Here is a 72,089-nt window from a genome sequence, read left to right on the forward strand (position 1 = left end):
AATCAATAATGAATTGACTTAAAGTTAAGGTAAACGTAAATTTTTTAATAATGTTTCGTGTTAGTCGTGATGCACGATAATTTCGATGGAATTTTTTAACAAGCGGAAATGCAGTAATGAAACATATTTATTTGAACTCATAAATTTAAAAAAAAAACGTTACTGACTTTGCATATTTTTTAAAACTATCAAGTGTTTTGAAGAATAGAATAGCACTTAAGTTTGAAGAAACTAGCTGTCAGAAATAAAGACAATTGAAACTAAGAATATTTACAAAGAGCTTGAAATATTTTAAACGTGTGAGTGAAGTAATTATCAGTAACGTTTGAAATAAAATTTATGCAAATAATTCAAACGTATATTTACAAATATTTTATTAAAAAAAATAATAAAAAATAAATCTTAAAGAAGAATGAAAAAATCTAAATAATAAAATGTATTCAAAATTATGTATATTGAAACTCAGAAAATTTCCAATGAACTTGAAAATATTTTAAAACTGTTAAAGAATTAAATACCACTATATAAATATAGAAATAATTCATGTGTTAATTTGTTTAATTTTAAACAACATTATTCAAAGAGTAGGCACTCACCTGCAAATTAATAATTCGCCTTATTATTCCCAAAATAAACGCAGTGCCGAGAGGAACCAGAGTGATGCTATTAATAATTAGCATCAATTGAACAGCTGTTCCAAGGTATGGAATCAAAACCGAATTAAAGATAATAACAAATCCCACAATTACAGCTAAAATAAATTTAAAAACCTCATTTTCCACTCCTTTGTAGTTATTTTTGATTTAATTAAACCACCTACTTATAACTTTACTCCAAAATAAATTGTACTTGCTGTCTTTGACTTTGAATTTAAACATTTTGGACAAAATATCTTCAGTAAAAACGACGGACAACGAATTGATTACTGAAGACATTGTAGAAAGAGTACCGCTTAGAATTCCGGATAAAGCCAAACCGGCCAAACCCGGGTAGTCGGTCAAAACATTCAAGATGAAATAAGGAATAATCTATAAAATCGAAATCACTAATTTTTAAATAACGTTGTAATTATTGCGTAAAGCTATTACTTGATCGGACGATTTGATTTTTCCGCTGTTAATTGGCTCGCAGTCACTATATAACACAAAGATCGCAGCCGCCAAAATCAGGAGAATAAAATTAAACAAAGCAACAAGAAAACCAGATATATATCCAATTCTGTAAAATTTAAGTCGCTTATAAAACTCACATTTGTTCCAACACAATTAGTACTCACTTTCTGGCGTCTAATAAATTCTTGCAACCAAGGTAGCGTTGCAATACTGCTTGACTCGTACAATATCTAATACAAGACGTAGAAACGCCCAAAACCGTGGCGTTCACCAAAGAATATTTCATATTCCTTTCCTCGAAAACACTAAAGTGATGTAATTAATAATATTATACGGCAGTAAAGATTTAATTTTTGCCAGAGGTTACAGTTTTTCGTGAGGTTTTAACTTGAATGAGTTCAATTATTTTATCAATTACGAAAGCTTACCTCATATTTGTGAAGCCTTTCTCTATAGATTGATTCCAAACGTTGGTCACTCCACCAGAACGATTTAAGCCGATAATGGTCATTGCAAGAATTGAAGAGAACATAAAGATACACTGAACAACATCAGTCCAAATAATGGCTTTAAATCCACCCTAAAATATTAAAATAAACTAAATATTTTAAAATACAAAGCAACAGATAGGCGCTCTCTTTTTCTTGCCTCCAATACGCGCAAGCGCATCTCTATGAATATAATAATCACGTGTTTATGTTAGTTTTTTTATAACGCTAAAATTGATAGAGCGCGAATTTTATTTTTTCAGGAGGCTCGTGAGAAAATGAACGAGCCCTTTTATACTGAAATATTAAGCAGTGCGCTTTAATATATAACGGTTTCACAATTAAAATTGTGGCTCGTTGTAAACTTCGTTACTGTGGATATGATCAGTTTATTCATCATGAATTTAAATAACTAAACTACTTACGATGACTGAATAAAATATACATGATATCCCTAGAATAAGAACTGCAGACCAATATGGAAAATCAGTGAAGGTCTCCAGAGTCATAGCTGGAATATACAATACCAGAGAACAATAACCTATCTGAAATAAAATAATTGTTATTAATCGTTAATTTGACATAACGAGAGAAAATGAGAGAAGTATCCATTTACGAAGTAAAAATGAAACGATTGACAATTTGCAAAGTGTGTTACTAAGAATTTTTTTATTACTAAGGGATAATTACTATGTTGAGACAGTTTTTATCGGTGTTCTTTATCCCCTTCATGTTCGAAAGGTATGCGAAATTTCCCTTAAACCAACTGAAACTGCTAGGTTCTCTAAACATCCGTTTTCCAATGTTTGTCTTTTACAAACTTTTGCCTGGGAAAATTCAAAAACCCCTCCCGTGGACCATCTTAACTTATACAAGGAGACATCCCGAAGTGTAACCCACCGATTTTGTTCAAACTCGAGGGATTGGTAGACCTTCATGTATCTTGAAAAATCCTAAAGGGATTTTATTCAATGGGCAACGGTTTTGCCATGGCAACGAAAATGTCTTTGACAACCTAAAATGGAAATTTTTCCATTGAAAATAACATGGGATTTTGACCGATTAAAAGGGTACCCCATGTGAAACATTTTACAAAATTGAAAAAAAAAATACCAAAATTATATTTTTTTTTATAGAAATTGACGAACAAAAATCAAAATTGGTCACATTTTGAACAATTTTTTAAATTTTTTTCACTGGGAAATCGGTTAAAATCCCATGTTATTTTATGTTGTCAAAAACATTGTTCGTTGCCATGGCAAAACCATTGCCCATTGAATAAAATATCTTTAGGATTTTTCAAGTGCTATGAAGGTCTGCCAATCCTCCGAGTTTGAACAAAATCGGTGTGTAACACCTCGGGTAGCCTCCTTGTTAGTAATGCTCTTGACCTATGAATCAATACATTCTTGGTAATACCTTACCTAACGATATAATCTGTAAACATTTACTTCTTTACTATATAATTTTTTTCGATTATATAGTTTAAGAAAATAAATACAACGAATTATATAATAGATTCATGGACCCTTTTCCGTACCGTTTAATTTTGGTGAATTCTTTTGGTGTACCGAATAGGAGCTCAGTGTAATCTCTATGGTTTTGCTAAGGTAGTCAACAGCGTGTTTAATTTAAAAATGATATAATTCAATACCTCTAATATGAAAAATGTGACTTCAAATACCAGCTGAAAAGTCGATCCAAATAGGTGCTCTATTATCTGTAAAATATAAAATAAGTCTGGGCGTCATTAAGAATCCGAGGTCTTTCTTTATACTACACTTAGCCAATGTGATAGTACGACCCGAGGGGTAAGACAGTCTCAGATAAGCTGTACATTGAGTTCGTGCATTTAGCACTGTTAAAGGTACATATTTTCAAGAGTTCGCGAGTTCCATTTAGCACTGTCAAAGGTATGGCAGTGTACACCGAGTTCGAAGAGTGTCTTACCCCTCGGTACGACCTTTTTATTGTCCCATAAGAGCCAAGACAACTCGTTCTATACCTAAAGGTATTCCTCTGAAAACAAAGCCGTTTTTTTATCTCAGTTTACGAGTCTAATTACTTATTACATCCTAGCTGTGGTTTGTTATTATTAACAGCCATTTAAACTTACATATTTTGCAATGCACAAGAAAATAATTTTATATCTTATTCAGTTAGAATAACCAATGACTCATATAAAGCATTATAGGAAAAAGCTTGTGGAATATGGTTCCCTCATCCAAATAAAAGCTTAATACGATGCACTGGAATTCAGATAATAACAATAAATGCGAAAAGGTAGAAAGGTCCATCATGTAAAAGTTCAAAAATGTGAACACCGAGAAGTATTTATAGATAATTCAAAAATTACGAACCCATAGGATTTCGAGGACAAAATTTCTGAGCCATCAAATCAAAAACGAATTAAAAGTAGGAAAAAAGAAAGAATTTTCCAACAGTACACCAGTTTCGCCCTATTTGGGGATTATCAGTAGTGGCGGTTAATGTGGCGTGGAGCTAGGTAGAACAGATAAATTAACCTTAAAAATTTCGATTATTTATAAAAATTTCAGATAACTGTTTACTTATGGATGTTATTCGTGGTTATAAAACGATTTATTATGCAATAAAAATAAGTTTTGATAATTTTCTGTTATGGATAAGAACAAATAAAACGGACATTTCTTATCCAAACCCCGAGCTCTAGTCTGGCGTGCGACTACTTAACAGGAAAGTGGTGCTAAGTGTAGCAATTTGAAAATTTCAAAACCCGTTACTCGGCATTAGAAAATTAATTAATGGGAAAAATGGTGAAGAATAAAATAAAATAAAAGGTTTGTAAGCTATTAAAATTAAAAGCATTTATTAAGCTATTTACGGAACTTTTTTAATATAAAAAGGTGATATTTGTTTTAGTTTCTTGGAAAATATAGGGTAGGCACTTTGAATGTGTCTATAAAATCATCAAGTTTTCATAATACTCCATCTATTCTCCGAGAGGTAGAGAACGATGATAGCTTTTGGACTACGCACTCTCCTCAACTGATTGTAGTGATACGTGCAGCAGAACCACGTTTGATTAAATTAAACGAAAGGGTCTTCTAGCTTTAAATTTTTAACAGTTCATTTAGATTATTTTTATATGGGGTCGTCTATTCCCTTAAATTTGATGCAATTCGATAAAAATAGCACATGCTTAAATTTAGTTATCGTAAAGGAATAGCCCTATTCGAAGATAGGTTTTCAAAAAAATATTTTTGTACTGTACCCAAAAGAAATAAGTTTTAAACATGGCATTTAAGTTGGTTTAATAGCTACTTACATAATAGACGCTGACCTTGGAAAATCTGTGAAATATAGGAACCACGAAATAGCTACCGAAAATTAATCCAATGCATAAGGTAATTCCGTAGAAACCAAAAGCTAATCCATAAGAATACATCTCAGCAACGTGCCCAATTACTGACAGCCCCGATACAGCCGTGGCCATTACTGATATTGACAATGGGAAAATTGAAATTCTTTTACTACCGAGAGCGTATTCTTCGAAAGTTTTAGAAGTTTTTCGTCTAGATATGACCAGTCCCGTGGTTACAGATACGACTGGTACAAAGAATACCATAATATAATCGGTGTATCCTAGTTGTGAGTTCTTCATCTCCAAAATCACAAAGACTTAGGAAACTATTAACAATTCCCACGAAAAAATATTGACACGATATTACATAATAAATAAATCAACGTCTCGTACCAGGAATAAATGCCAACTAATTTGTTTTGGAATTTCGCGATGTAATCATTATTAAAATGGATGAGTCCAAAGTACAAAAAACGTTTTTGTTTTCTTTTACGAACATTTAAACACTTCCTTACACGATAAAACGAGAGCGCAGTCTTTGCCGCCTTGTCTCCTCACTACATCCACCATACTCTTTCACAAAACAGTCAATTTAAATGGTGATTTTTGTAAATTTTTACATAGTTCCTAAAGTCATCTTTCCAACTGAAGTACACTTCTACATCTGGGGTTGATGCAGCGAAGGATTGGCTTTATTATAAATATGGAAATAACCGATAAGGAGCAGAGGTTTCACAGTTTTAACTGTTTAAAATGTACATTCAGTATATGCAAGAACCCATAGACGTACCAAAAGCAGAGGAAAGGAAATTTTGTTGGATCGCCTCCTAATCGTTTTTTTTTTAATGAGGCGGAGCTATTGAGTCTTCTTCCACTATTGTTACTTCTAAGAAGAAGGCGCGAACCCTTACAGATACAGAAAATTACATATTATTTTTAAGTTGCTTTCAAGTTGGCTTTAAGTTGTCGTTATTAAGTTTAAAGTTGGCTCTAATTATTGGCTTTAAGTGTTCTCCATTATGCGAAATTAGAGTTGGTTTTAAGTGGTTTTTAAGTAGGTTTTTAGTTAGTTTAAGTAGATCTTAGACCGCTTATTTTTGGTTACTTAAGTTATTACAGGCGGAAAATATGAAAAGGCGGGGCTTATTTTGAAAATATAGATTAGGAGGCTCCCCGACTGGCTAAAGCTATGATAGCGTGTTCTTAGTACGTCGATGGGTTCTTGGTATATGATATTTAGAATATTACTTTATTTTGAAAAATATTTATTTTACGCAGATTTCTTTAGCCATATACAATTTTTAACAAAACATTGACTTCATGGTGGCCTGTTGGGAAAACAACAATATAAAGACGAAAATTCCGTTTTTCTGGCTGTTACTAACAAGCTAAACCCTAAACAAATTTGAAGAAATTTAAAAACTTACAAATAGCTCGTACCAATTATAGCTGTTCTTTGAGCATACAAGTAAGTACAATAAAAAATATACCGTCTACGAACATATAATATAATTTACAGTGTTACCGGTCATGGATTGTACAAAATAGCAGTGCCCTTACTTGGCACAAAACCGAATTTAAATGAAAGCGCAAAATATAATTTCTTTTTTAAATGCTTTTTATTTTAGCACCTCCCCGTTTTACCCCAATAGTCCTTGAGGCAGTTACCTAAAACAATTTGACTACCAACTCCTTGGGCCTAGAACCACTGTGGTTTTCTCGAGTATGGGTGGTACTTTCTATCACTTTTTTGCCATGTGGAGGCTAATACTATTTTAAATGGTTTGTATAGCAACCGATATTTAAAGGAAAAGTCCAGGTTGGGTAAAAATTCGGTCTATTTGAAAGATCATGTTGAAGTATACTAAAAAATATCCGTCGTAAAATTGTATCTTTTTTTAATGACGAGAAATTAATTTTAAAACAAGCGAAATTTACTAGCCAAGCGAGCTGCCCTTTTCTTTCACCTTCCCTCCGCAGGCCGCACGCGGAGCAAGCGTGCGCAGGGAACAGAGCGCTGTTATAGCGCGAACAGCGTGTGATTAAAGTCCTAAAACGTCACCGCGAAACAAAATGGCAGATCGCTTGGTGGGTAAATTTGGCCCGTTTAAATATTTATTACTCGTCAAAAAAAGATACAATTTTACGACTGATATTTTTGAGTTTATTTAAACATGATCTTTCAAATAATAACTACGTGTAATCGGTGTACAAGCCTGTAGATTGATCGTACTAAAAATAGTAAGCCTATTCTGTATTATCCAAGGCTGTACTCTCTGTACTCAGTGTACATAATTTACAGAATTTAATATCTAATTATAAGATCAGATTTTGCCCTTTAAAATCGGAAAAGTGGTTTTAGACCTCCAACAATTTCCCTTGGGTAAAGCAAGGCAATAATCAATTGATTTTTAGTTATCCATCTTGTAGGGGATTTTCTACCCAAAATCCTACGTCGCCCTCCTAGCCTAAAGGAGACCCGGCGACCACTACTACATTAATTAAAATGGTCCTCCCTCCCGCGTAACCTTCGGGGTTAGCCAGTTTGAATAGGGTTGTCTAGGGGTCGTTATTTGCTTATTTGATAAATTGAAAGTTGCCATTGAAGTTCCAAAATAATCGTAAACATTTATTTAGGGACAGAAAGCAAAACAAGACTAAATGCACTGTTACAAATAAAAACTACCAATACTATACGACATATTAAAAACAGAATAAATGATAGAACGTTAATAGTTTTAAATGTACATAATTGATACAAAGACAGTTTTTAGATGACGCTAGGCGGCGTTAATAATTACGCTTAGTACTAAATACTTGGTCCAGGTTGATGGTCCATGCTCGAGATAGCCTTGACCGCACAGGGTTGATGTCTGGAACGCGCACCAATTCGCGCAGGCTTTACCGTATATGGTATCAACTCTAGTTGAACCTGGCTCTGGCCATAATCGCCCGATCACTCGGTTTACCGGTTCCGAAAACTCTACCCGTCAGTTACGACAGAGTTTATCGCGGTTTTAGGCAGCTTCGGTATCCGAAGTCCGCACCTTTTAAACATTGGAAGTCCTTTTTAGTTTTCGGCGCGCGTGAGACCCAGAGCGATTCTGTCTAAAAAAGGGCGAACACCCTAGTTTTGTTTCTGGCCAAAGTCACGTGGCTCGTGATGGCGCGAACTTTCACCCCAATCAACGGGCTCGGGACCAAACGTCTTGGGAGGACGCAACCAATCACCACACGTGCGTCACCACTTTCGTCTTTTTATTCTCGTTCCCACGAGCGGGACACCTCAAAGGATCAGTTGTTACCTGACCAATAAATCATTGGTTCAAAATATGTCAAAGCTGGCGCCAACAAGACGCTAGTCATATATCACACTAATAACATGTCACTTTAAGAAAACACAACAATAGGAAAATTCTCGGAACTTGATAATTGGCAACCCTCAATTTGGACGGACAACAAGCACGTATATAAGGGGGGGGGGTTAGGGGGTTTAACCCCCCCCCCCCTTAGAAGTCGATTCCTTTCTTACGAAAGGAGCGCAACATTAAATGTATTAAAAAATCTTCGTTTGATACACGTTCGGAAATGTCATTGTCACTCGTCCCGAGTCTAGCCAGTACTTTAAATATGCGTTATTGCTAACGAAAAATTTAGCGTTCGCTGCGCTCGCGATTTAATCTGGTTGTCTTATAACCCGTCCCCCCCCCCTTAGACTTTCTATATCTACGTGCTTGACGGACAGTAAAAATGTTGGAGCTGGGGCAAAGAGAGAAAGGGTTAATGGGCTCGGGGGGAATATGCGGAAATGAACGGGACCTCGCTCTATCCCAAAACCAGCGGCGGTTGTTCATAAAAGGAATGAAAACTCGCAAATCCCAAAGAAAGCAAGAGATATAAAACGTGGGGGTGCTCGGGCTACCTGTGGCCACAAGGTCACCTTTGACCCCCCCGAAGAGACAAGACTTCAAATACCTTCCCACGGATACCCCTTGCAGCAACGACCAGTGCCGCCGCTAGGAGTCACCTGAAAATATTCCCCGTCCTGAACTGTAGAATTGGCCGATTGCTTGCTGGCACATATGGGTTTTAGTGCAGTTATATTAAAAAGATTAAAATATTAAATGAGTCGCTACAATCTATAATAACAAAAATTATACGGTACATATCATTTTATCTAATTTGGCTTGCTTTTGTTTCAAAAATGTATCTATAACATCTCTAATTTATTGTCTTATAAAACCAGTCTTTATCGCTGCATTATCCATTGCAATGGCGTAACTAAGATTCCCACCCCATCCGCGAAACTCTTTTGGGCGCCCCTTTAATCAGTGGCGTTAATAGGAGGAGATAGGATATCTAGTGAATAGATCGGTATTAATTTAGGAATCTGCAGGAGGTATGCGGGGGCCATATTTCAGCAACTGCTCTAGCGTAACCTCTAGATATATGGGAAATTTTTATCAAATGTTTGTACGTATAATACTTAACTTGCTCTAATGATCATTAAAAACTTAAATGAGTTCTTGGTAGAAATGTGATTTATTTGCGTGAACACCTTCATATATATTGAAATAATTATTAAGTTTCAGACGTGTCATACGTGATGTTTAAAGCAGTTTTTATACCTCACATCATATTAATTTCCCGTGATCGAATGCTATTTTTGTAATAATACTACATATTGCTACTACTAAAGGTGAGAAGACCCTTGTACATCAGTGCTTTTATAATGAAGGGACGTGAACTTTAAGAAGCCAACATTTCCTTAATTGTATTTTAAATTATAGCGAAGTAAATCATCCCTCCAGTTATAAACTAAGGTTCACAGATAAATGGTCTTAATGTTAAAAATCTTGTAGAAATGCGTACATTGTTGCACAAAATACAGTTTTAGAAGTGTTCCTACATAATAAACGCTAAGTTTAGAGAATCTCTGAAATATGGGCACAACGGTATAGGCAGAGACAATCTTTCTTTTACCGAAAACTAATCCAAGGAAACCGAAAGCTTATCCAAAGGAATACATTTTAGCAACATTTCAAATAACCAAAAACCCTGAAATAACTGTTGCCATAAGCGATATTGAAAAAGGCCAAATCTCTAGATTCATTTACTTCCGAGAGCATATTCTTCGAAGGTTTTCAACGGATTTTAGTTTGTTACAACTTTGTATCCATTGTAATTTCCCAACGAAAGTAAACAAGAACGAGGGTGCAAAGACTGATATACATTGAACCTCTGTATTGCACTTAAATAGTCGAGAAAGCTCAGTTGTAATAGAGTAGATCTTTTACCCGTAAATAAATTCACAAATCGAACAGAAAGTAAGAATGTTAATGTATATTTTTTTAAAATGGCACTAACAACATTTAAGGGCCGACGTGTTGAAGGAGTATTGGAATATAATTTTATCCTGCTGTCACTTGCATAATTTTCGTACTAAGAAAACATCCCCCGTCCTGTTACAATTGGCACAAAATTAAAACAATAGTGATTGAATATTTGTAAAGCAATAGCACTTAACTGAGTTAATGAATTGCCATTAAACTTAAAGGTTATATTTATTTTATAGCAATTACTTTTAACTTAACAATTTTCCCCTACTCCAATAGCTTCACTTATCTTCCGAACGTCTCCTTAGATTGTTAATGGTGAATGTACGATTTACTCGCCATTAATAATTATCTACTCGCATAATTACGGCTATTTCTACTGATATGTTTAAGGATTTTTCACAGCAACGCCCCAATTCAGATATAAATGCCATTATTTACTCCTGCGTGAGACACTTCAACAATAATCCGTACAGCATTTTTCCCTAAAGCAGTTCATCCGTCACCAGTATTATTATTTCTTGCATCAGGTTTAAGGTGGTTCCTTTTGTTTTTAAATCAGATGAGATATTTTTGGGGCTAGCAAAGCAGATTATCCACGAGTGCATTTGCTGCCCATCGATTATTCTGCTCATAGTTATGAGCACTGCTTTTACGGAGCTGAAGCTCTTCACATTTGGGTTGCTTCAGATGGGAAGTAAAGGCTTCCACTTCTTCCGTAGAATATTAAGGGTCTTCATCGCCCATTTTGTGGCTCAATAAAAACAAAGCCGCAAAAATGAAAATATTTCACAATACCGAATAGATTCAAATATTTTTTTCACAAATTTCTCCACAATTTTTTTTTCATTTATTTTTGATAATTTGGAGAAAAGCCTGTAGGAATGGCAAATTGTCATTTCCAAATGTGGATTTAAGAGCGTTTGGCACCATCCCTATGCAAATAAAGCCAATAAACAACATAAAATGTCTAATTCTCCCCACTGCCTACATTTGGCTAGTGGGACAGGGCTCCATCCACCTGTATACAGCTACTGATAAAACTGAAGAATCACCCGTTCGCTACTCCTACAGGTTCATATTTCTAGCTAGAATTTAATTCCATATAGTAAATTAACTAAGGAATTTTCGTCACTTAACTGTAACTTCACGGAGCTGTTCCGATTTTCCCGGGTAACTAAGTGGTCAAAATTGGTTGTAGTTTTATGTAAATTTATATCAATAAAATGTACTCTAAAGCTAAATATGTAATAAAGATATTTTCAAAAGCCATTCTATTTTTATGCTATTTTAATTTCAAACAATTAAGATTCAGTTTCCTTAAAATTGCCATTATTCTCAGTAGGAAAACTCAGTACCCAATTAAAAACTAGACAATTTTCCTCAGTTTGCCGCTGCTTGGTGTTAAACTAATTTGTTTGCCAGACGCGGAGGAAGACGTCATTGATGGTATGCGTGTTATTAAAGTGATCGGTGCTGTGGTTCTTAACTGCAGACCTTCAAATGTCGTTAAGATGTTCTTTGAATCTATCAGCGAGCTGCCTCTGAAAATCACCAATTAAAAGAATTTATCAGACCGCAGCTGAGAGAGTAGATAGGATTGGCAGTCGTGCAGCTGAAAGACCCTTTGATGTTGAAATCGTGCCTAGTACCACAGATGGTAAAGTCAGAACACATATTATGCATTCTTTAGTACCCTCATCAGTCGCGAGATAATCTTGGCCCGGAAACGAGCTAGAGACGAGGAGAGAACGCATGTTATCATCACGACGGTAGCTAAATCTTGGACGTTCAGTAAAAATATTGCTCGTGTCGGGGTTCAGTTGTAAAAGACGGTCATGATTCCGAATTACAGTCTCGATCCGACACATTTGAGGATGGTACGTAAAAACTACATAGAACTGTGTATTTGTACCACGCCGTTCCGCATTAGCGCTACGGCGGCCTACGAGACTTAACAGGCCGGGACATAAAGTGCGCTTGCTAAACAACGTTCGGCCAGTGAGACAGCCATCGTGACGGGCTCACATACAGCAATCAAACGCCCTCATCATGGCCCAACAGAAGGCGACACCGTGGGCTACCCGAAACCCCCGCTCGCACAGCTGAGGACTATAGTGACTTATTCTTCCACTGCAAACTACCCTCCCCATAAGGTTATAGAATGCTGAGTGTGGAACACCCCTAAGGCTCCAGTGACCCCATCAAACCACTAGATAGGGACAGTGGGAATTATACTACATCAGATTATAGTATTTATATACCCCCCGTTCCACTAGGCACTACTGGGGGTACCACAAGTTATACAAACTAATTTGTATCATTTCACGCATGTTCATCATCACGCATCCCGCAATTTCTTTTTATTTTGATAAATAAAAAGTAAAAACCACAGCACAAGAAACATGTATAAAAACCCTGTAAAAAGGGGTAAAGGAATAAAACCTCTAAAACGGCGTGTAAAAATAAAAACAATAAAAATAACTAGCATCAACCTGGACAAATGTCCCCGAAGTTGCTAGTTATGAAACGCATAACATTCTCGAAAACAACCATCTTTTCTGTGAGCTTCATATCTCCGAGGTTGCCACTAGGGACCAGATGGAGAGTGAGTGGACAATTAACTAAGTAGTGCTCAGAATTGCCTGCGTCGGACCCACAAACACAGGCAGGACTGAGCACATGTCCTAAACCATGCAAGTAGCTAGGAAATTTGCCGTGACCACTGAGAATCTGTGTTGACAAGTGGTTAGGGTTGATCGCATTGTCGCCCACGTTAGGAATAAAATTCCTTGTAACATTGCCTTTATCACCGGCGCTCCAACTACTCTGCCAATGCCTCTTGGTAATGCCCCTCAAAATACTTTTAATACTACCCTTGTCGGGTTTAATGGAATGGATCACCTGATTTGTTAATGCGTTGTTGGAAAACGCATCCGCTCTCTCGTTACCTAGAATACCACTGTGTGCCTTAACCTAATTAAGGGTGATTCTAGAGTCGTGATTATTAATTAACTCCCTAATGTTAGCACACATTCCATTAAGGTTGGAAGGATTTCCAATGGCTCGTAGAGAAGATAAACTATCACTAAAGATAGATGACTCTTCATCGTGGGGTCGCTCCCTAGCGAACCACTTAATGTTCTCCGATATGGAGTAAAGCTCAATATAATAAATACTAGGATTATAGGACTAGACGAAATATCTCTGACACGTCTTCCAATCCATTAGAGAAGACCACAAATGCCACAGAAGCGGCATTCTCCGATAGCGAGCCATCGGAGAAGATCTCTAAACCTGCCTTAGTGGGAAGAGCGTCTCCACTTGAAATCTCTACACGAGAGGCTGGGTGCCTTGCCCAAGGGTCGCCCGGGTAAAGAAAATTTCCACCTATTACATTGTAATCACAGTGTTTAGCGCACATCTGTTGGTAAAAAGACCTTGTGAAAACGCGACTAAATATGAGTTTCAACTAATACGATGCGAGTACTGAGACTATCTAAAAGTTCCCAAGAAAAATAGTAGTCGGAATATAATTCCCAGTGAATCTGGACTCCAACAAAAAATAAGACTCCTATTCAAGTCAAAACCTTCACAACGACCCTTTTTTTATTCTTCCAAAAAAATATTATTTCAAAACGCGTGAAAATTCAAACTTTAACCGTCGACTAAAAAACGTGCGAAAAATTGATACTAGAAAGTTGTATCTCCTCAGCGCGTGTCTATTTTTAAAGACAATATTATAAACGAATATTATTTATACATTTGTTTTAGCTCTGGATTTTTAGGCAATAAAAAACGAAAATACGATAATACATATCAGATGCGAAAAAATACAATTTTGTTTGTTATAAGTAACTGAGCCAATATGAAGTGGGAAAAAATATGTTTTAACATACTCCCCCGATTGAACTTAACAGTTCAACAAAAAACGTTCAATTAAATTTCCAATTTGTAGAGTAGTTGAATTGGTCGGCGTAGTCGTGTCTTGTCATGCAGTCTTACTATACAATTACGAATGCATCCATCTGCTCCCTTGAAAGTTTCGTCGATGACTCCCATTTTCCAGCACAGTCTCGGTTGCTTGTTCTCGGCGATGATAACGACGTCTCCTTCCTGAAGCGGTTCCGTCGGTTTGTTTGGTGTGCGATGATGAGCTGATCTCAGCTGGAGTAAATATTCCGACCGCCATCTACGCCAAAAACCATCTAGAATTGTTGGACGGTATTTTAGGCGTCGTGTTAAATCTTCCTTGGTAGCTGTGTGTCCGGAAAATTGTATCGATGGTAGACTGGTTATACGGTCGCCCAATAGAAAATGTGCGGGCGTGAGCGGTCTTGGCTCACGAGGGTCTTCCGAAATAGTAGTGATAGGGCGGGAATTTATTGCGGATTCTGCTTCCGCGAGAACGGTCTCCAGTTCTTCGTGCGTCAGCCTTGCTCGCCCAAGTACTTTTCTCAAAGCTTTCTTGACCGATGCCACTAGCCGTTCCCAGAAACCACCCCACCAGGGGGCTCTGTCTGCGCTGAAAGTCCATTTTATTTGATGGTTGGCAAAGAATTGGTGTGCTTCAGGACTGGCTATATTTGCGAACAATTCACTTAGATCACACTTGGCTCGTTTGTAAGTTTTCGCGTTGTCAGAGAATACGCGTTTTACTAGTCCTCTCCTAGCAGTAAAGCGTCGGAAGGCAAGCAGAAAGTTATCTGTAGTTTGGTCTGATACGAGTTTCAAGTGTACTGCGCGAGTTACTGCGCAAGTAAACAATGCGATGTAGGCTTTTTGACCATCGCGACAGTATAACGGTCCAGCGAAGTCCATACCGCAAACTTCGAATGGCGGAGCTTGCGTAGTACGTACTTCCGGCAGCGGGCCCATGATTACATCTGACGCTTTCGCACGGAAGAATTGGCAAATGGTGCATGATTTTAATATACTTTGCACTGTTTTTCGACTTTTCAATAACCAGAACTTTTCTCGTAAAACGACTGTAGTGCTTGTAACACCAGCGTGCATCACTTTTTCATGTGAGCTTTGCACTAAAAACGTGGTATACGGGTGATCCGGTGCGAGAATCCATGGGTGCGTCTCCTCGTAGGTTAGGCCGCTTCCCTGAATTCTGCTATTCACACAAAGTAGACCATTTGCGTCTAACTTAGGGTTGAGAGTTTTTATTTTAGAATCCTTGTTGATCGATAGCTGTTTTTTCAAGCGTTCGACTTCTTCGGGAAATTGTTCTTTTTGTGTATTCTTTATCCAGTATATTTCGGCTTCATAAATTTCCTCAGCTGTTAATTCTTCTGATCGCATGCATCTGTTTCTGTTAAAGTAATTTTGAATATATCGAAATACCCAAGCCGTTACGCGGTGAAGGGTTTTCAGTGTCCGATACATTTTGATGTTTATAGGGTGATCGCTTTCTTGTTGATTCGTGACTTTGAGAACATGCATTGCGTTACGTAATTCTTCCTGTGGTTCTTCAGGTGTCTCGTCGTTGGTAACAACGTCCCTTACCAAAACCTGTTCTTGTAAAAACGTCGGACCGTGCCACCAGAATTTGTTCTGCGCTAGATCGTTCATTTTACAACCTCTCGTTGGGAGGTCTGCGGGGTTTTCCGCACTTCTACAATAGCGCCAATTCATTGGGTCCGAAAGGGTTTGGATAGTGCGCACCCTATTAGCTACGAATGGCTTCCATCTGGACGCCGTCCCTTTAATCCATCCGATTGCAATTTGCGAGTCTGTCCACAAAAAAATTCTGCTAGGTTTCGTTTCAAACGTTTTCATGAGATGGTTGGTCAATTCGGCGCCCAATACGGCTCCCATCAACTCGAGTCGGGGAAGTGAAAGTTTCTTCAGAGGTGCCACTCTGGATTTGGACGTAACCAATGTTGATCGAGTTCCTCCATCTCTGGTCTGATACTGAAGATAAACGACGGCTGCGTACGCTTTCTGACTCGCGTCAGTGAAACAATGAAGTGTGACGTTTGCGATGTCCAATTTTTCGACCTCATTAAAGTAATATCGTGCGATTTTGATATCTCTCAATTCCTTTAGTTCGCTGCACCAACAATCAAAGACACCTTTCAGCTCAATAGGAAGGGCCTCATCCCAACCGATTCCTTTCTCCCAAAGTTTCTGGAAAAGAATTTTCGCCCGAACTATGAAAGGTGACAAAAGTCCAAGCGGGTCAAAAACCTTGGCCACGGATTTGACCACCCAACGCTTGGTGCTGGCTCGATTCTGTACAAAGTCCAATAGTTCTTTAGTGTCAAAAATAAGATTGTCGCGTACGCTGTCCCATGAGAGTCCGAGGACTTTAGATTGGGTGAAATTGATAGGCTCGTCACTGTTAGTTTCTTCGTCCCCTTCATAGAGAAGTTGTCTCAACTCAGAGGAGTTGGTTTGCCACTTCCTGAGAAGCATTCCCGCCTCGCTCATAACTTCTTTGGCTTCAATGATCAACTGATACGCGTTGATAACTGTCTCCGCACCAGATAAAAGATCGTCTACGTATAAGGAATCGTCGATAATTCTGGAGATTTCTGTTTTCGTTTCCTGATATTTTATCGCGTGCATACGTATAGTGGCCGCTAATAGATACGGACTAGATGTGACTCCAAATGGTACTCGTGCGAATCTGTAGATTTTAAGTCTCATAGTTGCTTTTGGGTTATCGACATCGATCCATAGAAATCTCAATGCGTCGCGATCTTCTTCTCTAATTTCAAATTGGAGAAACGCCTTCGCGATGTCTCCTGTAAAGGCAACCTTGTGTTCACGGAATCGTATAAGAATATCATAAAGATCCGGGTTTAATTTCGGGCCGACTTCGAGACAGTCATTCAGCGAAGCGGTTTCGAACGCGTGTGAAGATGCATCGTAAACAATACGAATTTTTGTCGTTTCGCTATTCTCTCTTATTACAGCTCTGTGTGGCATGTAATAAACGAGTTTACCTTTTTTCATAGTAGGTTTAACTTCCTCAATTATGCCGTTTTCAAGTTGCTCTTTAATAATTGAATTGTACTCTTTCAAAATAATGGGCTGCTTACGTAGGTTAAAGAGTAAATTCGAAGTGCGTTTGGAGGCGACTGAGTAGTTATCTGCGAGATTAGATGTGTCTAACTTCCACGGCAATGCAACAGAGTAGCGACCGTTTGCGTAGGTCGTAGTTTCCTCAAAGTTTTTTTGTATATCCTCCTTCGAGTGGCATTCAGGTTCGTTTTCCACAATACCAAAGGACTCCAATTCCCAGAACGTGCGAAGTTCACTCGATAGTTTATCATCTTGCTTCTCTTCAACTTTAACACGCATAATCGCCACAGTGTTAATGCTGATCGCTCGTGAAGCGACTTCTACTGGACCTTGTAAAGTCCATCCAAATGTTGTTTCCAGTGCGGTTAGGAAACTTCCGATGCGTTCGGATCTTCCGCTTGCTATCGCCCATAGATAGTCTGCTCCAATTAGTACGTCAACTGCGTGCGAGTCTCGAGTATTGTTGTTAGCTAACGCTGCGTCGGCCAATAGAAAGCCTCTTCTTTGGAATTCTTCGGATATATCGGGTCCTGGAAGTGAGAACACCGAGCCACAGATTTCGGGGGCTTCGTACGCTTCGATTATCACACTTTGTTTTGGATCGTGACGGCTTCTCAACTGTAGTCGTACTCTCGTTCTTTTCACTTTTTCTGGTCTCGTACTACCAAAACTGCTCAGCTCCAGATGGTCTTCGCTCACGATTTCAAGCCCAAGTTGTCTTGAAATACTTTCTTTGATGAACGTAACATGACTACCATTGTCAAGAAGGCAGCGCACCGGTAAATCTCCTTTATATCCTGGTTTCTGAGCTATGGCTAGAGCTGTTTGTAGTAAGACCACTTCTTTTCGGCTACTCGTGACCGCGGCGGACAATTGAGTTATTTCCTTCACTCTCGTTAAATCTGATTGCGAGACTGGTTTTGAATCACTTTGCGTTTGTAATTTTTCATCAGCTTTGTTTTCAACTTCTTCACAGAGGCTTGTATGATGACGACGGTTACATTTTCTGCAACTTCTAGCGTTCATCCTACATTCTCTGGCTTGATGATTTTCCCTCAGACACACGAAACATCGTCTCTTACGAACTAGAATGCTCATCTTGTCTTTAACAGTAAGCTTATCGCACTCCGTAGTAGAGTGATTAGTTTGTTCACAATAAAGGCAGGGTCTTCTCTCGACACCTGTGGTTAAGGCGGCGGCACTCGAAGGGTTTTGGTTGTATCCGATTTCTTTGCGAAAGTTGCGATAGTGCGGCGGTTGCGTATGTGTCGTTTTCCAACGCGTATTCAGCGGATGCGTATTGTGAGATTACGGTTTCTCTGGTTCAGCTGATTTCCCAAGAACGAGGGCCCGTTCTCTACTTGCGATTTCTTTTTGTAGAAAATTCAATAAATCTTCTACTTTTAGAAGCTCTTCACCAGCGTGGTGTCGACTGAACGCTAGTGTGATGTCTTCGGGCAATCGTTGTGTAATTAAAGGACAGAGGAGGCTCCCATATGACTCATCAATAACTCCGAGAGATTTCAGACTTCTCACTTGTACTTGGCAACTGTCGTACATCTTCCTGAGGCCAGCGATGTCGTTTGACCTTCTCACACTTGGCAGGTTTAATAAAGCGTTCATGTGCTCGCTAATTATTATGTCCTTGCGTCCAAATCTCTCCTGCAGTACGGCGACAGCGTTGTCGTAGTTTTCTTCCGTTAGTGATAGCCCTTCGACGGCTCTTAAAGTGGCTCCCTCCAAATACGATAGTAGATAACTATATTTATTTCTTTTCGATATACCCTCAGCGTTGTGGATGACGTTTTCGAAGTGTGTCAAAAATGATTGCCACTCACTAATAGTTCCGTTAAAATGACGAACTTCCAGCTTCGGGAGTTTGACTGTTGTTGTTGGTGCGATCGGAGGGTTAGGTCTTACCCTCCTGCCCGATCCGCTCGCGGTGCTATCATCATCCGAATCACTGCTATTTGAATCGTTGAACTGACGACGAATACGACGCTCATCCTTCTTCTTCCGTTCCACCAAACGTTTCGCTCGTACAATAATAATTTCCAATTCGTCGATGTATTCTTGCGAATCTCCGTGATCTGTTTCCAACTCGCCCTCCGTTGTAAATAATCCAACCAGTTCCTCTTCGTAGCTTTTTAAAATTGCCACTTTTTGAATCAATACCATGACGTAACCTTCTAACTTGGAAACATCTGGCTCCTCCAGTTCTATTTCTGTCGCGACGAGGTTCTTCACTTTCGTAGCGGCCCTCTTGGTAGCCGCTCGTCTACTCTTGATGACCTTTAAGTCGTCCATCTTGTAATTGTTGATAGGTTCCGATGATCAGCGATATCTCTATACGCTGCGGATGGCAAATTCTTTGCTGTAGAATCCAACTTTCACTGACTTCCCGGGTTTCGGCACCAAAATTATGTGAAAACGCGACTAAATATGAGTTTCAACTAATACGATGCGAGTACTGAGAATATCTAAAAGTTTCCAAGAAAAATAGTAGTCGGAATATAATTCCCAGTGAATCTGGACTCCAACAAAAAATAAGACTCCTATTCAAGTCAAAACCTTCACAACGACCCTTTTTTTATTCTTCCAAAAAAATATTATTTCAAAACGCGTGAAAATTCAAACTTTAACCGTCGACTAAAAAACGTGCGAAAAATTGATACTAGAAAGTTGTATCTCCTCAGCGCGTGTCTATTTTTAAAGACAATATTATAAACGAATATTATTTATACATTTGTTTTAGCTCTGGATTTTTAGGCAATAAAAAACGAAAATACGATAATACATATCAGATGCGAAAAAATACAATTTTGTTTGTTATAAGTAACTGAGTCAATATGAAGTGGGAAAAAATATGTTTTCACAGACCTAAAGATGGTCGCTTCCTCACTTACAACGCTCTTTATCGGGGTTAAGTTGGTTATTACCAATAACACATCGGTAGATATTGTACGATATGCACAACAAACTCTGAGAGCCGCAATCCGTTGGATTGACCTGAGATTTCGAACCATCAAAGAGTTCTCAGTCTCGCGCCACCATGCGCCAGCGCCGTAGGTGACAATGCGCTCAAGGCATCCTTTGTATACCACTCTCAAGGCTCTATAATCCAGACCCCACTCGACCTTTGCAAAACAAACAATGGATTGAACGAGACGAGTAACCTTATTCTTTACCTCCTCTAAGTGAGGCAAGAAGCAATAAGTTTGATCCAAGGTAACGCCCAAAACCTTGACGCTTTTGACATTAAGGATTCTCTCATTACAAAGAGAGAAAATAGGAAGCCGATTCATCACCTTTGTTTTCGCAAAAGTGATTGCAACAGTCTTCCTAGCGCAGAACTTCAATTTATAAATTGAACTCCACTGATTGAGAGTATCCAGAACTTCGTTACCAAGAACCTCAAGGCCCCGCCTCGAGGAACTTCAAACCATCGCCTGCAGGTCATCTGCAAAGGCCTGAATAGCACTCGCAGCCGGGTAAACCCGACTCAGAGCGCCATCCATGACTAAATTGAAGAGAAGAGGTCCGCTACAAGAACCCTGTGGACACCCCTTGGTAAGTGACTTACTAAGAACACTACCGCCTATATTATCTGAATCGAGTAACAGGCAATTGTTACTTAAGAAAACTTTTGTATAAAAAATACAAATTCTTTGGACAAGCAACCTGCCGGAGTATTGATAGAACCCCCGGAACCCAGACATTGTCGAAGGCCCCCTCTATGTCTAGGGAGATCAAGACTGGTGTGCAGACCACTCTCCTTGTTATGCTTGACGCATTCGACGATGTTATAAAGAGCATGCGTCGTGGAGCGGCCATGTTTGAACCCATATTGGGCTGAATTCATGAGACCTCTCTTATGAAGAGAGTACGTACAGTCTTCTTGATAAGAGTTTATCAAGAACCTTACCCACTACTGACAGTAGAGAGATCGGTCGGTACGATCGAGCGTTCCGCCTATCCCTCCCTTCCTTATAGATCAATGCAATCCTTGCCACTTTCCAAATTTTTACGTTTGGCCTTGCCAGTTGCCAATTTATAAGGAAGAGAGTAAGGATCCTCCTTTGATACAGAAGAGCAGAAGTCCCTCCAAGACTCCAACTTAGAAGAAATGATAAGGCTCTTGTACTCTCTCTGGAGAGTCAATAATTCATGTTTGTAGCGTTCTCTCACCAAGGGATCCCTAGCCACCTGCATACATTTTCGCGCAGTGCGCACTAAATTTCGCTTTATGCCAAGACCCTCGTTCCACCAGGGAGCCGAGTTATATGTCTTGGCATAGGCATTACGCTTCTTACTAATCTCACATGCTTTATGGAAAATTTCATCTATAGAGGATGCACCATCATCGATCTGATCTCTAGAGACAAATGCTACCCCATTAAGAGCCTCAAGAGGACCAGCGATCTGGTCACGAAAACGATCCAAGTCCAGATCCCTCAAATTAACGTACCTGTCCCCATGGACTCTATCCATTATGGATATATCAAAGAAGATGAAATTATGGTCACTGTTGGAAATATCATCAGAGACTTCCCAACCAGTGACCATATTGAAAATATTCATAGTTGCAAGCGGCAAATCAATCCAACTATTGCCATTGGTACTAGAGAACGTGGGATCTGAGCTAGGATCATTTAACACGACCAGATCTAGAGACCCAGCAAAGTCAACACAGGCAACACCTCTAGGACAATTGTCCCTTGAGCCCCAAAAGATTATGATGAGAATTGAAATCACCACAAATTATCATTTTACGGCCAGCAAAGTTTTTAATATTTTCAGAAATTAAATTTAAGTGTTCTTCCAAATGGAGAACACTTAAAAAGATAAATCCTCCGCCTTTATACCTACGATCGTAACGTACTCACTAGTAAAAAGATTAATTAAAAGAAACCTCGTATTGAAGATGGCAATAGCTGTCCTTGGGTTCTCGTCGGAGCACACCACCCTGGATGAAAGCAGGAGACCCACCAACCTACCGTCCACCACATGAGGTTCCTGAATAACTGCGATTTCGATACCACCCTCCTGGCAAGTCTGCCTTAATGTAGACGTGGCAACCTTCCCTTTGCCAAGATTTATCTGGACCAGTTTAATATTATTGTCCATTGGGCTTAGTTCTGAAATCGGTTCTCGATCGCAGATATTGCAGTTCCAATTCCCATACACTTAAAGCACCTCGGGATAAAAAGATACTCCCTCCAACCATGAATTTGCCACCCAATACGAAGCTTCTTTTTGCCTAATTTAAGAACGTTTAAAATGGTATTAGGAATTTCTAGCACCCAATTCTTGCTAGCTTCCTTTTCTACCATTTTCTTTGTGCGAATGAAGTATTTGACGGTGATTTCATCCTCCCCACATTCAAGACGATTGCCTTCGATAAGTTTGCTTACGAGATCCTCCTTGGAGGTCTCTGGATCAACATCAAAAACAACAATCCTTGGTTTGCCCAATGACGGATTACGCATAATTAAATGCTCAGTAAGACTCGCAGAGTCTTCAATGGTACGCTTCAATTTGTCGACATCATCCAAGGTCTCTAGCTGGACGACCATACCCTGGCCCCTACAGGGTCGAACTGACTTAATATTATGGCCTTTCGGGTCTAACTCCTTTTCTAGACGCCGCCTAAAATTATCCGCCATTTCCTCCTTATCTTTCGGGTAAAGCAAGACTATATTTTCTTGTCTCGGAGGCAATTTAACTTTAGCAACTTTTGGTTTGTTTGAGACGGACGGCTTTCTCGTCTAGGACTTAAGGCGTTCTCTTCCAACTATCCCCATGGACTCTGCCGGAGTAGGATCTACAGATGCTGAGGCTATCTCAGCGAAAGATGTTATACGGTGCTCTTGTTTAGCAAGAATTTCGATAGTCCGGTCTTTTTGCTCACTGGAACCCATCAGCTGAGCTATCATCAAATTAGCTGTTTAAAAATTGTTCTAATTTTGGCACCTACGCCGATTGACATCTTACTAGTAGCGTTTGTTAAAACAGATTCTAGCTCTGAAGATAGACTCAGCAACTGATCCTCTATACGCTCTTCAGTAACTTCCACCACTTCTGCCTCAGTACGGGGCCGCTTACATTCATTAACTGAACTCGATTAACTTGATTCACCAGTTGGTGATTTGGTTGTCAGTAAAACCTCTGACTGGTTTGTTTCATTAGCCATGTGAAAAGACTTAAGATTCACACTCGTCCCTCCCCACCCACCAAGGAGCCCCACCACTCAGCGCCTTGAACCCACCATGGACACCGATTGACCTACTCCTCAGCAACTGAGCTGCTAAAGGAGAGCCGCTTGATGCAGTACCGGCCAGCAGGAATTAAACTACAGATGGCTTCTCATTGGTAGACTTCTTTGGGTTGATGGCAAGGGCCTCATTCCGGGAGAGAGCGGACACCCTGTTGAGGGACGACAGCCAGACAGTATCGGAGAAACCCCAAGCCGAGAAAGTGTCCCACATCTCGGCAGCCATTTTATTAAATTCGTCATCTGTAGAGCCAATTCTTCGTAAACGGAGAAACTCGGAATACGCAATAACATTAGGGGTGTGCCGAGGATAGGAAGTGTTGGCAAAAGATAAGATTGTGAATCAGTTGGCGGCGATACAAAGTGGTTGAAACGCGATCACTAGAAACCGAATAAGTAGTTTCAGAGATATCAACAGTTAATTCCAGAGCAGGATTCATAGCACAATAGGTAGTTAGGAACGTGTCAAGGTAATGACGACTACAAGAGGCAAACTGGGTGACGTAATCGATTAAACGACCAAAAACTCTGGAATCAGACCAGCATAACCTGAACAGAAGTGCTCATCGACCCAATTAAAAAGTAAATCTTAGTTCCCATAGCAACACCGCTACGCTGTATGTAGAACTGGCCATAAAAAGAAAAAGCGTTCAGCGTCCACATCAGTTCCGCAAGACGAACGAGTGTATTTCTTAGTCCTCAAGTCAAATAAAATGATTAAGGCCATCATGTGGGGAATCACCGTGTATAAAGATTTGATATCCATTGAAATAAGCCACATGTTCGCTCCTGTGAAAGAGAAAGAAGAGTAACGTTGGAGAGCATTACTAGTATCTTTATTGATCCTCGATAGATAAGTCATAGGAAAGTCGAAATGTACTCTGTAGGACAGGAGCAGGCAGAGACAATGGGACGACCAGGAATATTGGACTTGTGGATTAATAATAATAATAATAATAATAATCAGCTAGGCTAATACCCAAGGCACCACCTTAGGCCTATGTTATCAAGCGACTTTTAAAGCCGTTAATTCAGGTGGCCGTGTTACAATGCGTAGAAGGGTGGTGGCAAGCCCTTCACGCCACGCGAGACAACAGCTCCCTACACTAACTATTACCGTTAACCTCCACAAGTTTTAGGCAGTGGATTAAAACGAGAGGTCCGGTGTTTTTCTACTATAAGACAAATCGCCATGGGAGGAAGATCTGTTGCCTCGATCATTTCACTGACTTTAAAAATGATCTGCTTTTGATCCACAGGTAGAAAACAGGATCTGAAAGCTGACGTAAGGCTTCGGTGACGTAAAGGTCCATCTCCCAAACTCATGAATAACCCCTTATCAGCAGGTTTAATAACGATATCAGACCTACCTCAAAGATAATGTATTGCAGCAAGTTCATCAAAAGTTAAATTTGATATTTTGTTAGTGTTGAACTGTATTTTTTCAATCTCCCTCTTGCAGGAGGTGATCAACTAGTCGGGGGTCTTGTGCTTTCATTGAGAGTTGAAGATTGATTGTTTTCAGTTTTGAATTTGCTGGAAGATAGTGGAAGGTGCCTTGGGCCTAGATATCTGGTCAGAAAAATGGACGTAAGGCGCAAGCGGCAGTAGAAATCTTCAAGGTCATGAAGAAACTGGAATCGATCAGGAAGTGGCTTCTCGGGAACGAACGATAACCCCTTAGACAGGACAGAACGATCGTGAGTAAAAAGAGACAAATCCTGGGAAATTGTAACAACGAGACGCTCAACCGGCGTAGCTACAGTTGGAGAATGCCTAATTTTGTCTCAAAAACTAGTAAATAGTTTCAAATTGAAAAAACGAATGGCCTGAATTATGGTCCAATAAAGTTCGTCGTTAGTACCACAAAGGCGTTTTAAACATTCCTTTTTAGAAATAAGAGAATGATGAAGGTCGATTTTCTTCCTCTGTAAGCAGCTCAAGCAAGAACGCATCAGTCGACCAGAGGCAACTCTCAAGATTTTGTTGGAGATGTGTGGAAAGTGTAAATCATTACCTGGGCCATTAGAGAACAGCTTGAAACCCCACGAGGGACAACGTTGATGTTAAGCAACGAACGAAGGAAAAAGATATGCGAAGACGTCTTTTATTATTAATATTTAATAACAAGTTACAAATTTTCGTTCATAAGGTTTTAGAATGAAAATAAGTCTGACAATAAATGCAATGTATTTTAAAATATCGATACTGTTCCAAATAAAGTTAAAAAACGATTTTTGTCAGATATTTGTAAAAAATGTTTAAAATTATGGAAATCAAAGATACCAAGGCACTTTTTAGTAGTTAGCACTTTTACAAGAATTGTTCAAAGTGACTACCTCTTGCTCTAATACAAACGTGAGCCAATCGTGGAAATGATTCACGTTCTTGTTACAAAAAGTCTAACAACCTTCAATTATGCGTTTTCACAAGTCCTCAGCGTGATGTTGTACACTTTATGCTCTAGATAGCCCCAGAGAAAAAATACGGGCTCCAGATCTCTTACTGCTTAAATTATTGTTATTTATGAAACCATTTCAAAATATTTCACTGGAATATTTAAAGCTTATTTACATTTAAAAAAGCCTGGCACGTAAACTGAATACTTCTATCGTTAGCTAGCTTAGTTGGGAAATATAGCAGGGGTATAATGGTTCTGCACGTGTTTGTATATTAAATTAAGTACTTTCGGTAAATACAGTAGAAAACGTATTATTTTTCGTACCTTTTTTACACATTTCACATCTGAGTAACTCAGATATTTAACTAGCTACCAGAAAATATATTAATTTGACACGGAAGAAGTTATCGGTTTTACAGAGTTAAGAACCAAAACAGCGCCCAATTCGTTTCGCCCAACAATTTTAAGCGTAACGAAGTTGAGAGTTTTTACCAAATACGCACAAATGGAAACGAAACTTGAGAGAGTTGATGTTGGATAATTGTTTTATCGCGTTTTTGTGAAAAATATGAAACCTCGACTATTTAATATTGACTGAAAGAACTGCACAGATGACCGAACGGGAAGTTTCGCCTTCTGGATGTTTCAACCTCATAACTTTGCATTGCAATAGAAAGGTCAAATCTGCACCAGAAAACGTGTAGAGGAAATTTATAGAAGTCAAGACCTTACAAATTTACTAACACGGTTTCGAGTGGCAGCTTAACCTTCAATTCAATTCAATTTATTTGTATTAATATTTTCAGGTTTTTTAACATTGTTTTTCGGGCTAAGTCACTATTGACGTATTAGTTGTCATTACGTCAGATAAACTTGCAGTAGACCGATTCCGAAAGTCAGCGCGAGATATCACTTCCCTTACCTCATAACGTCATCTGTTGTAAGTTGGAAAATATATCATGATATATATTTTGAAAAACTGAAATATTTTTAATATCTATTTTTAGTCTATCTCAATGCTGCTATTGGAATTTGCTTCAAACCTTTACAAGCTCCCACTCCTTTTTTGAAGAAAAATAAATGGATGTAATTGACGACAAATAATGATATAAAAACATTGCTTTCTAAGACGCAGCTGGGTCTTCAAATGCAGCGAGGTCAGTTAGAGGCATTTAAATCATGGCATCAATAATCATTCATTTCCCAGAAATGCACCGATTGATACGAAAGTTCTACGTCTTTTTCAAACCCTCTAATGAAATTTACAAATCCTTCTGTGTAAATCTACGAAAGCTATCTCGGTACGGCCAAATTGATTTCGACACGCACATTAAGCCCATCTCGCTCGATAATACAACATAGAACGGTTTTGAAGAAAACGGTTTAAAAAATAAGTAAAGGATGACTAAAATAATCACATGAGTTTCATCGATTTAAACCGGTGTTCCAAAATTTAAAATATTAAAGATCACCATTTACAAATAATTGACCATTTGTTCACCTTAAATTACCTTAATCATAATTGGAGAATTTGAATTATATTTGGTGTTAAGGTGGAGTGGCGGAGTGGTTATCACTTTCGCTTCGCAGCAAAAGGAGCCGGGCTCGATCCCAGCTTGTGGCACTGGGTGAAAACTCGGAACTACTCCTTCTGCGTTGAGTTAGCAAGTTATCTCCCCACTGGTTAAAGGGGTTTTCCCCCAAGTTCTTCGGTTTACCTTGCATAAAAACTTGTCGAAGTTAACGCTATTGGCTCGAGTGGCGTGAAGGGCTGGCCACCACCGTCCTACTGGATTAATGGCATTATAAGTCGCTTGTTGACTTAGGCCTAAGGTGGTGCCTAGGGTATTAGCCTAGTTGGTTAATATTATTATTTATTTTATTTATTGTAAAAATCAACTAAAATGGGGTTTTGTAACAATGTTAAAAAGCGTACATGTTTGAGTAGGGCCTTTAGAAAACCATCTGATTGATCGGGCGTTAATACCTCGAAACTGGAACGTCCAGAGCTATTTGCTTTTTATTTCAGAAACCATGCACTTGCACTTGCATGATGGTGTCTCCCCACATTCTCACAGACAAAGCGACCGATCTAAAGAACAATGAGATAACTCAAAAAAGGGTAAGAAGAAATGTTATGCTTTTTCTATGATAATTTCCATAGTTTAAGTGCTGGGAGAATCAGCGGATATGATACCACGGGTGTTTTGAACATGCTTATCCGAGCTTCACCGCAAATCGGAGCAAAATTAAACCTTTATTGAATAAACAAAAAAAAGCTTATTTAAAGAACTACAATTGATTTAAGAAAACCCACTTTACCTTTCTAAACATGCGTACTAATATGAGCCCGGAATTTTAATTTCATTTCCACCAGTCATTAATTATTAGTGATAGATTCTGTTGTTCTCTTTAAAGTATAATCACTACTTACTTAATATGAATGCTCGTTTGGCTGCCATAAAGTGCAATTTTTTTATTTTGTAAATATAAATTAATAATGGTTCTTATGTCATCGAATCCCCGTTATTATTTTGTTTTCGATGATGGTCTACAACTTTTAAATTGAAATAATTGATTTTGCACAAAATACCAGAGTGAAGTTACTTAACGATTAATATTCATTTCATTAATAGTTGTAGAAAAATATTATTTGTCTAAACGAAAAAAAACCACCCTTGTATTTTTAGCGTTTCGTAAAAGTGCACAGAAATTACTTAGTACTAATGATATTTATGATAAAATGTTATTACATTAAGTGTGGTATAATCTCTAGAAGGAGTTTTTTCAGTTTGAAGGAAACATGAAAAACACTTAAGGAAATGATTGCAAAGTGTATGAAATGAATGTTTTTACTGTAGACTGTAGGACATGGAAAAGCCAAATTCTACTTAACCAAATGTACTTGGTAAATTTAGTGCTCGGCTTTTGTTTTCAATTCCGTTTTGGAGGTTACGGATGTTTTTTATTGATTTTATAAGAAAGGAGGAGTTAACTTTACTCCTGTACAGGTAAGTACGAGAACTACCGTTTATTGGACAAAGCGGACAAGAAAGCTCAACGTCGTCTTTTTACTTCTCACCTTTTCATTAGTTCACACGGAAACATTAATCATGTGAAATATTTCCGGCCCTTTTCATATGGCGCATTGGAATCAATACGGAATATTAGTTTTATTGCGTTTTAGGGTGTAGCCCGTCTGTCCGCTCCCAGCAGGTGCTTAATCCCAAAAATAACACAAACATAAAGTAATGGACTCAAAAGAACCATTAAATTAATGTTATATATCGCAATCGCTCATATACAGTCTTCATTTCGACGTTGCGAAAAATGGGGATTAACGTTGTAGCTTTAATTTCTTTTATCTTTTTCGGAGCAATGCAGTGTCAAATGAATATAAGGTAGGGAAGTTTTATTAATTTCAATCACGCTCCCGTAAACCAATTTTATTACCGTCTCTTGCGATCCGTTATTCTAAGCTCCATGCGTCCCCATATTAGAAACTGTTCTCGAAAAATATTAATCCCATAAATATTTCGTGAAGAATGCGATAATTAGGCCACCACCAAAAGACTAAAACATATTATTTCAAGATAACACGGATTATATCATGATTACACAGATAAAATCATGATTGAAAGTTTGAATCAAGTATAAAGATTGAATCAAGATTCAAATAAATAAATCTTAATTAAAATGTTAAATATTTTTGGAAATTATAATATCGTGATTCAAATTATATTAACGTGATTGAAATTATAATATCGTTAAAGAAATTATAATATCGTAATTGAAATTAAAATATTCTTTAATAAATTAAAATATCGCGATGAAAATTATAATTTCGTCATTTAAATTATAATATCATGATTCAAATTAAAATGTAGTTAAATAAATTAAAATATCGCGAACGAAATTATAATATTATGATTGAAATTAAAATATCGTTAATGGAATTAAAATATTGTTAATGGAACTAAAATATCGTTAATGGAATAAAAATATCGTTATAAAAATTATAATATCGTTATAGAAATTATAATATCGTGATTGAAATAAAAAAAATATTTATATGATTAATTAAATCGTAATAGACATTAAAATATCGTTAAATATTTATTAATTTCGTTATATAACATATATTATCTCTAAAGCCCTTTTAATATAACTATAGAAATAACAATATTGTTAAAATAATAATTAAAATTATAATATAAAGCAGCGTTCAGACTATGTGAAAATATGACGTTTGCGTCGATCGTGTCGGTTCTTTCGATTCAGACTTCTCAACAGACACTTTAAATTTTCGCGCGTGTTCTTTACATTTTTTTCATTTCGTTGCGGACTCCCTAGATGGCGTCTCGGTTTAAAGCTCAAAAAATTCATAGCAGACAATTAGCCTTACGCCCCATCAGCGCTGACTCTAGGTAGTGGCGACCTTTAGAACCATCGAAATACTATAACCAATCAGAGGTGGATAAAAAATTATTTAAATTTTTCCGCCGTTATTACCGAGCTCTGATTGGATGAACAATCACCTTTTATGTTAATCTCCGTGCAAGGTTGGTTCCTTTCTGAACAGTGAAATGAACGAACCGACTCGACCAACATAACCGAAACGGCACGACCGATGCTAACATAATATTTTCACATAGTCTGAACGCGGCTTTAGGCTATACGTCGCTAGAGGACTTGGCCCTTAACAACCAAAATAATGTATTGGGATAAATAAATAAATACATTTGAATTTGAACATCATTATAGAAATTATATCGCTAAATAAATATTAATATCGTTATAGAAATTATGATATTGTTATAGAAATTATAATGTCTTTATAGTAATTATAGGAAATATAATCTCGTTATAGAAATAAATATATCGTTTAAATATTATAATATCGTTTTAGGAATTGTATTACCGTTATAGAAATTTAAATATCGTTATAGAAATTATTATTTTCATTATGGAAATTATTATGTCATAGTCGAATTTTTTTATAAGTAATTATAATATCGTTATAGATATTATTATTTTCTTTACTTTATGGAAATTAACATGTCGTTATAGATATTATTATTTTCTTTATGGAAATTATAATGTTGTTATAGATATTATTATTTTCTTTATGGAAATTATAATGTCTTTATAGAAATTATTATTTTCTTAAATTTATGAAAATTATAATGTCGTTATAGAAATTATTATTTTCTTTACTTTATGGAAATTATAATGCCGTTATAGAAATTATTATTTTCTTTACTTTATGGAAATTATAATGTCGTTATAGAAATTATTTTTTTTTAAATTTATGGAAATTATAATGTCGTTATAGAAATTATTATTTTCTTTACTTTATGGAAATTATAATGCCGTTATAGAAATTATTATTTTCTTTACTTTATGGAAATTATAATGTCGTTATAGAAATTATTTTTTTTTTAATTTATGGAAATTATAATGTCGTTATAGAAATTATTATTTTCTTTACTTTATGGAAATTATAATGTCGTTATATAATTTTTTTTAAATTTATGGAAATTATAATGTGGTTATGGAAATTATTATTTTCTTTACTTTATGGAAATTATTATTTTCTTTACTTAATGGAAATTATAATGTCGTTATAGAAATTATTATTTTCTTTACTTTACGGAAATTATAATGTCGTTATAGAAATTATTATTTTCTTTACTTTATGGAAATTATAATGTCGTTATCGAAATTATTATGTCGTTATAGAAATTATTATTTTCTTTATGGAAATTATAGTGTTGTTATAGATATTATTAAATCGTGCCTGAAATTATAAATCATGTGTCAGAGACAATTTGAGATTAGCTTGAATTTAAGGGGATCTGACTAACTGATTATCCTCAGATAACTGAGAATTTTGACCTCAGTTACCTGATCAGTGGGCCGTTGTTAGCCCTACACGCACGTACGAGTAATTGGCGGTGACCCTGTTTAAAACATTTACGAACACAAATTATATCAAGGTATTCAGACAGCTGGCTTATTGATAAAGAAGATATGGCTGAATGTTATGACAAGACGAAACCATCTTTAAAAGGTGACAAACTAGTCCTGTAAAACAATTTTAAAAGCGAAATAATATTGTACATTTTCCTCAAAAGATAAGAAGCATCTTGTGTACCTTTCTCTTGAAGTGCTAGACATTGATCAAATCATGGAAGATAATATGGTAAAAACATTAACTTAATATATTAAGTATTAAAGCAGAGTGAGCGAGCGAAGCTTTCTTGAGGTCCACCTGGTACAAAACTGGAATTTGTGTTGACAAATCGTTATCTTAACAACTACTTGACCGTTTTCATAAAAGTTCCTTTTTATGTATTATGAAATGTTGTACGTGTTTTAACTAATATCGAATATTAAAAGTTGACCTCTGAGAGGTCGAATTTAAAATGAAAATAATGTAATGGAAGAAAAAAGGAACAAGACGTAGATAAATATTTTATTTTAGTTTCTATTAATTTCGAAAAAGTCATTTATTTATTTCTTAGTTTTTTTCTCACGCATGTTGGTTCTTAACGGGCTAATGGGTGCAATAACTGGTGGCTTTATCAGGGTTATGGTCACTCATAAGGGTGGTGGATAAGAGATGTTATCATAAGGCAAATGGTCCTACCCCACCTCCGAATTTGGCCAGGAAGGGGATCGACGGAAACTGGATTTGGCTCAGAGTTAACTTGAGAGGTCCACGCACTGCCGCCACCTTGGCGTGTTTTTTACAGCTCTGCGGCGGGTCTCCAATGAGGCACTTAGGCCCCTGCTTGATCACCTTTGGTATCAAATTGGGAGGTTGGGCCCCTGCTTGATTACCTTTGGTTTCAAATTGGGAGATCGGGCTCCAGATATGAGCCGAGACGCAGTTCACCTTTTGATACGTTCACTTCCGGGAGTTCATCTTTTGTAGACTGGGTGACGGGCGGTGGTGCTTTAGTATCTATCCTTATTCCCAGCCCGTGAAAAAATTGTCTTTAAAATTCCTATAAAATCTTTTAGAAAGCATTAATTTTCCGTGGGGTAGAATATATAAGAAATGTTATAGATAAGACAGAGCTTTCCTATACAACACCTCAGATTGCGATAGAACCAATATATATAGAAAAGCTAAAGTGGTTTCTTATACATGTATGGGATTTTATAGAATTTGTATAGCAAATATTAGATATGTTGAAACTCAAAAAGATTATAATTGCCGAAATTGTACTTCAAGATATATTGTTAATTTGGAACTTAACAATATAATAATAAAAAAGAACTAAAATCGCCAATGTCTTTAATTCATGTAACGTTATTTCTTAGTCTGCAGGGAAACCAAAGCCTACTTACCCTGAGTCGCTACAATTGTATCCTTAACTCCCGGGAGTGATGCATACCCTTCGTTACTCGGGGTAGCGATTGCTGCTGTCTAGGGGTTAAGCTTACTTTTAAAATTATTAACTACGGTAATAAGGATTGCCAAACTTTAATTGAACTCAAATATAACATTACTTAGATAACAACTATTTCCTAACCCGGAATACAAAACTAAACTAAATAAAACACCTGACTAACCATTATACATCACACTAACAACTACAGATACACAAATAAACTTTAAACATCCAAAACAAACTATTTACACTGTAAAACCGAGATAAAACTATATTTACACACCTCCCACACTCCTAGCCCACCTTCATCATTGACAAATAAACAAATACACATAAATACTTAAGTTCAGCGAAGGTCCAACTTCTGCGCTTGATTCTCTTATGCCGTCACCATGGACACCGGACGGACACCACGCACCAGCGCTTCATTACGCGAGATTTTTGCAGCTTCGACGCGCCGACTCTCCCGTTGCGTTTTGCCGCGAACCACCTTGTCTCGAAGAGCAAGAAACCCGGACTTGGTCTTCCGATTTTCGGATCGCGACCGAGATCACGACACTATGGGATTTTTCCCGCGCACTTGTTCAATCAAATCAGGCGGGACTCTTTTCGCGGCCTTCTCTGTCGTTTTCGGTCCCAACACCTCAGTTTTGTTTAGAGCCAATGTCAATCAAAACACTTGACCATCGCCGCGACCGAATGGGAACCAAGGGGCTGATCTTCCTTTTGCCCAATTGGCGAACAGGGGTGACCCCTCGCGCGGAATGCTCGTGACGATGGGTTTTCTGGGAAAACCCGGGAATATGGGCCACGCACGATTTATGGCCCTAATAAAGCAATTAAGCGGAGTTTCTCCTTAAAACCCGACAATAACAAAAATACACTAAACAACAATGGCCACTAGAAAATATTTTAACAGTAGCTTGGCAATCCTTATTTTCTTGGGAGCAATGTAAAAACTGGAAAGAATGACTACGATAAATTAAGAACGAGGGCTAAAAATAGAACGAGGGCTTTTAGAAGGGATTGACAATTCATCGATATGTATTTTAAGAAGGGGAGAAATGAAAGCAGCTACCGCCAATTCCGAAGTAAAAGATAAGGACAGGGTATAATAGGTAGAGCGACCACTAGGCCTACAGAGTCACCTCTTCCTAGAAACGGCCCTTTTGACAAAGGCGTTGAAGACAGTGAGCGTAAATCCAAGACCAATTACTGCACCCAGCGACCAGCGCGAGCTCAGTAATTGGCCACACACGTAGGACCACTTTCCCAACTAAAACTAAATTGAATTTTACCGAAAATATAGTACCAAAAGCAAATAAATATTCGGGAACTAAATATAGCGTTACATTCATTTGTATACAGGGTCTTTTTTTTTGCTCGGAAAAGTGTTTTTTTTCAAAAACTATTTATAGTACCGATTTCAAATTTGGAAGGTCAATTCTCTATACCGGGGGACATCAGTTTGAGAAATTTGAGCGTTTTCGGTAATGTTTTTCACCAATTTTGAAAAATTATTTTTCGACCACTAGGTGCGAGATAAAAAATTTCTATTATAAAGTTGTAGGCCGTCATCGAAAACCCTTAAAAATTGTTCACTCGACGAAAAACAACTTATTTATCAGTGAAAATTCGAGCTTGAAAAATTTACAAGTTGGTGAAGCCAAATTACGATTGTTTGAAACGATAATTGAAAAGGGAACAAGTCTAATACAAACGTAGTAGAGTTTTCACACTTGAAAAATGTACACGTTTGGTTTTTAAATGCAGATATTTTATTCACATAAATTTTTACAAAACATTTTCAATAATATCACCATTGGCTGCAACACAGGTTTGTGCGCGGACAATTAAGTTCTCAAACGCTTTCTCTACCATTTCTGGTGTGACGTCTCGGCAAGCACTGATTATTCGTCTAATGAGTTCCTCCCTAGTTTCAATGGGCGTGGCGTATACCTTTGCTTTAACGAATCCCCAGAGAAAATAATCCAGCGGTGTTAGGTCAGGTGACCTTGCTGGCCAATGCACTGGACCATTTCTCCCTATCCACCTTTCAGGAAACTCGTTGTTGAGGTGCTCAGTTACTTGCCGGGAAAAATGCGGAGGGGCGCCATCTTGCTGAAACCACAACTGACGTCTTTCAGCCAATGGAAGGTCGTCGATTGCATCACTCAGTTCGTTCTGTAGAAAATGTAAATACCTTTGGCCGTTGAGGTTCGTCGGCAGGAAAAAGGGACCAATCAAACGGTTTCCAACAAGTCCAACCCAAACATGGACCCGTTCAAATTGAACCTGGTGATGATATTCAAAACCCCAATGTGGGTTGATGTCAGACCAAAGATGGCTGTTTTGATGATTAAAGGGCCCATCTCTAGAAAATGACGCTTCGTCGGAGAACAAAACATGGCGCAAAAATTGTCTATCTTCTTGGACAGCATTTAGTAACCAGTTGCTAAATTCATAACGTCTTTGATGGTCTCCGTCAATTAGTCCTTGGTGGAGCGTAGCTCTGTATGGGTGATAGCGATTCTTACGAAGAATTTTCCACACACGATTTGCAGAACAACCTAAAATCAGCAGCGGCGTTAGCGCAACTGTGACGAGGATATGCCACAAAGTACGCGAGTACATTGTTCTCGAAGTCTAAATCCGGTTGACCCAATCCGCGAAACCTAGGTTGCAAGTTACCAAATTGATTGAAATCGTGAATTGCTCTTCTTACTGTATTTACAGATGGTGCTCCATTTGGATGTCTTTCTGCGAAGATTTCAGTCACTCTTCTAAGGTTTTGCGCTGCTTCTCCATAGTAAATGGCAACTATCTCGGTACGCTCAGCTACTGAATAACGAGGCATTGTTCGAAATATTATCAAACACTGATAATAATCTCCCAAAGTTTTCCTTTAAATACCCAATGCATGTTTAGGATTGACCTATAGCCTCGTGTTTTTTAAATCCGGTCGTTTTTTTAACCAAAGTTTCAACTGGATTAGGTAATTCGGTTTCAATTATCGTTTCAAACAATCGTAATTTGGCTTCACCAACTTGTAAATTTTTCAAGCTCGAATTTTCACTGATAAATAAATTGTTTTTCGTCGAGTGAACAATTTTTAAGGGTTTTCGATGACGGCCTACAACTTTATAATAGAAATTTTTTATCTCGCACCTAGTGGTCGAAAAATAATTTTTCAAAATTGGTGAAAAACATTACCGAAAACGCTCAAATTTCTCAAACTGATGTCCCCCGGTATAGAGAATTGACCTTCCAAATTTGAAATCGGTACTATAAATAGTTTTTGAAAAAAAAACACTTTTCCGAGCAAAAAAAAAGAACCTGTATAAGTTTGGGATATGTACCCAAATGCAATTTAAGAAACGTTACAGAAACGTTATAAAACAAACTTAAGGATATAAACAAGAAACAATAGGTGGTTCTACAAAAGGTTTTCGCTATAGAGGCTCATGGGAATTCAGTTTGTTTGAGCAAGGCATCGTCTGTTAAGATCCGGCTGCTGATACTAAGGCCCGCGTATAGACAATTTTAGTTTTAAACATTCACAGCGTTACAAATAGATAAATAAAAGCTAGGGTTGTATTAAAAATATCTTTTATGTGTTATGTATATTATAAGGTAGTCTGGTTTTAGTTATTTTTTATCTACTAACCTTGAAAGATATAAAATACTCAGCAAAAATAAATAATCTTCAATAGCCGTTAGAACTTTCACTTTACTGTTAAACTAAACGACAGGTTAGCCTTGTCTTAAATAGCGGACGACACTAAATTATCGGCCAACTTCGGATTTCATTTTGACCGTAGTGACGCAAACTTACTGAAAACACGTGACCACCGATCTTTTGTAAAAACACCTACATGTATTGTATTTGATTTTAAATAAAATGGATATTATTAAATTTACAAATATTTTTTAATTTTTTTTGATATCCTATGAATTGTAGGTAATCATATCAATTATAAATAAACAGCCACGTCGAAAGCTAGCGTGGGCTTCATTTTAAGACAACCAAGATATTTCTATGCAGGTTACTGGTTTCTTTTGCAAAGTTGATAAGTTATTTTTTATAAAATAGACCAGTTTTTTCCTTAAAATATACTAATTTTTTATAAAAAAATAAACCAGTTTTTTCTATATGTTATCTGCGAACCATTTCAACGAAAAATGACAAAAATTTCTGTAACGTTTTGTTATAAAGAAAAAAGCGGTTTTAATTCTATAGAAATGTTTTGTACGGGAGGACTGTGCGTGAAGTGGTGGCACAGTGTTCCAAAAGCCCGATTTTTCGGCCAAAATTCTAGAGAGTACCTATTATAAATAGTTTTACAAATTTCGTTAATTCAGAATACCTGGATTTGTCAAATGTACAAATTTTTTTCATGCGACCCCTAGCGGCCAAGTTAGCTTCCCATTGCGTTTTTGACTCGAACCGATGCTAGCCAATTTCGTAGATCTTTTCACTATGGGTAGACAAGAAGTCATATAATGTAATTACGGTGAAAAATCGTTGCGATCTCTGTTAGTTCGGCAACCATTGACGTTTATCTATGTTAAAACAATTTCTTTAATATAGCCCAAAGCTAGCCAAGATTTCGGCGGTTTTTGGGCTGGAAAAATTAAATGTTTAAAAAAAATCCGAAACTTAAATTTGCTCACAAAATGGCAAACGTTATAAACGTCTTTATTTTGGAATAATATTTTTAGTCTATATTATTGAAATTTTGATTCGGTTTTCCCTTTTGCTTTGCTTGGTTTTACACAACCGTTGAAGTAGGCCGCCAAAAGCAGGCGATACGATTGTTTTCAGTTAGGAATAAATTGTAGTTGATGGTCCACTAGGTTAACTCAGACACGGAAACTTTCTAATATGACTGAAGGCACTATTGAAAATAAACAGGTGCAGCTGGAATCGATTATCTCCATTAAGAAGTCCGATTTAGTCGATATATTTAAATCCGAAAAAGATATCAACGTGTGCACCCAGAAAACACTTTCTTTGCTAGGAGACAACTAAAAAGGTAATTGTTCAACTCATGACTTTGAAATACTTAAAATATCTTTGCGAAAGGAAAAGTGTCGCTTTGATAAGTGGTGGAAAGACGCTTCCAGATGTATGAAAAACTTTAAGATGGCTCACGCTTCATGGCTGGATTCGGACTATACCATTCCTAAAGAGATACTGAAGGCACCAAGAAATCAACCAATATTTGATGTACCAGGAACCTCTTCGAATGTAGAATCTGCAAATGCTGGGAGGCCACAAATAGACTACGCCTCGGCGTCGTCTAGAACGAAAAGGCGAAGAGTTAGTGATCTAGCGACAGCGGTAGCGGGAACCTCAACAGACGAAATTGTAAAATCCACGGAAGTCGTTTTAAAATATCAAGGTGAAAACCAGTTGTACCACGTCTTGAAAGAATTATTAAAAAGTCCAAATAGGTTTAAAAGAATTCAGCAGCTTACTAAAAATCCGAATCAGAGCACAACAACTTGTACTGCTGAAGAAGCTTTAGCCCTAATTATGTATGGAAATTTATCTGTTTCAACTTATAAAATGTTACGCCAAACAGCCACATCCCACGGATCTATTCTATTTCCTCCTTATTATAAAGTCGTCGAAGCCAAGTCACTTTGTAGACCAAAACCGATCGTGGTGTCAGAAACTACCGCGTCAGTTCTTCTTTTGGATCACACTACTCTACGAATTCTGAAGTTTTACAAAGCTACGCCGAAACTTTAAATGTTAAAAACCTTGATCTTACTATGATCGCGTCGTGGGGTTTCGATGGAAGCACCGCCCAATCTATGTACAAGCAGAAATTCGACAGTTTAGAAGATTTATCAGACGCGGCCTTATTTGTGACAACAGTGATTCCTTTACGAATTTGTTCAAGCGTGGGAATAATCCATCTCCACAGTCTATTAGATATTGCAGGCCTCTGAGAATTCAATTTTTAAAAGAATGCAAAGACTCAATTTTGAAAGAAAAGGTTTGGGTTGAACAACAGATTGAAGATATTCAGTCGCTTAATTGAACAATTTCAAACAATCTAAATGTATCGATCAAATATAGTCTCTATTTGAGGGTAATTGATGGAAAGGTTTTAAGTATCATTTCTGGAGCAAAATCTCAGCAAACCTGTTTGATATGCGGTGCCACTCCAACACAATTTAATCAAATAAACCTCCAAACAAGACAACACGTAAACGATAGCCAACTTAATTACGGAATTAGTCCACTTCACGCCTGGATTAGATTTTTTGAATTTTGCCTTCATTTGGGCTATCGTAACGTTGAAGGTTTAAAAACATGGCGAATTAAAGGCGGTGTAAACAATCCAGTCTTCATCCAAAGAAAACAAAGAATCCAAACTTTAATGTGGGTAAAACTATCGCTTAGAGTTGATTATCCGAATCCAGGTGGCGCCGGGACAAGTAATGATGGGAATACCGCTAGAAGAGCCTTTTCGCCAGAGAATCAGGAAGTTGTTTCGGATATACTCGGAATAGAAAAATGGTTAATTCAAAATTTACACGTCATTCTTTGCGTCATTTCGTCGGCGCTTCCCGTAGACGCAACCAAATTTGGACAATACTGTCGGTGTTTTTCTGAAAGATATGTTGAGGTGTACAAATAGTTCTATATGCCTGTTACTCTTCACAAGATTCTCGTTCATGGAGAAGCTATTATAAAAACATCAGCATTACCGGTAGGAATGTTGAGTGAGCAAGCTGGGGAATCCAGGAACAAGATATACCGTCGCGATAGGGAAATGCACGCTCGAAAGACCAGTCGAATGGACAATCTAAGCGATATTTTTGGTCGAGCTCTTGATTCCTCAGATCCAATCGTGTCAAACTACTCTCTAAGTAAAAGATTTGACAGGCGTTATCGTCTAACCCTTCCGAAAGAAGCAATTGATTTACTCCAAGAACCGGAAGTTCCAAATATAAATCGTTCGTTTAATTCACCGTGCGATGATGAGGAATCCGAGGACGAACAATCATTTACAGAATGGCAAAACGCAAATTTGTGCAATGAATTAACAATGTAAATTGTGTAATTAAATCATATAATTCCCAAAAACGCCGATTTTGTTTTGAGATTCACACACATCGGTGTCGACCCTAGGCCTTAGACACCAGAACACACACAATAACTGATTAATTAATACGTGGGGACAGGGGTGGGGACACCCGTGGCGGAAGTATTCCGACCACCCGTTGGGGGAATGGTGATTGTCCTCACACGGCCTTCCACAAACCTGCCTCCCAGACGCTTGGGATTACAGGAGTGAGCCACTACTCCCGGCACACCGATTTAAATTGTTTCGAATAGGTGTGAACTCAGCCTTTCTTTATCTCGCATAGGTTGCTATTCTTAAAAAACAAACAAAACCATTTTGTGAGCAAATTTAAGTTTCGGATTTTTTTTTAAAACATTTAATTTTTCCAGCCCAAAAACCGCCCAAATCTTGACTAGCTTTGGGCTATATTAAAGAAATTGTTTTAACATAGATAAACGTCAATGGTTGCCGAACTAACAGAGATCGCAACGATTTTTCACCGTATTACATTATATGACTTCTCGTCTACCCATAGTGAAAAGATCTACGAAATTGGCTAGAGTTAGAGCCAGTCAAAGATGACTGATTTTGTGCATTTTGAGATGGTTTTCGTTTCGAATCTTTATTTATATACGAGGCATCGCTATCCAAAAAATACTACATGATATGAATAGCTTAATCTATCCAATGTAAAGGTCAAAATTGTCAAAAACGCAATAGGAAGCTAACTTGGCCGCTAGGGGTCGCATGAAAAAAAATTGTACATTTGACAAATCCAGGTATTCTGAATAAACGAAATTTGTAAAACTATTTATGATAGGTACTCTCTAGAATTTTGGCCAAAATATTGGGCTTTTGGAACACTGTGGGTGGGTGGTCGTCCTATGGCTGCGCCTGAATTTCGGAGGGTTGGGTGACAAGCGTCAATGGTGCGTTTGTCAGCAGCAGGGCTGTATTTGGCTGTTCGTAGTGGCCGCTATCTCAGGGCATTATGATGATACTACCGGATGATTGATATCCGAGGTAAACCTGTATACAAATATCTGATCCAATTATATTACACGTTGCAAAAATTTCAATGTTGAAGCAAAGCTTCCTAGCCCTCACTTTTTCGCAAAAAAATACTTAAAAGTTGAAATTTTTCTTAGTAAAAGCAATGGACTTATATAACAGACAAAGTGAATTGTTTAAATATGGGTAAATAAGCCGAATCTGCTCAGTGAGTGTTAAATTTTAGGGTACCTTTAACAATTACAGTTTGAGTCATAGGATTCCAAAATTACTGATAAGAATATGAATTAAAATCTAATGTTCAGTTGTTTTACCCTTTTATATTTACATCGGAAAAAATAAGCGATTTCAGATATGAAATTTACTTGGACGATATTACACATAAAGTTTGAAAATTACACCTATCTTAACTGACCTTTTTGTTATCCTGCTTAAGTGAAAAGTTTCCGAAAATGCAGGCTAATTAAGATTTCCAAAAGAAACATTATAAATTGAAGTACGATATCTCTTATTATTTGCATATTTCAATTGTTACGCAAATAATCGTATCAACTGTTATTTATCAAAGAACTAATAATTTATTTAATTATATTAAATCGGAGGCAAACATTTTATATAAGAAAAATTAATTTCTATTCTGAAGGAAGCTATTGTAGAAAGTTTAACTTAGATGTTTAGACACTTTTATTGATTGAAAAACAATGGCAGTAGGTTTTCCCAAGACGAGAATAGGGAGTTACGAGTTTTCTCTTCCGACACTTCCGATAATCAATCACTCCCCAACTGGCTATCAGTAACCGAAACCTTTCAGTAGCATTTCAACATTATGCGATTTACTATAATCCAAATAAGACAATGTTTCATTGGGTAGCTTATTTTATCTAAAACCAACGTTGAAACCGAACAGTTCAATAAAAAACACTATTCATAACTGACAATTATTTGTTTTAGTAGTTAAGCTCCTAGAATTATTAATTCTTCTTACAATGATAAAGAAAATTCTAAAACAGAAATGTTATTAAATATGGGAAAGTTTCATGAAAAAATTTGCCTTATCCGTTATTTTTAATAGCATATAAACAATATCTTATTGACAATACTTCATTGGTAATATTTTAGAAAATAGTAATAACTGCGCCTGTTTCTGCGTTTTAAATGTTGCAAGCCTTACAGCCAGCAGCTATCAGAATTGTCTGCTGCAAAATATCGACTTTCCAATTGTCCTAATGTTTGAATATTTTTATAAATTTACGGATTAGCGTTTTAAAACCGGAGTGAAATTAGAAGTGGTTAGGCATCAATTTTTTTCAGTTACAGTATAAGCGTTTGCTTTAAGGAATTTCGCCTCCATTGCTACGTTCTCGTAAAATGGAGAAATGAGAGACTGACCGTGGAGACGACAACGAGAGATCGACCTATCAATTTGCCTTTGGTCTTGGGCGAATGTATGTGGAAACCAGACGTCATATTCCCTAATGCCAAAGAGATTCAAACGTTTACGGACATGACTCCAAACAAAGCTTACAAATATTTGCCCTCTGGTCAGTTCTTCAAGGTCGAGAGGTATGGAATGGAAGCATCCCATTGGTTCCTTTTGCTCATAGGCTGCTCGTGTAACTTTTTTTAGAACTTAAACTTGCTTTTAAGTTGAAATTTTTAATCTAGATACTTAATGAGGATTTCATGTCCCATGGAGTTCACCTATTACCCTTTGGATACTCAGCACTGCGTCATCAAATTTGGCTTAAGTGCGTTATTTTGTTCCTAAAGGCATTGCAATTTCGAAAGGTTTTAGACATTATGAAGAAATACAGGACATCTAACATAAGTGTCATATAGTAGTTATTTTAAGATCTTTAGAATCTAGAGACTGAGATAAAATTGTATGTATTTCATTATTGAGTTTTGACAGATTACAATATTAAAAGAAAAGGGTCTTTTCTGCCATGAGTGTTGTCAGATTTTATCGGTTGAGAGGTAGGCAGGAAAATTACTGAAATTGTTGTTGACATACATATTTTCTATTTACAGTGTCAAGTTCCGATGAAGAGGTCACATTGAAGTGGGACATGAACAGTGGAAGAGCTATTAATTTCGCCTACCCATTGCAGCCTTTGAAGTTCTTTATCACCAACCCCATAACTTCAAACGAGACAAAAGAATGGCCTACTGGTAAGAAGTTGGAATTCACCCACCTCGTTTAGGTCTTGTTTTTGAAATTTATTGTCGCAGGAAATTTCACGGAACTATTGGCAAACATCACGCTCCATCGTCGCCTGACGGGAAGTGTCATCAACGTATTCCTGCCCAGTTCATTAGTCGTAGTCCTTTCGTGGCTTTCTTTTTGGATTGATGCGGACGCAGCGCCAGCCAGAGTGACATTAGGAGTTACAGCTCTGTTGACAATTACCACCTTAATGATTCAATCTCGCAACGTCTTGCCACCGGTTCAGTACATAACGGGTTTGGACGTGTGGCTGTTTGCCTGCCTCAGCCTCGTCTTCGCTAGTTTCATAGAGTACAGCGTCGCTTATTCGTTCAGGATGTCTTTTAGCCCGAAGATCAATAAAGCCCCATTAACTCAGGTAGAGAGATAGACACTTCTATCAATGTTTAACGCTTATCACAAATAAAAAGCACAAATTCTTACGACAGATTCCTGGAGTGACAAGGGAGTCGGCCAAGTCGTCGAAGGTTGAACCGTCTTGCGTCATTAAAACACAGCGTAGTCCACGATCGCTGTTGTCTTTCTTAGATATGCCAAATAAATTTGACAAACTGTCGCGAACCATCTTTCCCATCATTATGATTACCTTTTCATTCATTTATTGGTCATATTTGTTAGTAAAGACGAGCAGTTAGAAACGCACTTCCAAATGGCACGAGAACAAAACATCGTATATAAATACGTCACTTGACCAAAATTGTCTAAATTTTAATCGTATTTCGTATACAAACTATTAATTAATTCGTTAAATTATTTTACTTAATATCAAAATGAAGTAGTGAAATATTCGGGTGATCACGATTTAACCCAATATTGAACTTGAACATCACCTTCAATTTTTATTAATTATGGCTTATACGCTTATTAATTTAGGTTAAAAAAATGCCAACAAAACATTTTGAACATTTAATATCGTTTCAAAGAAATTCCATTATAATTTAATGTGAAAAGCACTATAGAATGTTTAACATAAAAATATTTTACCTTTGTAGAAATTTTATAATTAAATTGAAGTCTGTTTTTCAAAATATGTGAAGATTATAAAATATTTGAAGAAAAATACAATTTGTTTGGAGCCTCTGAATATTCAATTTCTTGGTTTTGTGGTAATGTTACTTTAAGATTCGAATATTTATAACTTAAGGTCTAAGGCAAGTATTTTCTTCAGGTAAGGTGTATTAGGCACAAAAATTATAAAAAATTGAAATTCGGTTTTTTAAAGGAAATTTAAATTTACTATAAGACAAATTTTGTAAAGTTGAAATCAAATGATATAACTGAGATTTTTCACACGTATACCTTTTCCAAGTACAAGAAAATGTTTCTACTTCGTAGATCAAAAGAAAAGCTAATTAGCTCACTGTTGCTCAAGAATGCATACTGTATAAGAAAATATCACCGTCTAATTAAAGTTATCTTTTTCAAAAACTATGTTCAGAAATGATAATTATTAATTTTCCCTAAAGATCTGTATGTATTAGTTTTACGTTAAGTGCAGCCGCTTGTGACTCAGATTGGGACATCATTGTTTAACCGTTAGGGTTAAAATGGTTAATGATACGACAATCTACAAATAAATTATGTGTTTTCGATATTCCAATATTAATTTCGGATATCTGGGCTTCAGAAGTTCGTTTTTTGAAAACATTTGTGATTTGAACAAATTGTGCTTACAAATCCACAAGCATTTGAGAAATTAAGCTCGCTTTGATTTATAATTATTATTTTAGTATGAACGTTGATCTTCTAGCAATAGTTACTCTTGTGACATCTATTAGCTATCCATTTGGAATAAAACACTGGGGATATCGTATCCTCGCAGGACAGTCCATGTGGGTCCAGATTTAGGACTAAATCGATATTTTTAACCCAATTGTGATAATGTATACGCATCTTGGTTTGGCGCATCCACCAGTCAGCATAATTTTTATAATCCGAATGAGTGTTTATTTATTTTATTGAATACATATACCATTTTCTCAACTTATCAATTTATTTTGTATTCTTTGTTTCCAGAGACAATTACACCGGCAAATCGTGCAGTGGGAAGTTGCAGATTTTCTACGAGCGTAGGCACCAGCCAGACGAGTCGGGTGCTTACTAAGATAGATACTGTTGACATTTTGTCATGTTCTAAATTTGTTATCCAGGTGAACTGATAATACCTTCTTCAAATATATATATTCCTAATAAGAAACGCGGTACACTAGGATCAGACGGCCCCAAAGTGAGGAACAAGAAGCTCGAAGAATTGTATTTTATTATAGTTAAATAAATGTAAGTTGTTGTTAATAAAGAATATATCAAATCTTCTTTATACGATAGTAACCAGACTACAAAATAAGAGCTGGGGTTTATCAGAACAAGCATAAATTAAGTTACTATAGAAATTAAGAAACCTACGCTTCACAACGGACAACAACCGAACACATGTCTACTGTTACTACTAATACTTCTTTTACTACTACGATACGGCGTTAAAGGATTACTATAAAAACAAGTTGGCAAGCCAAAATATACCTCTCCTCGGAAGAATTGTCCCTAGTGGTATTAATTTCTCGAGATGATTCTTAAAGACAGATCTCCGCAATTCAGAGTTATTTACTAAAAACGTAATCCAGGTTCAATCCCGCCCGGTATAAAATTTTAATTATAATTAAAATAATTCAGACGAAACAACCGAGTATAATTTATTCAGAATATTATAAATTAAATAGTTACAACAATGAGTTAGACGTACTAAAACAATGCACAATTGAATTTAACCCTATTTACGGTACAAGTTTATCAGTTAAATATAATACGAAGTCAATTTTAATGAAATAAATATCTACAGAGGGTATTTGTATTTTTCTCGCTTACGAAATACTTGCCGCATCTTTAAAGCTCATTTTATTTCAAATTAAACATCTTTATAAGCCAAGAAAACGTTTAAAATAAATTACGAAGTAATGACGGCCCAGTTAAAAACCAGACCAACATAAGTGTAAGCACACGATGTATACAACTCGATAAAAATATACGACTGAAAAAATTAAATAAAATACAAATAAGACGAAAGATTTAAAATTAAAAAAAACTGATCCTAATAAAACGTGAAAATACCCTCCACGTCACGCACATTCGAAGTACGCATAAGTAACGTTATACTATATCCAGTTTAAAATATTAGAGTATCAAAAAATAAAAATTATGAATAGAAAAATACACAATAACAACCCAATCCATCAGACTTCAGAAACAAAACTCATGGAAAATTATTATAACGCAGTCAAGCAATCAGACTTCAGAATCAAAATAATTCATAGAAATATATTATAACGCAGTCAAGCAATAAATTAGTTCAAATACTTAAAAAACAAGCAATAGAAAATATAATATCAAGAAGCGCAACACCTTACCATTTATAAATACGATTTTTCACGTTATTATAATGAAACCGGATAAGCTTTTGGCATGACTTACGCTCTTAAAGGTTCCTCTAAGACTGGACGATTTTGCGGGAAAAAGGAAATAAACTTAAAAAATAGTAGATACAAATATAAGACAGAAAAAACCAACAATACCAAAGATTAGACAAAAAAGAACGAATTCTCGATCAGTTAAAAAACACAACAAAAAAGCGAATCCGAAAAAATAAACATACTGACAATTAAAGAGTTTAACAATGTCATGGAATAATATATTACAGATTTTTAACACAACGTAAAAGGAAACAATAGGTGAAAACTATTCGCTAGTTTTGGAGTAATTTTTTAGGAAATGGCGAGCAACTTCAAAATACAGTTTGGCTGTTATACTATGGAAGAAGTTGGTAGTTTGGGGTAAAAGGTGCACTCTTTTCGTCCCAAGGCGAGCGAATAATTTTGGATTAATAACACAGCGGCAACGAATCAAAAACACAGCGGCAACGAATCAAAAACACAGCGGCAACGAATCAAAGTCCTAAAACCGCGCTCCCGGTTCAATTCCCGACAAAATAAAAACAAGTTCACAAAATTAAAAAAACAAAGTTCAATAAAAAAATATCCACAGATATTTTATTCATCCGTTTAGTAAAAAATCCGCCTTATCATAATAACATTTTCCCTAAGGAAGTCAATGGCTCGGCGGTGAACTATCCGCGTGGTAACAATGCGACCTGAGTTCAATTCTTGATCACGATCAACTTTTACATTATTATACTTAATTATTTAATAAAATATAAGATTCATATAATTTATAAATATTTAATTAAATATAAGATTAATATAATTTATAAATATTTAATTAAATATAAGATTAATATAATTTATAAATATTTAATTAAATATAAGATTAATATAATTTATAAATATTTAATTAAATATAAGATTAATATAATTTATAAATATTTAATTAAATATAAGATTAATATAATTTATAAATATTTAATTAAATATAAGATTAATATAATTTATAAATATTTCATTAAATATAAGATTAATCTAATTTATAAATATTTCATTAAATATAAGATTAATCTAATTTATAAATATTTCATTAAATATAAGATTAATCTAATTTATAAATATTTCATTAAATATAAGATTAATATAATTTAAAAATATTTAAAATGATGTAGAAAAAATTATAGTACCTAACGTTATAGCTTTGTAAAGGACATTCGTCAAAGCTGTTGTTTAGAAAAACACCGTAAAAGCACAAGCATCGGTGGCTGAGTGGTTAGAGTAAATCTCTTGCACGAGGCAGACCCGGGTTCGATTCCCGGCCGGCGCCAATAAATCGCCAATTGATACTAAGACGAATACCGTGTACAATTGGTGGAAACCCTGCCATTGGACGTTGAGAGGTTGTATAGCACTCAGCACTCGGTTCGTCCCAAAGTCATTAAGAAATTGGAGATAAAACGCCCGTACTAAAACATCCATCATAACACAAACACGACAAACTGAACACCCACAACCGTCATAACACGAACTCAGCATCCACAACCATCATAACACAAACACAACAAACTTATCACCCACAACCGTCATAACACGAACTCAACATTCAAAACCTACGCATAAACATTGCAATAACTAAATACCCAATCAAACTGAATTTAAACCGTTACGGCGGTGCGCGTTAACGAAAAAACTCCATCCAAACCAAACCCATCCGCAAAATAATCCGTTAACGCTCACCCTCACACGGTGGTTTTGCCAACCCTACGAGAAACTGCGAACGCGGAGATTTCAAGACATTGCATACGCAATGATTGACCTTTGCACGGAAAATGCGACAGACAGACAGACCGACACAGATTGTATAACCCCTCCTAGGGGACTTTGTCCCCTCGGAGAGGTAAAAAACAGTTTAATTAAGAAAAATTCAACAGTATAAGCTAAAAAATCCATATAAAAATTCCCCTAAGATAATCAACTAACCCTACCAACACCATATATAAAAACCCAAACAATACGTGATAACAAAATTCAACCTATCATAAACATTACCTTACAGCGCTTCGTGGGAGCAGATGCCTACTACTACTAAAAAGTTTTTATTTTTTATCATAGAGCCTAAAGTTAGCAACCTACAAATACGTCACTAGGTTATTTGGGTCCTCATGACGTAACAAAAGATGAACTAGCGGAAACTCTTTTGAAGAAAGCTAGGTACTCCGAAACGTTTTACGTCTCCATGTCTTTTCTTGTTCTCATATTTTTCTTGACACCCGATATTTACCATCATGGCAACGCGCCTCCAGCAGCTTGGTCACTAAGAAAAAAGGAACAACTATTTACGAGCCAAAGATATGACTGCTTGACACAGTTGGAGGGAGCGCAAAGAAAGGTTTTAATCATGTAGGGCCTACGGTGCAACAGAATCGAAAATTCAACCGTTGCAATACGGCAAAACCAAGGAAGATCTAGGAGAGGGAACGGCGGCTTGAATAGCCAAGCGTGTACGTTAAGTGACCGAGCGTGACGTAGATCAAGGAAGATCTCGCTGGCACAAGGTGTCAACTGTGCATTTCGGCGCGCAGCACCATGGCATTACTTTCGGCAGAAGGTAGAGGTAGAATGCGCGAAATGGGTGCGCAAATAAAATACAACGCCAGCAGAATTTCGCGTGGAGGATAAAAATTTGGGGGGAAAGAAGTTTAAAAAACGGCTTTTGTGGTCAGCCGTTTTAACGTTAGGCCGCCGTTCCTCTCCTAGATCTTCCTTGGCAAAACCAAACACAAGATTCTTATAAGAATCAATCTGTTTATTATAAATGGAGAGTGACCTTCCACATCGTACCTCTGGAGCACAAAAAAAGCCACGATTCTTTCCGAGAATCCTTCTTTTGAAGGTCGAATGACCTCCCGGATGTTCTCCCGAGTTTAGAGGCTCTCACACTGTTGGAGACAAAATTAACAAAAACAATCTCGGCAAAAAAACCATATTTTATAAGCCCGTGTTAGTTGTCGTTATATATTTTTTACGCACCATATGAAATCATATAAGTAGTAAACGTAACCCGTAAATATAGGCATTTAGTTCCTTCAATCGACCTGTTTCAGTCAATCCTTTATAACCATTTTAAATAAAAGTTATTGTTGTTGCGTACGATTGCCATTTTAATTCAACCTCAAGTTCACGAACATTTTTGGTCCGTCGAGCCGGATTCGCCTTTCGCCGTGGTTTAATTTACGACTAAACCAGAAAGCAGCCTATCCTCAACATTCCTCGTGTGATACTTGAAGTTGCATTCGCACCTCGTAACAATTAATCAACTACTGTGTAAGCTGTCTTCCTGAGGCGAAATGGACCTGACCCTGAGTATCAACAAGCGTGGATGGATTAAAGGACTAGCAACAAAATATGAAAATGTACTCCAAAACACTCCATAAGACCAACTCGAAGTCACTGCAATCAGGTTGTATCTCAGCAAGATTGAAAAGCATACAAATGAACTAGAACAATGTCACCAAGTTATTACTAGCACCTGTTTACCAGCAGACGTAGACGGTCATGATCACGAATTTGATACTCTCATTGAACGTCTAGAAGCGTTGACCACTAAATTTCAAATAATTCTCAATACCAAGACCCCATCACGACAGCCGGCGGCCGTTCGTCAAACAGCCGATATCAAGTTACCCAAGATAGAGCTCAAATATTTGGAAGCAACTACACTGAATGGGTTTCATTCCATGACCTGTTCACAGCGACGGTACACGATAACAAGTCCTTATCAGGATGCCAAAAATTCCAATATCTCAAGACGTCACTCTGAAACGAAGCAGCTCTCTTGATTTCTTCCATTCCCGTGACGGACAACAACTACGCCGAAGCGTGCGATATTCTCATGAAGCGGTACAACAATCATCGTCACATCATCGAGACACATATCAATCGGATGTTCAAACAGCCAAACATCACTCACGAATCTGGATCAGAGCTTCGTAATCTCGTAGACACCATTGCCAACTAGTCAAATCAAGAAGGTAATGACATCAAGATCCTCTACTGGAGTCTTGCTATCAACAGCTTTAGTCCAAGTAATGGACTACAACGGTCAATTCCACGCCGTCAGAGCCTTGCTAGATTCCGGTTCGGAAGCAAGTTTCTTCACGGAACGATGCGCTCAAGGCCTTAACTTGAAGATAACCAAGATCAATGTCGCCATCTCTGGAATCGGATCAACTGGAGGTGGGTCCTGTCACAGTGCAACCTCACTGAGAATCAAATCACGTATCAACAGCAACATCGTACTAACCGTTGAAGTCTACGTTCTCAAAAGAGTAACCGGCGACCTACCAAGCCATACCGTCAACCCTCGGAACTGGCCACAACTAAAGGGACTCAACCTAGCAGATCTAGATTTCAACAAAACAGGAGCAATTGACATTCTACTTGGCAGCGATACATTCGTTGACGTCATACGAAATGGTCAATGCAAGCGTCCACGAGGTTCCCCAGGTGCCTTCAATACCATATTTGGTTCGGCAGTATCCGGACCAGTTTCCACAACGGACAGCGAACGGTCAATATCGGTTAATCATTGTCAACTACATGACCAGATTCATACAAACACCGAAATTCAATGTGAAGAACATTTCAAATCAACGCACTCTCGAGAAGATACGGGAAGATACATCGTACGTCTACCTTTTCGTTACACAACTGAAGATCTTGGAGCATCGAGAGATATAGCAAAACGTCGATTCATGCTGACCGAACGTCGACTACAATCAAACCCACACATCTACGAACAATATAAACAATTCATGGACAAATATTTGGCCATGGGTCACATGGAGCTGGCTCAACCTACGAAAGAAGCAACGAATTACTACCTACCTCACCATGCAGTATTGAAGGAATCCAGCACAACTACGAAACTACGGTTCGTTTTCGACGCCTCGGTGAAAACAACGAATGGATTGTCACTGAATGACACTCTTCTAATTGGGCCAAAACTACAAGACGATCTTATCAAGCTACTTATTTGATTTCGACTACCAGCCATCGCTATAACCGCTGATCTCGCTAAGATGTATCGGCAAATCTGGATTCATTCTGACGATACTGACTATCAAAGAATTTTCTGTCGACGAAGCAAGGACGAGCCGCTAAACGAATACCATCTACTAACCGTCACGTACGGTTCCGCTTCGGCACCATTTCAAGCCACGAGAGTCCTGAATCAACTTGCTCATGACGAAGCTACAGAATTTCCGTTAGCTTCGAAGAGTCTCTCGGAAGATTTCTATATGAACGATCTCATGTCCAAGGCATATACGACATCAGATGCACAAGCAAAGTTTACTCGATTCATTGCCAGCTGAACTTAGATAAATTCAAGGCCCACTGAAAATCGAAGAAGACGAATCAATAGCTAATACCAAACGCAAAATGGCATAATGTCCCTGGCGAATCGAACCCCGCAGACTGTGCTTCTCGAGGCATTTCTGTACAAGAGCTCAAGAACTACACACTCTGGTGGCAAGGACCTCAATGGTTGAAGGAGTCGGATCTATTTATCAAACCAACAACCATCGAACCTGAAGAATGCAAGACAGAAGAAAAAAGCAAGACATTGGCGGTAAATCATTCAAAACTCGATAATTCATTTCTAATGATGGTCTCTTCACTAAGAACGCTCAAGCACGTCCCTGCGTACATGATACGTTTCCGCTTCAACACTCGTACCAATAAAGAATCCAGAATTAGCGGACCACTATCAAAAGAAGAAATTGACTTGGCATTGAACCAGTGGATTAGAATTACCCAATATGAATACTTTGGTACTGAGATCGAACTTCTCAAGAAGACCAAGGCGTTATACAGCAAAAGCACACTTCGTCCACTTAATCCATACATCGATTCGAACGGGCTCATCCACGTAGGAGGACGTCTGAAAAATGCAAATCTACCATTGGACCAAACTCACCCGATCATATTACCTCGTCGAAGTCATTTAACGGATCTACTGATCAACGACACTCATATCAGAAATTTACATGGAGGTCCTCAGCTACTCATCACCACGCTCCAGAAACGATATTGGATCTTTGGCATTCGAGACGCTGTCAGATGTCATGTCCGAAGATGTATCCGCTGCGTTTGACTCCAAGCAAAACTGTCTACGCAAATGATGGGGGATCTTCCAGAAGCAAGTGTTAATCCTTCTAGAGCGTTCCCGAGATGCGGCGTTGACTACGCAGGGCCGTTCCTGTTACGTGTTCTCAAGGGACGTAGATGCAAAATGTTCAAAGCGTACGTTGCCGTCTTTGCCTGTTTTGCAACTCGCGCAATTCATCTCGAGCTGGTCAGCGATCACAAGCCTTTCTAGCAGCTCTCAAACGATTTGTCGCTTGCTGTGGAAAAAGCAGCGAAATCTTTAGTGACTGTGGAACTAATTTTATCGTAGTCGATCGAGAAATGAAAGCATTCCTGAAATAAGTCATGAAAACTACGACCGACGATGAGGTAGCGAGGTGGATGGCTTACGAAGGGATATCATGGCGGTTCAATCCACCAGGGGCGCCGCACTTCGGAGGACTATGGGAGGCAGGCGTTAAATCAGTAAAGTATCATTTAAGCAGAGTCGTCGGAATCACCAATTTAAATTATGAGGAGATGCAGACGCTTTTGTGTCAGATTGAGTCGTGTCTCAACTCCAGACCTCTTACAGCTCTAAGCACCGATCCTAATGATCTCATGGCATTAACTCCAGGACATTTCATCATTGGAGATGCGTTGACGGTGATCCCGGAGCCAGACCTTGTATCCGTCCGAACGAACCGACTTACACGATGGCAAATCAGCCAGCAACTACTTCAACATTTTTGGAAGCGCTGGCGGAATGAATACCTTGCTCGATTATAGCAACGACCCAAGTTGACGACAGTTAAGGAGAATTTAGCAGTCGGCGACCTTATACTGGTAAAAGATGAAGACCTCCCACTGCTAAAATGGAAGCTCGGGCGTATCATGCGACTCCATCCTGGCCCAGACGACATTATTCGGGTAGTCACGGTTAAAACCCAAGATCAAGAAACCCAAAGACCAGTAGTAAAACTTTGCAAATTACCATTAGACTGAAAATTCGTCATATTTTAAATTGATAAATCAAGGTGGATGGAATGTTGGAGGCAAAATAAACAAAAACAATCTCTGCAAAAACAACATATTTTATAATTTTCTCGTTTTATATTTTTTACGCACGATATGAAATCATATAAATAGTAAACGTAACCCGTAAATATAGGCATTCAGTTCCTTCAATCGACCTCTTCCAGTCATTCGTTTTAATTATTTAAATAATCATTTTAAACCATTTTCAATAAAAGTTATTGTTGTTGCGTACGTTTGCCATTTTAATTCCACCTCAAGTTCACGAACACACACCAACCACCCCCTAAAGGTTAGCTTATACTATGAAAGTAAATTGTTTTGGGAGTGTTCATACAGCACGTTACACATATTAGAAATTATTACGTGAAAGGTTATTATTTTATTCGTAACATTCACACACCATTCACTACTACCTGTTAGCTTATTCATAAAAGCATTAATACAGAATGGATTGTATGATTCGTCTTTGCAAGTCTTGCTTAAAATCAATGTTAATGGGGAAATAAAAAAAGGACAATTTATCGTGGTAGAATTAAATGGTGATGCCAGTGAAAGGCTACGTACGTCAATTTGGGCCCTATTCGTCGATTTGAAGGGGCCCCCTCGATAAAGTCACCCTAATTTAGTTTAGGAGCCCCAAAACAAGGTGATTTACTTTTTGCAAAAAAATAAAAATGTCCGAACCTCTAATAATCGTGACCTCGTGTTGGAGATAACCGACGAAGATTGTTCAACAACACAGCGGGAAAGAAAACAAAACCAAGGAGAGGTGTTTTTTACTTTTCTCTCCGCTTTTTTTTATATATGTTTTTTAAATTTATTTTAGGACTTTGATTCGTTGCCGCTGTGTTATTGATTCTTTTTACGTTTTGTTTTAAATCTGTAATATATTATTCAATGACGATGTTAAACTCTTTAATTGTCAGTAGGTTTAGTTTTTCGGATACTCTTTTTTTAATATAATATGTATCTGGGATTTAGGCAAAGGAAGGGTCGTGTGTTATTTTTACTGATCGAGATAATGTTTTTTGTCTATTCTTTGATCTTATATTTTTATCTTTTGTTTTTCGAGCTTATTTATTTTCCACGAAAACGTACCGTTTTGGAGGAGACTTTATAGTGTGCACGTCGTGTTGTTTAGCTTATCCGGTTTCATGATAATAACGTCGAAAATTCCTGTTTTTTAATGGAAAGGTGTCGCACTAAATATTCCGTCTACGGTCATTTATTGATATACGAGCTGTAGTTTAGTCAAGTGGCTTTCTGTGCTTTTTGATGGTAAGTGTTTCGCTTCTTGTTAATTCATTTTTATTGGTGTGGATATTTGGACATTATGTGATTTTGGAAATTGGACGGTATTGGTCATTTTCATGCGGCATGTGTCACAACATAAACCGGACGTCTACGAGTCGTCCACTACCAGATGTCGAATATAGCTATTCTAAGGGCGAGTGTTGAAATAACAAAAGTGTTAAAGATGCGGCAAGTATTTTGTATGCGGAAAAATACAAATACACTCTGTAGATATTTATTTAATTAAAATTTGCTTCGTAATATATTTAACGGATAAACTTGTTCTGTAAATAGGGTGAAATTCAATTGTGCATTGTTTTAGTACGTCTAACTCGCTGTTGTAACTACTTAATTTATATTATTCTGAATAAACTAAACTCGGTTGTTTCGTCTCAATTATTTTAATTAAAAATAAAATTTTATACCGGGCGGGATTGAACCGGGATTACGTTTTTAGTAAATAACTCGGAATTGCGGAGAAATCTTTAAAGGTCATCTTGAGAAATTAATACCACTAGGGACAAATCTTCCAAGGATAGGTATATTTTGGCTTGCCAACTTGTTTAATCTAATAGGCCGGTGTTTGCATCTAGTCGTATTCGAAACCTATTTCACCCCTGAAAGGCGAGAAGATAAATAGGACACAATTTTAAAGGTCAGTAAGAACCTTAAATTAATTTAGTATTTAAATAACTGTAATACAAACTGTGTAACATTATTGTCAAAATCAATCTTAACAATCATGCCTCAATATTCCAGAGCTGGTCGTACGGAACTAAAGGAAGAAATCTACGACGAGTGAGTGAGATCTTTGAGGAACGACATCCAAATAGAAGACCATCCATAACTATTATTAGGCGAGCTGTAAATGACTTTCACCAGTATGGTAACGTACAACCTCGATTTCGTGGGCCTGGTCAGTGGGATTTGGACTTTGAAAACACCGTTTTAGCCTATTTTGCTGCATAGTAGTTGTGCTGCGGAGAGTAAGGATTTGGCTTGCAGTAAAACTCGCATTTGGGAAATTTTACATAGGCATAAGTATCATCCTTACAGAGCAACGCTTCACCACGGTTTACGAGTTGGAGACGCTCAACAACGGCTGGATATTTGCAACTGGCTGCTAAATTCCGTGCACGACAACCCACAATTCCTCCGCAACATGCTATTCTCGGATGATTCCTCGTTTGCCAGAGACGGCCCTGACAATCACCAAAATAATAAAGTTTGGGAAGACACAAATCCACACTGGGAATATGAACACCGTCACCAATTTCAATTTGGGCGCTTGAATGTTTGGATTGGTCTGGTTGGAAAGCGGTTAATTGGTCCAGTATTATTACCGTAAAATCTTAATGGTCAGAGTTATTAAGATTTCTTGAGAAATGAGCTAGAACAACAACTTGACGAACTGCCGTTGGCGCAACGAGCAAGACTGTGGTTTCAGCAAGACGGTGCCCCGCCTCATTACCACAGAGCCGTGAGAGATTACCTAAACAACGAATTTCCACAACTATGGATAGGGAGAAACGGTCCCGTACACTGGCCAGCAAGGTCGCCCGATCTGACTCCGTTGGATTTCTTTCTTTGGGGCTTCGTCAAGGACAAGGTGTACGCCACTCCGGTTGAGACCCTTGAAGAGCTGCGTCTTTAAGCGCTTGCCGGGAAGTAACCCCGGAAAAGGTTCAAGCCGCCTTCGACAATATGATTGTTCGCGCCCAAGCCTGCATCGCAGCCGTAGGTGGTATTTTCGAAACGTACTCATAAATTTTGTTTGTAAGTATATAAATAAAATGTCTCTTTGTTTTTTTAAAAAAATTCGCATTTTTCATCCTACGAAATTAAATCGTGTAATACCTTCTTCGCCATTGTCTCCTCGATTTTTCAGCTGTGTTTATTGCATTAAGAACCAGATTAACAAATTTCTGACTTCCATAAAGTTACACTACTCTCCCAATGGAATCCAAAAAAAAAACTATTTTAGCTTGCCCAACTTGTCACTTTTTCAAGTCGTATTTTGTCAAAGAAAAAGACGTCTATTTTTTCGCGCCAACTCTATTTGTACGTTTTCGGTGACGCTCTACAATTTTCTCATTGACAATTTTCTTATTTACAGTCACAAATGCAGGTTTACACAGCATATGCAAGCCACATTCAATAAACAAGTTTTATTCATCATACTTTAGAATTCAGTATTTTGACAGTACATACTGCAGTTCAGAAATTTTGGAATGGGCTAAATAGTAAATCAATTTGCAAAAGGTTACAAAATCGAAAGGAATTAATATGCAACATTCATAAAATATTAAAAATTATTCCAAAATGTTTCCAAAAAAATTGAAATGATTAAGAAATGTTCCCAAAACTATATAAAATTACTCCAAAAGGTTCACTAACACGTTTAAAATCATAGCAAAATGTCCCCAAAAACGTTTAAATTTATTCCAAAATGTTCCCAAACACGTTTATATTTATTCCAAAATCTTCCCAAAAACGTTTAAAATATTCTAAAATCTCCCCAAAAATATTTAAAATTATTTCAAATTGTTCCCAAAAATTTCTAATTTACTACAAAATGTTCCCAAATATATTTAAAATTATTTAAAAATGTTTCCAAAAAAATTTAAAATTATTTCAAAATGTTTCCAAAAGTATTTAAAATTGGTCCAAAATGTTCCCAATATCATCTATAATCAATTCAAAATGTTTCCAAATTTATTTAAAATTGTTTTAAAATTTCCCAAAATTAATAAAATTATTCCAAAATATTCCAATATTTTTTAAATTACTCCAAAGTATTCCACATTATATTAAAAACTACTCTAAAATTGTCCCAAAAATGTTTAAAATTATTCGAAAATGTTTTCAAATTTCATCTTAAATTATTACAAAATGTTCCCAATTTTATCTTTAAATATTGCAAAATATACCCAATTTTCTCTTAAATTATTACAAAATGTTTCCCAAAATATTTATAAATATTCAAAAATGTTTCCCAAAATATTTATAAATATTCAAAAATGTTTCCACTAAATATTTAGAATTATTCCAAAATGTTTCCAAAAAATATTTAAAATTAATCCAAAATGCTTCCAAAATATTTACAATTAATATTTAAAATTATGCCAAAATTATCCCAATATATTAAATTATTCGAAAATGGTCCCAATATACAGGGTCTTTTTTTTTGCTCGGAAAAGTGTTTTTTTTCAAAAACTATTTATAGTACCGATTTCAAATTTGGAAGGTCAATTCTCTATACCGGGGGACATCAGTTTGAGAAATTTGAGCGTTTTCGGTAATGTTTTTCACCAATTTTGAAAAATTATTTTTCGACCACTAGGTGCGAGATAAAAAATTTCTATTATAAAGTTGTAGGCCGTCATCGAAAACCCTTAAAAATTGTTCACTCGACGAAAAACAACTTATTTATCAGTGAAAATTCGAGCTTGAAAAATTTACAAGTTGGTGAAGCCAAATTACGATTGTTTGAAACGATAATTGAAAAGGGAACAAGTCTAACACAAACGTAGTAGAGTTTTCACACTTGAAAAAATGTACACGTTTGGTTTTTAAATGCAGATATTTTATTCACATAAATGTTTACAAAACATTTTCAATAATATCACCATTGGCTGCAACACAGGTTTGTGCGCGGACAATTAAGTTCTCAAACGCTTTCTCTACCATTTCTGGTGTGACGTCTCGGCAAGCACTGATTATTCGTCTAATGAGTTCCTCCCTAGTTTCAATGGGCGTGGCGTATACCTTTGCTTTAACGAATCCCCAGAGAAAATAATCCAGCGGTGTTAGGTCAGGTGACCTTTCAGGAAACTCGTTGTTGAGGTGCTCAGTTACTTGCCGGGAAAAATGCGGAGGGGCGCCATCTTGCTGAATCCACAACTGACGTCTTTCAGCCAATGGAAGGTCGTCGATTGCGTCACTCAGTTCGTTCTGTAGAAAATGTAAATACCTTTGGCCGTTGAGGTTCGTCGGCAGGAAAAAGGGACCAATCAAACGGTTTCCAACAAGTCCAACCCAAACATTGACCCGTTCAAATTGAACCTGGTGATGATATTCAAAACCCCAATGTGGGTTGATGTCAGACCAAAGATGGCTGTTTTGATGATTAAAGGGCCCATCTCTAGAAAATGACGCTTCGTCGGAGAACAAAACATGGCGCAAAAATTGTCTATCTTCTTGGACAGCATTTAGTAACCAGTTGCTAAATTCATAACGTCTTTGATGGTCTCCGTCAATTAGTCCTTGGTGGAGCGTAGCTCTGTATGGGTGATAGCGATTCTTACGAAGAATTTTCCACACACGATTTGCAGAACAACCCAAATCAGCAGCGGCGTTAGCGCAACTGTGACGAGGATATGCCACAAAGTACGCGAGTACATTGTTCTCGAAGTCTAAATCCGGTTGACCCAATCCGCGAAACCTAGGTTGCAAGTTACCAAATTGATTGAAATCGTGAATTGCTCGTCTTACTGTATTTACAGATGGTGCTCCATTTGGATGTCTTTCTGCGAAGATTTCAGTCACTCTTCTAAGGTTTTGCGCTGCTTCTCCATAGTAAATGGGAACTATCTCGGTACGCTCAGCTACTGAATAACGAGGCATTGTTCGAAATATTATCAAACACTGATAATAATCTCCCAAAGTTTTCCTTTAAATACCCAATGCATGTTTAGGATTGACCTATAGCCTCGTGTTTTTTTAAATCCGGTCGTTTTTTTAACCAAAGTTTCAACTGGATTAGGTAATTCGGTTTCAATTATCGTTTCAAACAATCGTAATTTGGCTTCACCAACTTGTAAATTTTTCAAGCTCGAATTTTCACTGATAAATAAATTGTTTTTCGTCGAGTGAACAATTTTTAAGGGTTTTCGATGACGGCCTACAACTTTATAATAGAAATTTTTTATCTCGCACCTAGTGGTCGAAAAATAATTTTTCAAAATTGGTGAAAAACATTACCGAAAACGCTCAAATTTCTCAAACTGATGTCCCCCGGTATAGAGAATTGACCTTCCAAATTTGAAATCGGTACTATAAATAGTTTTTGAAAAAAAAACACTTTTCCGAGCAAAAAAAAAGACCCTGTATTTAAAATATAGTTCTTCGATAAATAATGCGCTAGTCAAAAATATTGTTATACTCATAAAGAACGGTGAGGAGTTTAAAATATTTAAATTAATTCGGTTCAATCGAAAAGGTGAACATTGTTGTTTTTCGAAATATAATTTCACGCTTTGCTTTTGCCATAATTTATACCGGTATCAAAACGTTTCCTGATCATCGTCTTAAAACGAAACCTTCCTACAGCAGATACATGACTGATTTAAGAAATGATACATTATGTTACTAAAACGGTTTACAATGTTTAAAAAAATATGCCACCTAAAGAAGCATAATACAAATTAGTAACATAGTAATATATCATTACAGTTTATCAACGCGGTTATAGTAATGTTATTTTAGAACGGTTTAACAATGGTTGTTGGCCTTGAGAAATAAGCGACCACTGAGATATTGTGTCTATTTTGCTTGACAACGTTTTAAAATAAAAAGCTAATTTAATTTATTAAGCTGACTAGTTTGATTTCCTTATATTTAAATAATTAACTTAACTGACCTCTTAAAACCGATCCAGGAACCAAGAAAGGGCAAACTAGCATTCAGCTGGTACCTTCAGGATAGATGACGTTAGCTTTTAGATTAGCTATGGATACACATTTATCTGAAATACAAAAAAGAGGCAAACCAAACTTTTATATCAAAGTAGGGTTAATGTTAAGTAATTTACCATTTACGCTTCAAGATGCACATTTTTTTTATAGTACAAACATGGAGTTTTTAGCTTTTTAATTTTTCATTACTAAAACTTTCGAATTGGTTTTACAGTTTCCATAAGCGAGCTATAACCACCTAAATATCTTTCTGAAGACACTCCTAAACTTAATGAAAACTGTCGAAGTTAAAACTAAGTAACTCTTTTGTTATATGGCATAAAGGTATAGTAAAGATTGTATCCGCTAGATGGGGTATAAACTGATTCGGTTTCAAAGAGGTCTCGTGCTCGATGACGAAATCTCGTCTATTTATTTCGCGCCATCCACGATGAACTCTTCAAACGATTCAGTTGACGCCATAGCTTCTCCGATTAATAGCTCCTCTGTGCAGGAAAACTCTTTCTTAGAGTCGCTTCTGCTCTGATTTGCATTCGCTCTTGTATGTGCCGTCGTGGTGCTTTGACCATTCGCAACCGCCAGCGAATATAGAGGGCGCTTAAGTTTATCAAGATGGCGGCTCTAAGGCAGGAAGGTAAATTTAAGTGGTTTCAATACATATGTAAAGTTATCCTGTTTTGTTCTTATAACGTTTAAAATTTTTACAGATGAGGAAAATGAAAAGTTTAGAATGTCTTTCAGTACCATTTTTACGTATATCGACCTAAATGAAAAGCAGGACAAAACATTTGATAGAAAAAGGTGCCTAATGCAAGGAAAAAAGGTTTTCATGGCTAAACACATAATTTGTTGTGGTATACAGAAAAGATATGAGAATTCCTTGGACATTATTGCTTTATGCCTTAAGAACAGCGATTTAAAGGGTGAACCTCACCAAGTTTTATGCAATTTAAAACCCAAAGAAGTATTCACGATTAAATGTTCATGCAAGGCTGGGTTCTCGGAGCAATGTAAGCATTGCATAGCTCTTTTATTTCTATTGAATAGAAGTAATATAGAAACGTTAGATGATTACAGTTGCACTGATACCACACAGCTATGGGGAAAACATAAAATAAATAGTAAATTGATGTACAACCCTGTGCAGCTAGAGTCACTTTGTCACGTGAAGGAAGTTCAAAAAGTACATCGAAAGCCCTCGGAGGAGGAACAGAAGACGTTTAGGCAGAAGCTTGTGAACAGTGCACCTACACTGCAAATTTGAGGTACATTTAGAGATCATTTCGAGAACACTTATGTGCTCCCATGTGATCTTGTAATGTGTCGTTGTGAACTCACAATGTTCTTAAAAATCATTATGTGTTCTTCTTGTAAACCATGGTGTTGTTTAAGTGTTCAATTGTTCTAAAATTGTAGAATTAAGATTTTCAGAACACTTTACATTTCAAGAACGTTTGGTTCGCATATCAAGAACACTTTTCTTTCACAGTAATCTTGATATATCTCTAGTTTTTCATATTAAAACCTAGTTGGCAGTACTTGACCATTCCTAATGGGTGCTATTTCTTAACTACTCAGTGTGAGGCTGAGAGCGACCAAAATAATCTAATACTGCTTGCAGTGGATAACAAAAAGTATAGAAAAAAAAACAATTTGGTTTGTAATGGTCAAGTACTGCCACCATGTGTTATTTCTCAACTATTCAAAGGGCGAAACACCAATATAATCTAATACAGCCGCCAGTGGATAACAAAAGTATGGGAAAAAAACACAAATCTGGTTTGTAATGGTCTAGTAATGCCACCTGGTACTATTTCTCAACTATTCAAAGTGCCAGTGACCAAAATAATCTAATACTGCTGCCAGTGGGTAACAATGTATAGGAAAAAAAACAATTTGGTTTGTAATGGTCAAGTACTGCCACCAGGTGTTACTTCTCAACTATTCAAAGTGCGAAACACCAAAATAATATAATTCGCAGCTGCCAGTGGATAACAAAAAGGATAGGAAAAAACAATTTGGTTTGTAATGGTCAAGTACTGCCACAAGGTGTTATTTCTCAACTATTCAAAGTGCGAAACACCAAAATAATATAATTCGCAGCTGCCAGTGGATAACAAAAAGTATAGGAAAAAACAATTTGGTTTGTAATAGTCAAGTACTGCCACCACGTGTTATTTCTCAGCTATTCAAAGTGCGAAACACCGAAATATTATAATTCGCAGCTGCCAGTGGATAACAAAAAGGATAGGAAAAAAACAATTTGGTTTGTAATGGTCAAGTACTGCCACCAGGTGTTATTTCTCAACTATTCAAAGTGTGAAACACCAATATAATCTAATACAGCTGCCAGTCGATAACCAAAAGTATAGGAAAAATACAATTTGGTTTGTAATGGTCAAGTATACTGCCACCAACAGTGTTGGGCATTTTCGTCAAAGAGCCGCTCACGCTCACGTCTTATTGAGCGGTAAAATTTTCGCTCCTCTCTTTTCGCTCTTTTTTGAGCGGTTAAATTTTCACTCCTCTCTTTTCGCTCTTTTTTGAGCGATAATAATTGCGCTCATTTCTAGCATACAATTAACTTATGAAACTTTAACTACATCTTCATCTACTTTCTACACAATACCTAGGTATGTAGGGGCAGTAGCGTATCTACCAGGAGGGCGAAAGGGGCCCCAGGTGCAAACTCATAAGAGCGGAGGGCGCGTTTTGAATGGTCGGTCGCAGATTATCACGTGTTCATTTTTATTCCTTGTATTTCAGACTTTCAGTAAAGTCTTAAGTTTAATTTCAATGTTTATTACGAAAGCAAATAATATTTAAAGTTCATTTGCCATAATAATTAATTAATTCGTCAATTAATTAATCAATACTTGAAGTCATTCAAATTATTATTAATTAACTAATATTATTTGTATGAGAGGGGGCTAAGGTTTTGTCTTCCGCCCCGGGTGACCGTAAGTTTAGTTACGCCACTGTATAGCGATTGTCGTGTACTAGTTTCACGTATCGAAAACCCTCGTCGCCATTGCTAATTATTTTGAAATCGGACACTCAGAAGACAGAAGTTTAAGCGGAAAATTTTCGCTCCTCTCTTTCCGCTCTTTTTTGAACGGTAAAATTTTCGCTCTCATTTTCCCGCTCTTTTTTGAGTGATTAAATCGGCGCCCTCTCTTTCCGCTCTTTTTTTGAGCGCCAAATTTTCGCTCGTCTCTTTCCGCTCATTTTTGAACGGTGAAATTTTCGCTCTTTTTTTTTCACTCTTTTTTGAGCGGTAAAATTTTCGCTCTTTTTTTCCGCTCTTTTTTGAGGGGATATAAAACCTTACGGTTAGCTGAGGTATTTTTAGTAGTGAATTCACTTTTCGGAATGCTAAAAACGCTGTTTATTAACCGTTGATAAGAAGATTTTTAGCAGTGCTTATACTGTAGGCTGCTGTTTTATTATCTTATTTTCGTATGGCTAAAAAGGGCACTATCCAACACGAGTTTGGACCACAATCGAAAACGTCGTTAGTTCCGTCGTCTATTACCTTAAGCTTGCTATAATTCCAACCATTACATTTACACTGTTTTGGACGGTGCTATTAGAGTGTAAAATCTATTATAATGGAGCAAGAAAACATTTTTATTATCCAGTTCTCAATACCATAGTAGAGCCTAAGTCTTAGCGCCAGTTCCGGATAAGGACAGGGGAAGGCATAGGGGTCACAAAAAACTGGTTTTGAAGCACACTGCAAGTCTGGATTTTATGTTACCCCCATGCCTCCCCCTGTTGTGAGTGAGGAATCCCTTTAAGTGGACACTGCCTACACGTCCTTTGCATAGAGTTCAAAAAGTACCTTCGTAAGGTTTTATATCCCTCTTTTCCCCAAGGAAATAAGAGGGATTTGTCCGCCACATCCTCAGCTCAACGGTGACCATTGACGCCATCTTCATTTTTCTTTTGTAGGGCCATCTCTCCATATAGGCTAATATATAAAACGCTGAAGCCAGACATTTCAACTTTGTGGGCAGCTTGCTAGACTTAAGGTATTAGAATTGGGAAAACATATCGAAGGCTTTAAATAATTGTAAACGCCTTAAAATAAGTTATTATGTTATAATCGTTATTTCCAGAGGCGTCCCTTAGGGGATGTGGGGGGTTCCCCCCAAAGTTTTGGATAGTCGTTAAACTGAGGTCTACACTGAGAGAAAAAACTGTAGTTGCTACAGGACATTTTTACATGGAGATACAGCACAACACGTTTACAGAATAGTTCAGTTAATATTACCACGTTTTTGTAGTTTTCAAAGGGAAAATGTACAGGAATAACGTTTATTCAATAAAAAAAGATATTTACCGTAACAAGTACCGGAGAGGTTTTTAAAACCATTATCATACTTTTAATCTGTAAATATTACAGGTAAAATGTCTGTAAACTCTTCAGTTCAAAATGGAAAATTTACATAAATATAGTGCATTCGCTAAGTAAGTTAGCTTATGTTAAAAGTACAGTTCAATGCCGTAAAAAGGTTTTACATTATTAAAAACTGTATGTTTTACATATATGCTTAGCGTAAAATATTCGTGTTTGAAGGGATAAATTCGCAAGTTCATAACCACTATATAAGTATGATCATTTATATTTTCGCAAGAGTTATTTTTTATGACAGTATGTTTTTCGAATGAAAATATAATTAATTGCGTAAGTCTCCGCGAATTGCTACTAGATTTTGCATGGGATCGTAACGCTTTCAGAAGTAAAAGTAACTCTTACAAAATAATAATAAATTATTGAATCAGAACGGTACGTTTATTATTATAAACGATCACTAAAGGTTGTATTTTTTTAACTTGAGATCTAAAAGCGTTTTCACTCTTACTTATCGTCATCAAAATATATAGACTGGAATTTACTTTGTCAACGAAAAGGGAAGGAATTAAGGAATAGATTTCTGAGATTTCCTGATGTTCTGAAAATTACAATTTAGTAATCTTTTTACGACAGACTATCATTAACCGAAATCGATCTGCGTCATACTTATGTTTATTATGTTACTTTGATAACACTAGTATGACACTTGTAGGCCTTTGTAAGGTTTTAGCTTTTTTATCCATTTTATGGTGAACTTTTTAACCTTTTCGCGTTTTTAATGTTCTGGGAAAAATTGGGGGTGTGAGGGGATACCCCTAAGCCAATACTAAACATTACATTAATGCAATTTTAAATTCACATCATTAGCGCGTCTGAATTTCAATCGCGGGCTTTGATTTCTTCCGCATGCATTCTGGAAGTTCACTTGCCCTAAATAAGGCTACCCTTTGCATATACACTTACAACCGAACAGCTCTTTTTACCTCTCCGAGGGGACAAAGTCCCCTAGGAGGGGTTATACAACGACCGTGTCTGTCTGTGGGTCTGTGGGTGGGTCTGTCTGTCAGGACTGCGAACGCGTTCGCATTTTCGGTGGCGTACGCAGTTTCTCAAAGGGTTGGCAAAACCACCGTGTGACGGTGAGCGTTAACGGATGCATTTGCGGTTTGGTTTGGATGGTGTTTTTTCGCTCACCGTCGTGACGGTTTGGTGTATTACGGTTTTTGTAATGTTTATGCGTAGGTTGTGAGTGTTGAATTTGTTGTGTTTGTGTTCTGATGGATGTGCATGTTGAGTCTGTTGTGTTTATATGGGCGTGTTCTCTCCAACTTCTTCTTAATGACTTTGGGACGGACCGAGTGCTGAGTGTAATGCTACCTCTCAACGTCCAATGGCAGGGTTTCCACCAGTTGTACACGGTATTCGTCTTAGTATCAATTTGCGATCGCATCGGGCGGGATTTGAACCCTAGACCTCCTGATTGACAGGCGGACGTTCTACCACAGAACCACCGACACTTGTTACGCCTTATTGAAAATTAGACCTTCAGCTTTATCGGAAGCGTATTTAATAGAGTACGAAATTTTGGTTTAATTGAAATAGAATTGAAATTGAAATTATTGCATCGAAGAAATTATAATTTAGCGTTTCTCTATTGATTAAAAACAAATGCGCCACCCAAGTTTCGAACCCAGACCATTCGGCTTGGCAGTCGAGCGCTCTACCACAGAACCACCGATAGCTGCTTAGATTCACTGAAATTAAGACAGGCATCGTAAGCATAATAGGTAATAAAGTCTTTTTTTATTAATGAATTTATGAAGGCCTAATCTGGTATTTTTTAAAGGTTAAATCTTGTTTTAGCGCAGTCAGCCGAGATTAGAGGGTTAAAGGGTAGACCCTGTGGGTGGTCCACTTTCTTAACGACCTATATATAGTTCTGTTAATTCAAAGGAGATAATTTAACGTTAATTGCTTTAAGAGGTGGCGGTTAGTCAAGTGGCTCTCTGTGCTTTTTTGATGGTAAGGTTTTTGCTTTTTGTAAATACATTTGGTGTGGATATTTGGATATCTACGATTTCTAACGCAGTCAATGATTTCTTGGGTGTGCGAGTCATTATATGATATTGGAAATTGGACGGCATTGGTCTTTTTCATGTGGTATGCGTCACAACGTCAACAGGAAGTGAACGAGTCGTCCACTACCAGATATCTACGGTATCTTCATCAAGGGCGAGTGTTGAAATAAAATGAGCGTTAAAGATGCGGCAAGTATTTCGTAAGCGAGTAATTCCAAAAAGCCTCTGTAGATATTTCTTTCATTAAAATTTGCTTCGTATTATATTTAACTGATAAACTTGTTCTGTAAAAGGGTTTAATTCAATTGTGCATTGTTATAGTACGTCTAACTTACTGTTGTAACTACTTAACTTATGATATTCTGAATAAATTAAAATTGGTCGTTTCGTCTCAATTATTTTAATTATAATTAAAATTTTATACCGGGCGGGATAGAAATGGGTTAATATTTTTAACAAATAACTCTAAATTGCGGAGATATATCTTTAAGGGTTATCTCGAGAAATTAATACCACTAGGGACAATTCTACCGAGGAGAGGTATATTTTGGCTTGCCAACTTGTTTCAATTTTACAGAGTCGAGCGAACATAACTTAAAGGTAAATATTTTACTTTTCCGTATTAGTATATTTTAGAGGATAATTCAATATATAAAATGAAAAACCTTTATTTTGTGTATAGCTACTAGTCTACTAGAGTCTCTGTAACGTCTATAATCAGTAACTGGACTGAAGGACGTTCCAAGTCAAAAAGTAATTAGGGTAAGTTGTATTTACTACCTTGAAAAATTTAATTTATTTTAATTAGATTTTTAAGCGAAATATAATTTTGATTTAAGTTGTATTTCATTTTGTTTAAATTTTAGGGTTGTAGATAAATTTGGGTAATTTGGAACAATATTCCCGGAACTATGAGCGCGAAGCAGATCTCGAGACGGCCGTGCCGCAACCGAGCCCGCCACCCTCTTTCTTTCCTCGTCGCTGATTGGATGACAGTATACCACGGATATCATACAATTTTTACATCGATTTTTTTAATATATTGTTTTTTTCAAGGTTCGTAGCCGCTATAAATCCAGAAAACCCCAAGGATTTCGTTAATACCAAAGATATTGGATTGATTAATAAAGTGTCCGCTTTTGAGTGGACCCAGCCTAAAATTACTGGCATTTAACCTTATTTTTGTGAATTTAATTCAAGTTGTTAAATAATTGCAACGGTAGTTTCTGAAATAAAATATGAAAACATTACCATAAATGAAAGAAAATCTATATTTTTTAATTAGTGAAGTTCATGTAAAACACACAACTCCGAACTGTATATTTTACTTATTCTTCTATACAATAAACATAATTTACTATAAAATGTACTGTACTTCAAGCTGTTTATTTTTTCATATTATTTACGATAATAAACACAACTTAATGTACAATGTACAGTACTCCGAATGTATATTTTACATTCATAAAATAAACAAAACTCGTAAAATCTACAGATATCCAAACTGTATATTGTACACATTCTTCGATACAATAAACATAACTTACTGTAAAATTTACAGTCATTTGAGCTGTATATTTAACATAATCATCACTAAAATAAACATAACCTACTGTACAATCTACAGTACTTATAACTGTATATTTTAGATATTCTTAATGAGAATAAACTTAACTTACTGTACAATCTACAATACTACCAATTGTATATATTACACAATCTTCAATATAATACACATAATTTACTATAAAATATACAGTAAATTGAGCTGTATATTTTACATATTCTTCACGAGAATAAACCTAACTTACTGTACAATCAACACTACTCTTAACTGTATATTTAACATATTCTTCAATATAATAAACATAACTACCCGTAAAATCTACAATACTACAGACTGTATATTTCACATACTCTTCAATACAATCAACATAACTTACGGTCAAATATACTGGGGGCTGATCTGTTTTTAACTCGAAACTTTTCTAGAGTTTATGTAAAATGTACAGAGTTACCTACTGTAATTTTTTTATATTTTCCTGTGAAAATAATATCATCTACCGTAAACTTTTTACTGTAATATTTACATATTTTTCGACGTACATAGATTTCACGAAAGGCCAGGTACAATCTACGTAAAGACATGGACACTCTTGGGTCCTTGATTTTCCTGTAAAATCGACCGAATATTTTTATCTCAGTGCAGTTTGCACGGACCCTCTCCGTTAGCCTGAGCCGAGACTCAGCTTCCAGAACAAACCTGACCGAAGTTGGAGGTGGATGTAGTAAAGCCACCAGTTATTGCACACTCCAACCCTTAAGGGGGAGTAGCTGCTTTACCAAGTCTACCCGGATATTTTTAAGTTAAAAACTACACTGAGAGAAAAATATTCGGTCGATTTTACAGGAAAATCAAGGACCCAAGAGTGTCCATGTCTTTACGTAGATTGTACCTGGCCTTTCGTGAAATCTATGTACGTCGAAAAATATGTAAATATTACAGTAAAAAGTTTACGGTAGATGATATTATTTTCACAGGAAAATATAAAAAAATTACAGTAGGTAACTCTGTACATTTTACATAAACTCTAGAAAAGTTTCGAGTTAAAAACAGATCAGCCCCCAGTATATTTGACCGTAAGTTATGTTTATTGTATTGAAGAGTATGTGAAATATACAGTCTGTAGTATTGTAGATTTTACGGGTAGTTATGTTTATTATATTGAAGAATATGTTAAATATACAGTTAAGAGTAGTGTTGATTGTACAGTAAGTTAGGTTTATTCTCGTGAAGAATATGTAAAATATACAGCTCAATTTACTGTATATTTTATAGTAAATTATGTGTATTATATTGAAGATTGTGTAATATATACAATTGGTAGTATTGTAGATTGTACAGTAAGTTAAGTTTATTCTCATTAAGAATATCTAAAATATACAGTTATAAGTACTGTAGATTGTACAGTAGGTTATGTTTATTTTAGTGATGATTATGTTAAATATACAGCTCAAATGACTGTAAATTTTACAGTAAGTTATGTTTATTGTATCGAAGAATGTGTACAATATACAGTTTGGATATCTGTAGATTTTACGAGTTTTGTTTATTTTATGAATGTAAAATATACATTCGGAGTACTGTACATTGTACATTAAGTTGTGTTTATTATCGTAAATAATATGAAAAAATAAACAGCTTGAAGTACAGTACATTTTATAGTAAATTATGTTTATTGTATAGAAGAATAAGTAAAATATACAGTTCGGAGTTGTGTGTTTTACATGAACTTCACTAATTAAAAAATATAGATTTTCTTTCATTTATGGTAATGTTTTCATATTTTATTTCAGAAACTACCGTTGCAATTACTTAACAACTTGAATTAAATTCACAAAAATAAGGTTAAATGCCAGTAATTTTAGGCTGGGTCCACTCAAAAGCGGACACTTTATTAATCAATCCAATATCTTTGGTATTAACGAAATCCTTGGGGTTTTCCGGATTTATAGCGGCTACGAACCTTGAAAAAACAATATATTAAAAAAATCCATGTAAAAATTGTATGATATCCGTGGTATACTGTCATCCAATCAGCGACGAGGAAAGAAAGAGGGTGGCGGGCTCGGTTGCGGCACGGCCGTCTCGAGATCTGCTTCGCGCTCATAGTTCCGGGAATATTGTTCCAAATTACCCAAATTTATCTACAACCCTAAAATTTAAACAAAATGAAATACAACTTAAATCAAAATTATATTTCGCTTAAAAATCTAATTAAAATAAATTAAATTTTTCAAGGTAGTAAATACAACTTACCCTAATTACTTTTTGACTTGGAACGTCCTTCAGTCCAGTTACTGATTATAGACGTTACAGAGACTCTAGTAGACTAGTAGCTATACACAAAATAAAGGTTTTTCATTTTAAATATTGAATTATCCTCTAAAATATACTAATACGGAAAAGTAAAATATTTACCTTTAAGTTATGTTCGCTCGACTCTGTAAAATTGAAAAAAGAGCTGTTCGGTTGTAAGTGTATATGCAAAGGGTAGCCTTATTTAGGGCAAGTGAACTTCCAGAATGCATGCGGAAGAAATCAAAGCCCGCGATTGAAATTCAGACGCGCTAATGATGTGAATTTAAAATTGCATTAATGTAATGTTTAGTATTGGCTTAGGGGTATCCCCTCACACCCCCAATTTTTCCCAGAACATTAAAAACGCGAAAAGGTTAAAAAGTTCACCATAAAATGGATAAAAAAGCTAAAACCTTACAAAGGCCTACAAGTGTCATACTAGTGTTATCAAAGTAACATAATAAACATAAGTATGACGCAGATC

The 72,089-nt window shown here is 36.8% G+C and overlaps 4 protein-coding genes across 4 annotated transcripts in view; 2 read left to right on the top strand and 2 right to left on the bottom strand.

Annotated features, from left to right (window-relative positions):
* The window catches only part of LOC149959006 (putative sodium-dependent multivitamin transporter), a 7,281-nt gene extending 2,097 nt beyond the window's left edge, over positions 1-5,184 (bottom strand). The window contains exons 1-8 of the mRNA XM_090165118.1: positions 4,908-5,184; positions 3,255-3,320; positions 2,026-2,145; positions 1,541-1,653; positions 1,277-1,417; positions 1,089-1,218; positions 821-1,028; positions 597-751 (exon numbers count right to left, since the gene is read on the bottom strand). Coding sequence (XP_090021244.1) covers positions 597-751; positions 821-1,028; positions 1,089-1,218; positions 1,277-1,417; positions 1,541-1,653; positions 2,026-2,145; positions 3,255-3,320; positions 4,908-5,075 — 1,101 coding nt within the window. The 5' untranslated portion in view covers positions 5,076-5,184. The remainder of the gene's footprint in view (positions 1-596; positions 752-820; positions 1,029-1,088; positions 1,219-1,276; positions 1,418-1,540; positions 1,654-2,025; positions 2,146-3,254; positions 3,321-4,907) is intronic.
* A 7,585-nt stretch (positions 5,185-12,769) lies between these two features.
* Positions 12,770-18,415, bottom strand: LOC149959007 (uncharacterized). Its single transcript, XM_090167307.1, has 2 exons — positions 14,296-18,415; positions 12,770-13,230 (listed from the first exon to the last, which is right to left on the bottom strand). Exons 1-2 carry the CDS (start codon positions 18,413-18,415, stop codon positions 12,770-12,772), a joined length of 4,581 nt encoding a protein of 1,526 aa, XP_090023433.1.
* A 21,642-nt stretch (positions 18,416-40,057) lies between these two features.
* Positions 40,058-44,387, top strand: LOC149959008 (glutamate-gated chloride channel alpha-like). Its single transcript, XM_090167308.1, has 6 exons — positions 40,058-40,464; positions 42,803-43,054; positions 43,157-43,239; positions 43,523-43,663; positions 43,724-44,076; positions 44,147-44,387. The coding sequence occupies exons 1-6, from the start codon at positions 40,058-40,060 to the stop codon at positions 44,351-44,353; spliced, it is 1,443 nt and encodes a 480-aa protein (XP_090023434.1). The 3' UTR covers positions 44,354-44,387.
* Positions 44,388-51,183: 6,796 nt separating this feature from the next.
* Positions 51,184-52,188, top strand: LOC149959009 (uncharacterized). The gene has a single exon (XM_090167309.1). The coding sequence runs from the start codon at positions 51,184-51,186 to the stop codon at positions 52,186-52,188; it is 1,005 nt and encodes a 334-aa protein (XP_090023435.1).
* The last annotated feature ends 19,901 nt before the right edge of the window (positions 52,189-72,089 follow it).

This window comes from Leiobunum rupestre, chromosome 2 (assembly GCF_980474605.1).
Source record: "Leiobunum rupestre chromosome 2, qqLeiRupe1.1.hap1, whole genome shotgun sequence".
NCBI lineage: Eukaryota > Metazoa > Arthropoda > Arachnida > Opiliones > Sclerosomatidae > Leiobunum > Leiobunum rupestre.

Coding starts and splice junctions, on each gene's coding strand:
- LOC149959007 (XM_090167307.1), bottom strand. CDS start 18,415: ATGAGCATTCTAGTTCGTAAGAGACGATGTTTCGTGTGTCTGAGGGAA. Junction 13,231..14,295: donor GGGAGCAGATGGATGCATTC/GTAATTGTATAG, acceptor GTGGTATTCTAG/GTAACGAGAGAGCGGATGCG.
- LOC149959008 (XM_090167308.1), top strand. CDS start 40,058: ATGCCTGTTACTCTTCACAAGATTCTCGTTCATGGAGAAGCTATTATA. Junction 43,664..43,723: donor GACAAAAGAATGGCCTACTG/GTAAGAAGTTGG, acceptor TTATTGTCGCAG/GAAATTTCACGGAACTATTG. Junction 44,077..44,146: donor ATAAAGCCCCATTAACTCAG/GTAGAGAGATAG, acceptor TTCTTACGACAG/ATTCCTGGAGTGACAAGGGA.
- LOC149959009 (XM_090167309.1), top strand. CDS start 51,184: ATGACATCAAGATCCTCTACTGGAGTCTTGCTATCAACAGCTTTAGTC.